The sequence below is a fragment of the Euphorbia lathyris genome, chromosome 10, assembly GCF_963576675.1.
Source record: "Euphorbia lathyris chromosome 10, ddEupLath1.1, whole genome shotgun sequence".
NCBI lineage: Eukaryota > Viridiplantae > Streptophyta > Magnoliopsida > Malpighiales > Euphorbiaceae > Euphorbia > Euphorbia lathyris.
The window spans coordinates 22,993,776-23,065,864 of NC_088919.1; positions in this window are offsets into that span (position 1 = coordinate 22,993,776).

Consider the following 72,089-nt stretch of genomic DNA (forward strand, 5'->3'; position numbering starts at 1 on the left):
AGGACCGGAGCTCGGAGATATGGAAGAGTCGCCACCCACGAATGGGAAAATGAACACCGATCCCTTGCGGGAGACCGGTGTGGGTTCGGGAAACTTAGGTACGAGCCGAGAAGGCTAGCTCCTTTCCGGAGAAAGGCTACTAGGCACCCCGACATCGCCCGGTTATGAACCACCGGCCTCCTACTCAGCATGTTAGGCGATAACGGACTAATCGTATACTTCTTTAAGTTTAAAATTCATTTGAAACCCTTTTCTTTCTCTTTTTGGAAACCATTTTGAGCATATGATATTGAAAAGCCACATCAGTAAAGAATCACCCCTTTATGTTTATACATACACAGAGAGGGGGAAGAAAGAAGTGATTTATTTACAACCGTATTTAAATGTTATGTTGTGTGTCTATTCTACATTAACTTATTTCCCCAAAACGATGTTTATTACATGGTTCGCACCTTAATCGCCGTTGGAACGATTTAGGTACGTTTTAAAACCCCGTTTGATGAAGCTTACCCGAGTCGCCGTTGGAACGACTCGAGTAATTGAAAACGTTAAAGTAAAAGCCTTTTAATAAGAAAACGTGGTTAAACATACAAGTCAATTTTATTTTGTACAAATTCATTAAGAAAGCGATTCAAAATCTCCATTATTAACAAAGAAAACGATTTTGATTACAATGTTCGCTTAATCCGTCGTTGGAACGGACTAAGGTTTTAAAACGTGGTGTTTAGAAAACGATTTGAAATATCAACCAAAATGACTCTATTTATCTACATTAGAGATTTAAGAAAGCTCATTAGCTTAAATAATTTAATTGAAAACTCTCTTTTTGTGACTTATTTTCCCCACTTATTTAATGGACTCTCTAACTATTATAATTACATCAATAAACACATTTAGGCCCAAAATTTAATTTTTCCAAGTGAAGCCCATTTGCAACATGGACTTATAGATGACCAAAAGAAATAAAGAAAATAATATAGATATATATTTACACATTTTAGCCCAAGAGACATAAAATAAGAGTAAAAGAAAATATATTATCTAATACATATATAAGAAAGAATAATGAAAATAATATATTTATACTTTAAACATAAGAAAATAGTGAATGAAATTCATAAATAGGAAAATAGCCTTTATCACTCAAAACAATTTTATTTAACAATAATTAAGATAACCCAAATATACCCCAAAACTATATATATATATACATAACTAATATAATCCTAATGTCAAAAAGACTATATGTTCATCCCCCAATATCTACTAATTATCTCCCAAAATGCCCAAGTAAATAACATTTAAAATATAATTTAATGTAATTTAAATGAATAATAATAAAAAGAAAGTAATATGTACATATACAAAAAATTAGAATAAAAAATGGAATACCAATCTCCTAAAATAATTATATACGTTGAAGTTTTAAAACAATTTGAAAAGAATATATTACATTATTATATATTTATATACTAAGGATTAAAAGTCTAAAAGTTAAGAAAAAGGGACCGAAATGGCATTTTTTACATTTTGGCAGATTTACCGACGGAAAATCCGTCGGTAAACAGCATTTAGTGACAGAATTGGCAAATTACAGCAGCACTCCAATATTTTCCAGATTTATTCAAAAGCTTTAAATTAAATCTAATTCAATCGTTTTGGACTTTCGAACTACCAAAGATGGATCATAGTCGAAAACGGAAGTTCCTAAAACGATGTTTTTATTTTAAAACGTTATTTGAAAACCTCTTTTAAATTAAAAACTTATAATTACAACATTTTCGATACCCGAACTACCTTTTTATCGGATCACGGTTCGTATTGGGATATCCAAAACGAGGTTTTTATTTTAAAACAAAACCCGAGTTTTATTTAACACGAAACGAAAATTAAATAAATACGTTAATTAAATAAAACGTGACCAAATAAATAAATAACTAAAGGAATAAAAACTATAGCATAAAAAAATAAATAGAAGGAGAGAATAAATTAAATAAAATAAAAAGTCTAGTCCTCGGATAATACCTTTGATTCGGTATCTGACAGTCGAAGCCGATTGATTCCACGAACCGCGAGCTCCCGATATTAATAAAAATTTAGTAAAAATTGAACTTAGGAAATTTGGAATTTTTGAGAAAAAAAAATATTTTTCTCAAAAAAAATCCACTCTCTCTCTCTAAAAATGTTTAGAGTGAGAAAGTTTTCCCCTGCCCAAAAAATCCTCCCCTTTCACCTTGGGATCCGTGCCCTTATATAGGGAAACGGATCCCGGAACAATGGGCGACGCCCAAAAAAAATTGGGCGTCGCCCATTGTGGTTGGGCGGCCGCCCAACCTAGTGTTGGGCGGCCGCCCAACAATGTTGGGCGATCGCCCAACGGCGTTGGGCGAGCGCCCAACGCGAGGTTGGGCGCCCGCGCCCAACCCTCGTCGGGCGTCCGCCCGACGCGTTGGGCGTTCGCCCGACGTGGTTGGGTGCCCGCCCGGCGACCCTCGGGGCGTGCCCCGCGCCATCGGACGCGTGCACTCCGTGGCCGCCGAGCGCGCGTTCCGCGCAGCTAGACGCTCGCACGTCGCGGCCGCCGAACGTGCGCCTCGCGCTGCCAGGCACGTGTGCTCAACGGCCCACGAGGGCACGCACCGCCAGCGGTCCCAGGCATTGCTCGGGCGTCGAGAGCGTGCCACTCGCGGTGCGTCCGACGGACGCCGCGCGCACGTCTCGAGCCGTCAAGCGGGCGTTCGACCATCGTCGTCCGCGTGCGGGATGCCGTTGTGTGCCCGCACCGTGCCGTTAATTTTCCTCAGCTTATTATTCTTTATATATTTTTCAAAACTTCCGGAATCAATCGCTTCGACCGTCTTGTTTTAGGTTTTTGTCACAGGTCCTCCGACTCGGTGTCTACAGTTGCCCCTACTTTTCTATTTTGACAGTGATGTGTGTGGTTCGAAAAAGTTTTTGCTAACGTAACACATGCAATGTAAAACATATAAAAGTAAAAGACACGTAACGAGTAGGAGGAAACATACCTGACCTTCGCGCTGCGCGCTCCGGCGTTGCTCTCTGACTGCATCAGACTCTGCTTCGGGCTGCACCCTAGTTCACGACCGCGGGGATAATGGCTAAATAGCTACCCTAGTTTATGACCGCGGGGATAATGGCTAAACAGCTACCCTATTTCAAGATTGCGGGGATGATGGCTAAATAGCTACCCTGATTTACGACTGCGGGGATAATGGCTAAATAGCTACCCCATTTTAAGATTGCGGGGATGATGGCTAAACAGCTACCCTGTTTTACGACTGCGGAGATGATGGCTAAACATCTACCCTGGTTTACGACTGCGGGGATAATGGCTAAACAGCTACCCCATTTCAAGATTGCGGGGATAATGGCTAAACAGCTACCCTATTTCAAGATTGCGGGGATAATGGCTAAACAGCTACCCTATTTCAAGATCGCGGGGATAATGGCTAAACAGCTACCCTATTTCAAGATCGTGGGGATAATGGCTAAATAGCTACCCCATTTTAAGATTGCGGGGATGATGGCTAAACAGCTACCCTGGTTTACGACTGCGGGGATGATGGCTAAACAGCTACCCTGGTTTACGACTGCAGGGATAATGGCTAAACAGCTACCCCATTTCAAGATTGCGGGGATAATGGCTAAACAGCTACCCTATTTCAAGATTGCGGGGACAATGGCTAAACGGCTACCCTATTTCAAGATCGCGGGGATAATGGCTAAACAGCTACCCTATTTCAAGATCGCGGGGATAATGGCTAAACAGCTACCCTATTTCAAGATCACGGGGATAATGGCTAAACAGCTACCCTGATTTACGACTGTGGTGAATATGGCTCAAAAGCAACTCCGGTCTGCGACCATGAGTCAGATGGCTCAAAAGCAACTCCGATCTGCGACCGTGAGTCAGATGGCTCAAAAGCAACTTCGGTCTGCGACCGTGAGTCAAATGGCTCAAAAGCAACTCCGATCTGCGATCGTGAGTCAAATGACTCAAAAGCAACTCCGGTCTGCGACCGTGAGTCAGATGGCTCAAAAGCAACTCCGGTCTGCGACCGTGAGTCAGATGGCTCAAAAGCAACTCCGGTCTGCGACCGTGAGTCAGATGGCTCAAAACCAACTTCGGTCTGCTACCGTGAGTCAGATGGCTCAAAAGCAACCCTGGTCCACGACCGCGGGTCAGATGGCTCAAAAGCAACCCTGGTCCACGACCGCAGGTAAAATGGCTCAAAAGCAACCCTGATCTCTAAATCGACCGCAGGCAAAATGGCTCAATAGCAACCCTGGTCTCTAAATCGACCGCAGGTAAAATGGCTCAATAGCAACCCTGGTCTCTAAATCGACCGCAGGCAAGATGGCTCAAAAGCAACCCTGGTCCACGACCGCGGGTAAAATGGCTCAAAAGCAACACTGGTCTCTAAATCGACCGCAGGCAAGATGGCTCAAAAGCAACCCTGGTCCACGACCGCGGGTAAAATGGCTCAAAAGCAACCCTGGTCTCTAAATCGACCGCAGGCGTGTAGTGATGCATATAGATGGGTGAATGTAGCCTAGTCTATGGATGCATGTAAACACCTATGTGTGTGTGTGCAGGTGACTGTGCGTGTGTTTGAATGTGCATAAGTGAGGCTTATGTGTTTTGCTTTATGCGGATGTATGGACATGTGTGTATGCAAACTATGTATGTGTGGATGAGATGGTCGAACGGATTCCCTTTTCATAGGCTGGAGGATTTCGGTAGCTTTAGATCGATAAATGATGCTTCGGGCCATCCCCAAGGTGTGCAAGGACGAGGGTGAGGATAAGTTTGAAACCAAGGGTTATAAGGATGGGAATTTGGTTTTGATGAGCTTGTGTCAAGGAAAGGTATGTGGCGATGCATAGAGATGGGTGGATGTAGCCTAATCTATGGATGCATGTAAACACTTATATGTGCGTATGCAGGTGACCGTGCGTGTGTTTGAATGTGCGCACGTGTGGCCTATGTGCTTTGCTTTATATGGGTGTATGGACATGTGGGAATGCAAACTATGTACATGTGGATGAGATACTCGGATGGATTCCCTTTTCATAGGCTTGGAGGATTTTCGTAGCTTCAGATCGAGAAATGATGGTTCGGGCCGTCCCCCAGGAGTGCGAGGGTGAGGGCGAGGTTAAGTTTGAAACCAAGGGTTGTAAGGATGAGGATTTGGTCTTGATGAGCTCGTGTCAAAGGGGCTCTCGCCTTTAACCAGAGTTTGACGTATTCATTTTCTCCCTAATTTTTGCCTGAGCTGCCCTTTTCGGGTTTTCAACTCAACGGTATCTCTCCGATATTCTCTATCTCTCCTTTTGCATGAACTGCCCCTAGGGGTTTTCAATTCATCTTTTTTATATCTCACTGATTTTCTCTACCTCTCCTTTTGCTTGGATCGCCTCTTTTGAGGTTTTCAATCCAACCTTTTTATTCAATTTTTCTTCTCCTTTTCTTTCTTTCTTGATTGTGAATGATACCGGATAGCACAGGGGGTTTATATCCACGGGCCATTTCTATGCTAATCATTTGATGATAAGTTCATGCCCGACGCCTTCGTTAATGGAGAAGCTTCCGGAGTGAGATGGACGTTGATTTGATTGTAGGGCCGTGCCCCCGATTAAAGTTACCGTCTTGGTGTAGGTTAGAAGTTGATGCGGGCGTATGCCCCTGCCAACTCGAGGTGAGATTTCGTGTGCGCCAAACTAGGGATACTGCCGTTGGGAGTAGCTATGGAGGAGAGACGCTTCGGTCGAAGTTTGACCCTTGAGAGGACCACATAGGAGCAGAGGAACCAGACTTCATGGAGCATGAGAGAGAGGAATAGTCTTTTTTTTTTTTAGTTTTTTTTTTTTATAGATTTTGGATCGGTTTATGGGTGTTGGGGTGATTTCAGTTGAGATGGGGTGCCTATTGATGCGGGTGTTTTTATGGCAAATGCAACCGTCTAGCTTAAGTAAAGCACTTGGCAAACATACATTGAGTTGATTACTACTCAGTTTATTAACCACTGTCACCGAAGTATGCCCTTTCGGGTTTTCACACTTCAGTTATTTTAACTCTCTCCTTCTATCCCCGGAATTTTCAAATAAGCGCCCCACGGGGTTTTCACTTATTGGGGTGTCCCTTATTGTTGCATAGGCCGTCCTTTGCGGATTTTCAACCTATCGGGATTTTCTTTCTTTTTTTTTTATTTTTATGAGAAGGATTCCTCGGTTCCCTCGAGATTGATTAAAGTTCTGAACTTTGTTGCCGCCTTCGGCTTCCCTTGACTATGCATTTGATCTTTCTTCGTTACAGTGAGCTTTTCTCGTACATTTGATTACACATTTGTTGGACAATGTCAACCGTTCTTGCCACCTTGACGCCTCTTGGCTGATCACGTCAGCTTTTGATTTATTTTCTTTTACTTCCGATTGACTTGACTTTGCCCCAGGGCCTTTTTAGCATCATTTTTTTCTTCTTCCTTTGTTTAACTTTGAGTCATCATAGGTCTAACCCTTTCGTTGATCCTGGAACAAAATACTTTATCGCTGATAGGTTAGTTGCCCCCGCCTCGTTCTAAATGGCGCACTCCTGTACTTGTGTCCCCCCTTGGGGGGAGAAATCTTTGTCGGCGCCTCAGTGTAAGTATGGCTCTGAGGGCTTGTTGCTTGCTCCATATTTTCTTTTCTTTTTCTCTCTTTTGGACTTTGTTGATTGTCGCTCAATCTTCTTCTTGGCAAAAGCCGGTGAGAACCCTTCGTTTTATGGATCTACGTCCGACTTATCATTGTAGAGTCAGGGAATCGCTTCTCATGATTTATTTTGCTTTTTTTTTATTCTCTTAATTTTCTCTCTTCAGTGGTTAAGTACTGAGCAATAAGTATATTCCAGAGCTTATGTCCGTGCCATGATAGAAGCGGGAATATCTCAATTAAGTGGATATCAAATGTAAGTACGTATGTTTAGGATAAACTTGCGGAAACGAAATTTCATTGAATTCAAAAGGAGGTTAATAACATCTTGTGGAATAGAAGATAAAATAAAAGACAAGGATAAAGACTACAAGTGCAATCCTCTCTCTCATACTACTTCAGGAAGCTTCAAGTTCTCCTGCTTCATAAACGTCCTCAATCTAGAGAACCTCTTCTTTCGTTTATCCTGATCCGTTGTAGACTTCGCCATTCAAGGAACAAGTCGAAGGCTTCATCCGCTGAGAAGGATCTGGGTCACTTATCTTCCCAGCTTCGATGAGATCTTGGATTTCATGCTTCAACTTCATGCAAGTGCTTGTTTCGTGACCATATTTCTGGTGGAAGTGGCAGTAGCCCCTGCGTTTGACTAATTCAGTGGTTGGACCTCCCGTGGCTGGTAGGGGATGAAGTATATCATGCATTTGTAGGCCCTTCAATACTTCTAATAAGGGTTGAGTGAAAGTGGAGAATTCCCTTCCCTCCCTTCTATACTGAGTGGGCGACGGAGGGCGAACAACCTTGGTAATCTCATGTCCCCGATGGCGTGGATCTGGTTGTGTTCGTGAAATATGGTGTGAGACTACCCTTGGTGGAGTGAATATTTATGGATTAACTTGTGACGCCAGCTGGAACATAGGTTTCTCCATAGCAGCTTTCGGGATCTCTGCAACCAGTGACTCGCTCAGGACCTCCCTGACCAACCTTTTCAGCTCTATCTTGAATTCATCTGAAGCAAGGATATCGGGAAGAACTCGCTCGATTTCTGCTCTGAGATTGAAATCTCCTATCATCTCTTGGGATTTTTCAACCCCCTCATGCTTAGTATTCTCCGGATCATTAAGAGCACGTTTGAACTCATCAGAAAAGATGTATTTGGCTAGAGCCCCTTGCACACGGCTCTCAAGATTATGGTTTGAATTGTTGGACTGGGCCATGAGTTGGGTTTCTAACAAGGAAAGAGAAAGGATCGATGAGTGGAGCTTTTCAGGCATTATGAATTTTGATGATGCAATGCACGTGCGATGCGAATGCTAAAGCTATCTACTTGTGCCTCCTATAGATGGATGTATGCATGATTCGTGGTCTGCGCTTTATTTCTCACAACATAAACACGACTTGACCGGAGCTAAACCCCTTTTTTTCTTTTTTCTTTTTTTTTTACCAGAGCCGTTGGCAGTACTTCCATCGTTTGTGCTAACTTACCTGTTTGGAAGAGCCGATGCTTGAAACCATTTCAATTGTTATACACACATTAGTACGAACCCTACAATTTTACCTTGCAATGCTTTACAAGATGTACGATGTTGAATGATGCTTGACATGACTGACACTTGTGAGATTGAGACGACCCTCATGATAAGTAAAATTCCCTAGGGCGCTAGGTAAATAAGAGTGTACCCCGATGATATCCGTGACGTGTAGATACATTGGAGGGGTAGCGACATGAGCGATAGGAATGACATACTTGGTACATTGATACGACTCACGATCTAAAAAGAACGACCTAAGCGATCATGCATGAGGTGTAGGTGAGGGATTGCCCTCCTTAGTAGTAATGACGTACTTCGAAGATACGCGGTGTTACATGGACTGATGTGACGCTCACGGTACATCCGAGACTCAAACAGACCGTGACGGAGACATGCGAGGCACTTGCCCATAGTTTACTTGGTATCGATACTGATAGCAGGGAACCGTCTTTCTGGGAAACACAAGTTTCCTGAAACAGGCCGACATAGAGGGTGTGTCCTAAACTAGAAGCAAGCGGGACGAGACCACCACATATGGGGTGTGGGTCAATAGTTAGATTAAACCCAAGACACGAATACGTAGACGTACCAACGAAACCTTGGCGTGTTATGCAGAAAATGGTAACACACGGGGTGTGCCTCAAACAGGTTAAGGCATAAGGAAGACACGAGTGACATACGTGATGTGCGCCAGTTTCCAGCTCGGAAAGCAACTATTACAATGATGGGTATCATTTGACGGGACAATGAACACGGAATACCTGATACTCGAGGTCCGAACAGGATGCATATGTCAACATACGAGGTATGTGCCAATTATTAACTCCTACGGTATGTCTTAGAGGTAGCCAAAAGGCATGATGGGAGTCACGTTTAATGTGCCCCCACGATTGACTCATACACAACTCACGAATGACATGATGGCTTGATTTCGGGATTTCGACCGTTGTGGGGGAAATCCGACATGCTAGGTACGAGACACGAATAGGGTACACATACGACACACGTGTTAACTGACCAACTTTGGGTATAGATGAAGCACAGAGATGACTCACGAGGTACCTTCTAACAACATTGGAAGTGTCAGCTAGACACGATACCGACACGCAGGGTGCGGTTCAATGATTAACTTAAGCTAGAGACCCCAAATACCTCGATGAATTTGCGGACATCGGTGCGTCTGGCAGAATGAGAAGTGTCCTAATCCGATCGAGGTACCAACGAGATGGAAACGACGACTTACCTGGTATGTGTCAATGGTCAATTTGTTTCATAGCGCAAACCCGACGACGATATGTTTTATGAGAATCCCTAAAGGTCTTACGTGGATATGTATGACGTATTTGGTCCATCATCGATATTTGAGATGCCAGCAACGCCACACCGGGTAGACTGGAACCTATTACTATGAACAATTTGAGGGGCAATGAAGGCGCAAACCAAGACTTTCGAGGCAAGTGCCAAATGTTGGACTTAGACGCGGTACGAACAATTCGATACTACCGATACGAGCAAGACCCAAATAGCGACACATAGGGCATATGTCTCAGACTCGTAAATAAGGCAATTCGGAGTTTGGGGCGTATGGACAATGGTAGCAACGATGTAGGGGGAGCGTGTCGAGGATTCGACAATATAAACAAACCACCGTTTGAGGCGTACTCAAGACATGAGTGACGACTTACGGGGCATACGTCGATAGTTTGACAAGAGCCTCATGACATGAACGACTCAGTGTGTCAAGGTGTAAGCGGGACGCTCGAGATGGGCCATAGGGGGTGTGCCTAATGGTATGACTTGGACTCGACGACCTGAATCACCCTATACAATAGGTATGTGTCAAAAGTTTGGCTCGAACTTGACGATACAAATGACTCGATATTGGAGATGTAAGCGAGACGCACGTGACGACATATATGAACTTGCCCCAGATTCGACTTGAACTCAATGACATGAATGACTCGACATTTGACCTGCGAACAGGACGTACCAAACCGCGTATGGGGGTGTGTGCCACAAGCTTAACCCTGACGGGATGGTATAAACGACTCAGCGTCAAAGGTCGGTCTAGAATTGGATAGCCTAATGACATATTCGTGGACTACAAATATTGCCGATGACAAGGCGATATGTGGGGCACATTTTGACAAGGCCCAACATGCGATCAAAGCGCAAGCGGTGACATACGGGATATGTACCGAAAGCTGATACGTGTTCGAAGCACTAGTGTCACACGTTTTGGAATACTGACGTGTTACGATATATGGTGACACACCTGTTACGTCTCATATTGATTTGGCTGTTTTGAAGATGTGACGGGGCGTCTCAAGAAGACTAAGGATGCGTGGGTTACCTTAGTACAATGACGTGTTGATATATAAGGTACGACTGAGAGTACCAATGGGGTGTGGTGATGACCTACTAGCCAAGCGGTTAGTACAATAACGCACAGATTCATTAGATGTGACGAGGCGACATATAAGGCGCCACTTAAAGCGCGAATGTGACGCCGCGACTTCGTGTGAAGCGTGCATCAGAGGGTCAATATGAACCTGGGGTCCGGATAGTGGGATGACGTAAATACGAGGGGACGCTATGACGACCCACATGCCGCACCTAAAGGTACAAATGGGAAGCATGGACAACACACCAGCCAAGGGTTCATTTCGAAGTTCAGGGTATTGCCCATAGTTCTGATCTTACAATCTTACAACTACGTAACTTTAGAGTATAGGTGCGCGGAGCGCCGACATACGTGGAATGTCTTAGCTTACGAAAGTCATGATGGAAACCTACGAGGTGAGGGGCATGGATAATACAACAACGTAATTTGGAATCACCCGGGCATTGTGTATAGCATGGCGACATCCATGGGTATGTCTTGAGATACGAAAGGGAGGTGATGACGACCCGTGAGATTATGGTTCTATTTGAGATCAATGCACCAGTCATAATCTTGAGATGTGTTGGCTAAGGCGTAGCGACATACACGGTATGTCTTGAGGCGTAAATAGGACGTGTATGAGACATGTGACGAATGGTTAATTCGAGTCTCGGGGGAACCGATGCCATGACAATGTTTTTTTTTTGAACTATCGATAAGTTGTCGGCGATGTGGCGACACACATAGTATATCTCGACTCGACGATGCGGAAAGTGAACGGAATCTGCCTCATGAGGTGACTGTTATGACAACGAGGTACGACCACCAAGCAGTTTGGTATTCCTAACCATGATAGAGGGAGGCGGAGTATGTCGCGACATATGGGATATGTCTCCGGATGACTTAAACGCGATGGCGAAGACGCATGTGACAGGTCACGATGCAGGCGGTACCCCCTAACGGTATGAATAGGACGATAAAGATATGTGCGACATATCCCACACAAAGTATAACTTGGTGAAGAAGTAGAGAACACATCAGGGTCTAAAGGTAGACCACTTGACGGGTATGTGAGATATGGTAAAGACGCACAAGATACATTGCGACATATGGGGTATGTCTTCTGTTAGGCACTTAGCAAGGCGAGAACTCAAATCGTGACTTACGGGGCATGGCTCTAGACTAGTGTACCCGATATGGAAGATGCTTATGCGACCTATCGCGATGTACGACCTTAACAATTCCTGGATGTACACAATGCGCGAGGGGCGCATCGAGTACACGTCATGACTAGTGTATAGTTGACGTGATGAGGACGCATGGGACGCATCACGATATGGAAGGCGGGACGAGGCAAGGACGTATGGGATACGTCGCAACCCAAATGGTATGCCTCTTGTCTAACGTATATAACATGGTGAAAAAGCATATGATACAGTATGATATATGGGGTATGAAGCTCATGCCCCTCGCTTGGCGTAAGGGACGAGGCGAAGATGTACATGATGCGTTATGACCCACATAGTACACCTTCTGACCGATGTGTAACGACATGGTAGAGACACAAGGAATGGGTCACCATATACGAGGCACAACAGGGAAAAGACATATGGGATACGTCACGACATAACAGGTACGCCTCTTGATCGGTGTCTGAATGATTAACGGAAGATGCATGGGGTGCGTTACGTCCTACGGGGTACGACCAAGTAAAGACGCAAGGAATACGTCACCACATGACCGGTGGGACTCCCGATGGGTGGACGCATGATGACACGACGCAGCAAGGACATAGGGGATACGTCACGAGAGAACAGTATGCCTCTGGACAGGGTAAGGACATATTGGAGATGCCACGACATACGGAGTATGCCAAAACTAAGGCGTAGGGGATACGCCATGACATAAGGGTTGTACCTTCTAACTAGTGCCTACGATACTGGAAAAACGTACGAGGTACGCTATCATACGCACGGTATGCTAAGGCGAAGACGCATAGGATACGTCACGATATAATGGACATGTCTCCTAGCTAGCATACAAACGACACGGTGAAGACGCACGAGACATGCCAATGATGAATAGAATGCGTCCCAACACATAGGCACGACCAGGCAAAGACGTATGGGATACGTCACGACATAACTGGTATGCCTCCTGAATGACACGCGACGCTGGGGTCGACTCTTTCTCACATTCCAAATAAACACGTCCTAAGTCTACGAAACCTAGAATGGTTGCACGCAATTTGGTTAGCATGCAACGCTCTATATGGTATGATTGCAATGATTCGTTAAGCATAGAACGCATTATAACTTAAATCTGACTCGACTGATGTACAACAAGATATAAATCTATACAAACAAACTAGTTAGCGAAGATCGTACATAATGCGTAAGTAGATCGCAATAAGAGAAAGAAAACGTTAGATAACAATCACAATCATCACATCATCTCTCTTCCATCCTTATTTCTCCACACACTCGTTGGTCCAAGTCTCTTTCCTAGGATTTTGGTATGGGCTCACACCTTGGTCCGGAGGGCGCGTGATGCCGTCGATTATTGCGGAAAAGTAAATCATCGATCAGACAATACAGTTCGTTTTGACGTACCAACGTTTAGTGACTAAGATATCGACCAAATGGATTGTCCTTTCGAATAACTCGTCTTTTGCTATTTTGCGAGATGCATTAGTTCGGGTTTTGACTCCCTTTGAGCGCATCTCGGATTTTAGACGTGGTACGAGTTATTCTTTCAGTTCAATCATTCGTTATTGACAATGACTCATTCCCTTTTATTCGCGTGGGTTCGTGTCTCGATTTTTGGATTACAATGGGATCTTTTGGATCTATCGAGAGACGCAACCACGTGTTTATTTAGTGATGATATCACTTTTGGATTTTAGTTTAGGGAACGGACTCATCGCGTAACGTGTTTGTTCTTAGCGTCAAGAATCCGTTTGCTCGTTTTGGCTACGTGAAAAGACATCGAGTCTTATTCGAGCATACGATAATCTTTCGGCTATTAACAAATCTTTATTTTTCCAATTTACGGGATATATTATCCTAGCGTGGTTATAGAAAATCAATGTTTCGTTGGATCGCATGCTTATTCGAAGTAGGGATATCACCGTTCTTTTTCATTTAGGCACGAGTTAAGCAAACGCGCATATCGGGCCATATTTCTTGTAGTTTTGGTAACAGTCGAAATGATCGAGTCATTAGTCAAACCCACAGTCTCGTCCATATGGCGCAATTATGCGGTTTGCATTAATTCGGCTTTGTGATTTTAAACGACGCATACACTCGTTCAAGGCACGTATCCAACGGAATTGGTTTATTTTCTTTAACTACTCGCGGGATTAACATATATCGTAGATTCAGAATGATTTTGGTCGTTTAGTTCATTTTTGTCTTTTTATTTTCTTAGTCACCTTTTGCGGAAACGTCCATTTCTCTTAAGACTGACACAAGGCATAACGTAAAAGCTCGTCTTTTATTCGGAAGGGACGGGCTACTTGTGCGAAACTTTTCACGTTACAACAAGGTCGTTCGAAACAGAAATGTTCTTCATTTTCGTTTCGTCATGATCTCGTTTTATCCTAACTTATTTAAAGAATGTGAATAACGGCTACCGTTAATATAGTCTTTTGTATCTAAATGTAACTATCCTTAACACCGAACCGATTCATACTAATACGTGCTTACGTCATAACGTATTTCCTGAACACGTGCCTTCGTCGGGACACCGAAAGGGACAAGGCGGGTCGCACATGTTCATTCATATGAGATGACTAAGTCGTCTTTAGTTCAAATCGTTTCGATGTTTTAGGGTAATTAGTATGTCGATTCATGAGTATATATTAACGCATCGTCTCATTTTCTTTACATAATTTAGGATTAGACACGTATCATGGCGGTTTGAAAACACGAACTGATTCATTTATCACATCAAAAATAGTAACGGGTAATCCTATGGAAACTTCTAAGGCTACTATATGCTGACACGGCTGACCGCGGGACCTCACAGGACCGCACAGATTCGCCCCTAACGAATGGATGGGGACCCTCTGGCGCCTTACTATAAGGGGGAACTTACGCTAGCCTCTTTCGAGCGACGAATGGACTCTCGCTAGAGGTTTCGTGGAAATTACCCAAAGGGTTTGCAATAATGCTCGTGAATGCATACGAAAAGAAGTAAAACGATCCGTCCCCGTTAAGGGCTTAGTGCATGCCTTCCGGAATCAAATTTCTCGCTTCCCCAGCAGAGTCGCCACTTGTTAGACGAGGTGCCGTGGCCTAATCTCCCGGGCGGACCGGGGGGTGGACAACCTCATGGCGACGTAAGCGGTGATTGGCGCCGAAAGCAACCAATCGCGGAATCAAGCTGCTCGGCAGGACCGGAGCTCGGAGATATGGAAGAGTCGCCACCCACGAATGGGAAAATGAACACCGATCCCTTGCGGGAGACCGGTGTGGGTTCGGGAAACTTAGGTACGAGCCGAGAAGGCTAGCTCCTTTCCGGAGAAAGGCTACTAGGCACCCCGACATCGCCCGGTTATGAACCACCGGCCTCCTACTCAGCATGTTAGGCGATAACGGACTAATCGTATACTTCTTTAAGTTTAAAATTCATTTGAAACCCTTTTCTTTCTCTTTTTGGAAACCATTTTGAGCATATGATATTGAAAAGCCACATCAGTAAAGAATCACCCATTTATGTTTATACATACACAGAGAGGGGGAAGAAAGAAGTGATTTATTTACAACCGTATTTAAATGTTATGTTGTGTGTCTATTCTACATTAACTTATTTCCCCAAAACGATGTTTATTACATGGTTTGCACCTTAATCGCCGTTGGAACGATTTAGGTACGTTTTAAAACCCCGTTTGATGAAGCTTACCCGAGTCGCCGTTGGAACGACTCGAGTAATTGAAAACGTTAAAGTAAAAGCCTTTTAATAAGAAAACGTGGTTAAACATACAAGTCAATTTTATTTTGTACAAATTCATTAAGAAAGCGATTCAAAATCTCCATTATTAACAAAGAAAACGATTTTGATTACAATGTTCGCTTAATCCGTCGTTGGAACGGACTAAGGTTTTAAAACGTGGTGTTTAGAAAACGATTTGAAATATCAACCAAAATGACTCTATTTATCTACATTAGAGATTTAAGAAAGCTCATTAGCTTAAATAATTTAATTGAAAACTCTCTTTTTGTGACTTATTTTCCCCACTTATTTAATGGACTCTCTAACTATTATAATTACATCAATAAACACATTTAGGCCCAAAATTTAATTTTTTCAAGTGAAGCCCATTTGAAACATGGACTTATAGATGACCAAAAGAAATAAAAAAATAATATAGATATATATTTACACATTTTAGCCCAAGAGACATAAAATAAGAGTAAAAGAAAATATATTATCTAATACATATATAAGAAAGAATAATGAAAATAATATATTTATACTTTAAACATAAGAAAATAGTGAATGAAATTCATAAATAGGAAAATAGCCTTTATCACTCAAAACAATTTTATTTAACAATAATTAAGATAACCCAAATATACCCCAAAACTATATATATATATATACATAACTAATATAATCCTAATGTCAAAAAGACTATATGTTCATCCCCCAATATCTACTAATTATCTCCCAAAATGCCCGAGTAAATAACATTTAAAATAGAATTTAATGTAATTTAAATGAATAATAATAAAAAGAAAGTAATATGTACATATACAAAAAAAATTAGAATAAAAAATGGAATACCAATCTCCTAAAATAATTATATATGTTGAAGTTTTAAAACAATTTGAAAAGAATATATTACATTATTATATATTTATATACTAAGGATTAAAAGTCTAAAAGTTAAGAAAAAGGGACCGAAATGGCATTTTTTACATTTTGGCAGATTTACCGACGGAAAATCCGTCGGTAAACAGCATTTAGTGACAGAATTGGCAAATTACAGCAGCACTCCAATATTTTCTAGATTTATTCAAAAGCTTTAAATTAAATCTAATTCAATCGTTTTGGACTTTCGAACTACCAAAGATGGATCATAGTCGAAAACGGAAGTTCCTAAAACGATGTTTTTATTTTAAAACGTTATTTGAAAACCTCTTTTAAATTAAAAACTTATAATTACAACATTTTCGATACCCGAACTACCTTTTTATCGGATCACGGTTCGTATTGGGATATCCAAAACGAGGTTTTTATTTTAAACAAAACTCGAGTTTTATTTAACACGAAACGAAAATTAAATAAATACGTTAATTAAATAAAACGTGACAAAATAAATAAATAACTAAAGGAATAAAAACTATAGCATAAAAAAATAAATAGAAGGAGAGAATAAATTAAATAAAATAAAGAGTCTAGTCCTCGGATAATACCTTTGATTCGGTATCTGACAGTCGAAGCCGATTGATTCCACGAACCGCGAGCTCCCGATATTAATAAAAATTTAGTAAAAATTGAACTTAGGAAATTTGGAATTTTTGAGAAAAAAAAATATTTTTCTCAAAAAAAATCCACTCTCTCTCTCTCTAAAAATGTTTAGAGTGAGAAAGTTTTTCCCTCCCCAAAAAATCCTCCTCTTTCACCTTGGGATCCGTGCCCTTATATAGGGAAACGGATCCCGGAAAAATGGGCGACGCCCAAAAAAAATTAGGCGTCGCCCATTGTGGTTGGGCGGCCAGAATAATGAAAATAATATATTTATACTTTAAACATAAGAAAATAGTGAATGAAATTCATAAATAGGAAAATAGCCTTTATCACTCAAAACAATTTTATTTAACAATAATTAAGATAACCCAAATATACCCCAAAACTATATATATATATATACATAACTAATATAATCCTAATGTCAAAAAGACTATATGTTCATCCCCCAATATCTACTAATTATCTCCCAAAATGCCCGAGTAAATAACATTTAAAATAGAATTTAATGTAATTTAAATGAATAATAATAAAAAGAAAGTAATATGTACATATACAAAAAAAATTAGAATAAAAAATGGAATACCAATCTCCTAAAATAATTATATATGTTGAAGTTTTAAAACAATTTGAAAAGAATATATTACATTATTATATATTTATATACTAAGGATTAAAAGTCTAAAAGTTAAGAAAAAGGGACCGAAATGGCATTTTTTACATTTTGGCAGATTTACCGACGGAAAATCCGTCGGTAAACAGCATTTAGTGACAGAATTGGCAAATTACAGCAGCACTCCAATATTTTCCAGATTTATTCAAAAGCTTTAAATTAAATCTAATTCAATCGTTTTGGACTTTCGAACTACCAAAGATGGATCATAGTCGAAAACGGAAGTTCGTAAAACGATGTTTTTATTTTAAAACGTTATTTGAAAACCTCTTTTAAATTAAAAACTTATAATTACAACATTTTCGATACCCGAACTACCTTTTTATCGGATCACGGTTCGTATTGGGATATCCAAAACGAGGTTTTTATTTTAAAACAAAACCCGAGTTTTATTTAACACGAAACGAAAATTAAATAAATACGTTAATTAAATAAAACGTGACAAAATAAATAAATAACTAAAGGAATAAAAACTATAGCATAAAAAAATAAATAGAAGGAGAGAATAAATTAAATAAAATAAAGAGTCTAGTCCTCGGATAATACCTTTGATTCGGTATCTGACAGTCGAAGCCGATTGATTCCACGAACCGCGAGCTCCCGATATTAATAAAAATTTAGTAAAAATTGAACTTAGGAAATTTGGAATTTTTGAGAAAAAAAAATATTTTTCTAAAAAAAAATCCACTCTCTCTCTCTAAAAATGTTTAGAGTGAGAAAGTTTTTCCCTCCCCAAAAAATCCTCCTCTTTCACCTTGGGATCCGTGCCCTTATATAGGGAAACGGATCCCGGAACAATGGGCGACGCCCAAAAAAAATTGGGCGTCGCCCATTGTGGTTGGGCGGCCAGAATAATGAAAATAATATATTTATACTTTAAACATAAGAAAATAGTGAATGAAATTCATAAATAGGAAAATAGCCTTTATCACTCAAAACAATTTTATTTAACAATAATTAAGATAACCCAAATATACCCCAAAACTATATATATATATATACATAACTAATATAATCCTAATGTCAAAAAGACTATATGTTCATCCCCCAATATCTACTAATTATCTCCCAAAATGCCCGAGTAAATAACATTTAAAATAGAATTTAATGTAATTTAAATGAATAATAATAAAAAGAAAGTAATATGTACATATACAAAAAAAATTAGAATAAAAAATGGAATACAAATCTCCTAAAATAATTATATATGTTGAAGTTTTAAAACAATTTGAAAAGAATATATTACATTATTATATATTTATATACTAAGGATTAAAAGTCTAAAAGTTAAGAAAAAGGGACCGAAATGGCATTTTTTACATTTTGGCAGATTTACCGACGGAAAATCCGTCGGTAAACAGCATTTAGTGACAGAATTGGCAAATTACAGCAGCACTCCAATATTTTCCAGATTTATTCAAAAGCTTTAAATTAAATCTAATTCAATCGTTTTGGACTTTCGAACTACCAAAGATGGATCATAGTCGAAAACGGAAGTTCGTAAAACGATGTTTTTATTTTAAAACGTTATTTGAAAACCTCTTTTAAATTAAAAACTTATAATTACAACATTTTCGATACCCGAACTACCTTTTTATCGGATCACGGTTCGTATTGGGATATCCAAAACGAGGTTTTTATTTTAAAACAAAACCCGAGTTTTATTTAACACGAAACGAAAATTAAATAAATACGTTAATTAAATAAAACGTGACAAAATAAATAAATAACTAAAGGAATAAAAACTATAGCATAAAAAAATAAATAGAAGGAGAGAATAAATTAAATAAAATAAAGAGTCTAGTCCTCGGATAATACCTTTGATTCGGTATCTGACAGTCGAAGCCGATTGATTCCACGAACCGCGAGCTCCCGATATTAATAAAAATTTAGTAAAAATTGAACTTAGGAAATTTGGAATTTTTGAGAAAAAAAAATATTTTTCTCAAAAAAAATCCACTCTCTCTCTCTAAAAATGTTTAGAGTGAGAAAGTTTTTCCCTCCCCAAAAAATCCTCCTCTTTCACCTTGGGATCCGTGCCCTTATATAGGGAAACGGATCCCGGAACAATGGGCGACGCCCAAAAAAAATTGGGCGTCGCCCATTGTGGTTGGGCGGCCAGAATAATGAAAATAATATATTTATACTTTAAACATAAGAAAATAGTGAATGAAATTCATAAATAGGAAAATAGCCTTTATCACTCAAAACAATTTTATTTAACAATAATTAAGATAACCCAAATATACCCCAAAACTATATATATATATATACATAACTAATATAATCCTAATGTCAAAAAGACTATATGTTCATCCCCCAATATCTACTAATTATCTCCCAAAATGCCCAAGTAAATAACATTTAAAATAGAATTTAATGTAATTTAAATGAATAATAATAAAAAGAAAGTAATATGTACATATACAAAAAAAAATTAGAATAAAAAATGGAATACCAATCTCCTAAAATAATTATATATGTTGAAGTTTTAAAACAATTTGAAAAGAATATATTACATTATTATATATTTATATACTAAGGATTAAAAGTCTAAAAGTTAAGAAAAAGGGACCGAAATGGCATTTTTTACATTTTGGCAGATTTACCGACGGAAAATCCGTCGGTAAACAGCATTTAGTGACAGAATTGGCAAATTACAGCAGCACTCCAATATTTTCCAGATTTATTCAAAAGCTTTAAATTAAATCTAATTCAATCGTTTTGGACTTTCGAACTACCAAAGATGGATCATAGTCGAAAACGGAAGTTCGTAAAACGATGTTTTTATTTTAAAACGTTATTTGAAAACCTCTTTTAAATTAAAAACTTATAATTACAACATTTTCGATACCCGAACTACCTTTTTATCGGATCACGGTTCGTATTGGGATATCCAAAACGTGGTTTTTATTTTAAAACAAAACCCGAGTTTTATTTAACACGAAACGAAAATTAAATAAATACGTTAATTAAATAAAACGTGACAAAATAAATAAATAACTAAAGGAATAAAAACTATAGCATAAAAAAATAAATAGAAGGAGAGAATAAATTAAATAAAATAAAGAGTCTAGTCCTCGGATAATACCTTTGATTCGGTATCTGACAGTCGAAGCCGATTGATTCCACGAACCGCGAGCTCCCGATATTAATAAAAATTTAGTAAAAATTGAACTTAGGAAATTTGGAATTTTTGAGAAAAAAAAATATTTTTCTCAAAAAAAATCCACTCTCTCTCTCTAAAAATGTTTAGAGTGAGAAAGTTTTTCCCTCCCCAAAAAATCCTCCTCTTTCACCTTGGGATCCGTGCCCTTATATAGGGAAACGGATCCCGGAACAATGGGCGACGCCCAAAAAAAATTGGGCGTCGCCCATTGTGGTTGGGCGGCCAGAATAATGAAAATAATATATTTATACTTTAAACATAAGAAAATAGTGAATGAAATTCATAAATAGGAAAATAGCCTTTATCACTCAAAACAATTTTATTTAACAATAATTAAGATAACCCAAATATACCCCAAAACTATATATATATATATACATAACTAATATAATCCTAATGTCAAAAAGACTATATGTTCATCCCCCAATATCTACTAATTATCTCCCAAAATGCCCAAGTAAATAACATTTAAAATAGAATTTAATGTAATTTAAATGAATAATAATAAAAAGAAAGTAATATGTACATATACAAAAAAAATTAGAATAAAAAATGGAATACCAATCTCCTAAAATAATTATATATGTTGAAGTTTTAAAACAATTTGAAAAGAATATATTACATTATTATATATTTATATACTAAGGATTAAAAGTCTAAAAGTTAAGAAAAAGGGACCGAAATGGCATTTTTTACATTTTGGCAGATTTACCGACGGAAAATCCGTCGGTAAACAGCATTTAGTGACAGAATTGGCAAATTACAGCAGCACTCCAATATTTTCTAGATTTATTCAAAAGCTTTAAATTAAATCTAATTCAATCGTTTTGGACTTTCGAACTACCAAAGATGGATCATAGTCGAAAACGAAAGTTCGTAAAACGATGTTTTTATTTTAAAACGTTATTTGAAAACCTCTTTTAAATTAAAAACTTATAATTACAACATTTTCGATACCCGAACTACCTTTTTATCGGATCACGGTTCGTATTGGGATATCCAAAACGAGGTTTTTATTTTAAAACAAAACCCGAGTTTTATTTAACACGAAACGAAAATTAAATAAATACGTTAATTAAATAAAACGTGACAAAATAAATAAATAACTAAAGGAATAAAAACTATAGCATAAAAAAATAAATAGAAGGAGAGAATAAATTAAATAAAATAAAGAGTCTAGTCCTCGGATAATACCTTTGATTCGGTATCTGACAGTCGAAGCCGATTGATTCCACGAACCGCGAGCTCCCGATATTAATAAAAATTTAGTAAAAATTGAACTTAGGAAATTTGGAATTTTTGAGAAAAAAAAATATTTTTCTCAAAAAAAATCCACTCTCTCTCTCTCTAAAAATGTTTAGAGTGAGAAAGTTTTTCCCTCCCCAAAAAATCCTCCTCTTTCACCTTGGGATCCGTGCCCTTATATAGGGAAACGGATCCCGGAAAAATGGGCGACGCCCAAAAAAAATTAGGCGTCGCCCATTGTGGTTGGGCGGCCAGAATAATGAAAATAATATATTTATACTTTAAACATAAGAAAATAGTGAATGAAATTCATAAATAGGAAAATAGCCTTTATCACTCAAAACAATTTTATTTAACAATAATTAAGATAACCCAAATATACCCCAAAACTATATATATATATATACATAACTAATATAATCCTAATGTCAAAAAGACTATATGTTCATCCCCCAATATCTACTAATTATCTCCCAAAATGCCCGAGTAAATAACATTTAAAATAGAATTTAATGTAATTTAAATGAATAATAATAAAAAGAAAGTAATATGTACATATACAAAAAAAATTAGAATAAAAAATGGAATACCAATCTCCTAAAATAATTATATATGTTGAAGTTTTAAAACAATTTGAAAAGAATATATTACATTATTATATATTTATATACTAAGGATTAAAAGTCTAAAAGTTAAGAAAAAGGGACCGAAATGGCATTTTTTACATTTTGGCAGATTTACCGACGGAAAATCCGTCGGTAAACAGCATTTAGTGACAGAATTGGCAAATTACAGCAGCACTCCAATATTTTCCAGATTTATTCAAAAGCTTTAAATTAAATCTAATTCAATCGTTTTGGACTTTCGAACTACCAAAGATGGATCATAGTCGAAAACGGAAGTTCGTAAAACGATGTTTTTATTTTAAAACGTTATTTGAAAACCTCTTTTAAATTAAAAACTTATAATTACAACATTTTCGATACCCGAACTACCTTTTTATCGGATCACGGTTCGTATTGGGATATCCAAAACGAGGTTTTTATTTTAAAACAAAACCCGAGTTTTATTTAACACGAAACGAAAATTAAATAAATACGTTAATTAAATAAAACGTGACAAAATAAATAAATAACTAAAGGAATAAAAACTATAGCATAAAAAAATAAATAGAAGGAGAGAATAAATTAAATAAAATAAAGAGTCTAGTCCTCGGATAATACCTTTGATTCGGTATCTGACAGTCGAAGCCGATTGATTCCACGAACCGCGAGCTCCCGATATTAATAAAAATTTAGTAAAAATTGAACTTAGGAAATTTGGAATTTTTGAGAAAAAAAAATATTTTTCTAAAAAAAAATCCACTCTCTCTCTCTAAAAATGTTTAGAGTGAGAAAGTTTTTCCCTCCCCAAAAAATCCTCCTCTTTCACCTTGGGATCCGTGCCCTTATATAGGGAAACGGATCCCGGAACAATGGGCGACGCCCAAAAAAAATTGGGCGTCGCCCATTGTGGTTGGGCGGCCAGAATAATGAAAATAATATATTTATACTTTAAACATAAGAAAATAGTGAATGAAATTCATAAATAGGAAAATAGCCTTTATCACTCAAAACAATTTTATTTAACAATAATTAAGATAACCCAAATATACCCCAAAACTATATATATATATATACATAACTAATATAATCCTAATGTCAAAAAGACTATATGTTCATCCCCCAATATCTACTAATTATCTCCCAAAATGCCCGAGTAAATAACATTTAAAATAGAATTTAATGTAATTTAAATGAATAATAATAAAAAGAAAGTAATATGTACATATACAAAAAAAATTAGAATAAAAAATGGAATACAAATCTCCTAAAATAATTATATATGTTGAAGTTTTAAAACAATTTGAAAAGAATATATTACATTATTATATATTTATATACTAAGGATTAAAAGTCTAAAAGTTAAGAAAAAGGGACCGAAATGGCATTTTTTACATTTTGGCAGATTTACCGACGGAAAATCCGTCGGTAAACAGCATTTAGTGACAGAATTGGCAAATTACAGCAGCACTCCAATATTTTCCAGATTTATTCAAAAGCTTTAAATTAAATCTAATTCAATCGTTTTGGACTTTCGAACTACCAAAGATGGATCATAGTCGAAAACGGAAGTTCGTAAAACGATGTTTTTATTTTAAAACGTTATTTGAAAACCTCTTTTAAATTAAAAACTTATAATTACAACATTTTCGATACCCGAACTACCTTTTTATCGGATCACGGTTCGTATTGGGATATCCAAAACGAGGTTTTTATTTTAAAACAAAACCCGAGTTTTATTTAACACGAAACGAAAATTAAATAAATACGTTAATTAAATAAAACGTGACAAAATAAATAAATAACTAAAGGAATAAAAACTATAGCATAAAAAAATAAATAGAAGGAGAGAATAAATTAAATAAAATAAAGAGTCTAGTCCTCGGATAATACCTTTGATTCGGTATCTGACAGTCGAAGCCGATTGATTCCACGAACCGCGAGCTCCCGATATTAATAAAAATTTAGTAAAAATTGAACTTAGGAAATTTGGAATTTTTGAGAAAAAAAAATATTTTTCTCAAAAAAAATCCACTCTCTCTCTCTAAAAATGTTTAGAGTGAGAAAGTTTTTCCCTCCCCAAAAAATCCTCCTCTTTCACCTTGGGATCCGTGCCCTTATATAGGGAAACGGATCCCGGAACAATGGGCGACGCCCAAAAAAAATTGGGCGTCGCCCATTGTGGTTGGGCGGCCAGAATAATGAAAATAATATATTTATACTTTAAACATAAGAAAATAGTGAATGAAATTCATAAATAGGAAAATAGCCTTTATCACTCAAAACAATTTTATTTAACAATAATTAAGATAACCCAAATATACCCCAAAACTATATATATATATATACATAACTAATATAATCCTAATGTCAAAAAGACTATATGTTCATCCCCCAATATCTACTAATTATCTCCCAAAATGCCCAAGTAAATAACATTTAAAATAGAATTTAATGTAATTTAAATGAATAATAATAAAAAGAAAGTAATATGTACATATACAAAAAAAAATTAGAATAAAAAATGGAATACCAATCTCCTAAAATAATTATATATGTTGAAGTTTTAAAACAATTTGAAAAGAATATATTACATTATTATATATTTATATACTAAGGATTAAAAGTCTAAAAGTTAAGAAAAAGGGACCGAAATGGCATTTTTTACATTTTGGCAGATTTACCGACGGAAAATCCGTCGGTAAACAGCATTTAGTGACAGAATTGGCAAATTACAGCAGCACTCCAATATTTTCCAGATTTATTCAAAAGCTTTAAATTAAATCTAATTCAATCGTTTTGGACTTTCGAACTACCAAAGATGGATCATAGTCGAAAACGGAAGTTCGTAAAACGATGTTTTTATTTTAAAACGTTATTTGAAAACCTCTTTTAAATTAAAAACTTATAATTACAACATTTTCGATACCCGAACTACCTTTTTATCGGATCACGGTTCGTATTGGGATATCCAAAACGTGGTTTTTATTTTAAAACAAAACCCGAGTTTTATTTAACACGAAACGAAAATTAAATAAATACGTTAATTAAATAAAACGTGACAAAATAAATAAATAACTAAAGGAATAAAAACTATAGCATAAAAAAATAAATAGAAGGAGAGAATAAATTAAATAAAATAAAGAGTCTAGTCCTCGGATAATACCTTTGATTCGGTATCTGACAGTCGAAGCCGATTGATTCCACGAACCGCGAGCTCCCGATATTAATAAAAATTTAGTAAAAATTGAACTTAGGAAATTTGGAATTTTTGAGAAAAAAAAATATTTTTCTCAAAAAAAATCCACTCTCTCTCTCTAAAAATGTTTAGAGTGAGAAAGTTTTTCCCTCCCCAAAAAATCCTCCTCTTTCACCTTGGGATCCGTGCCCTTATATAGGGAAACGGATCCCGGAACAATGGGCGACGCCCAAAAAAAATTGGGCGTCGCCCATTGTGGTTGGGCGGCCAGAATAATGAAAATAATATATTTATACTTTAAACATAAGAAAATAGTGAATGAAATTCATAAATAGGAAAATAGCCTTTATCACTCAAAACAATTTTATTTAACAATAATTAAGATAACCCAAATATACCCCAAAACTATATATATATATATACATAACTAATATAATCCTAATGTCAAAAAGACTATATGTTCATCCCCCAATATCTACTAATTATCTCCCAAAATGCCCAAGTAAATAACATTTAAAATAGAATTTAATGTAATTTAAATGAATAATAATAAAAAGAAAGTAATATGTACATATACAAAAAAAATTAGAATAAAAAATGGAATACCAATCTCCTAAAATAATTATATATGTTGAAGTTTTAAAACAATTTGAAAAGAATATATTACATTATTATATATTTATATACTAAGGATTAAAAGTCTAAAAGTTAAGAAAAAGGGACCGAAATGGCATTTTTTACATTTTGGCAGATTTACCGACGGAAAATCCGTCGGTAAACAGCATTTAGTGACAGAATTGGCAAATTACAGCAGCACTCCAATATTTTCTAGATTTATTCAAAAGCTTTAAATTAAATCTAATTCAATCGTTTTGGACTTTCGAACTACCAAAGATGGATCATAGTCGAAAACGAAAGTTCGTAAAACGATGTTTTTATTTTAAAACGTTATTTGAAAACCTCTTTTAAATTAAAAACTTATAATTACAACATTTTCGATACCCGAACTACCTTTTTATCGGATCACGGTTCGTATTGGGATATCCAAAACGAGGTTTTTATTTTAAAACAAAACCCGAGTTTTATTTAACACGAAACGAAAATTAAATAAATACGTTAATTAAATAAAACGTGACAAAATAAATAAATAACTAAAGGAATAAAAACTATAGCATAAAAAAATAAATAGAAGGAGAGAATAAATTAAATAAAATAAAGAGTCTAGTCCTCGGATAATACCTTTGATTCGGTATCTGACAGTCGAAGCCGATTGATTCCACGAACCGCGAGCTCCCGATATTAATAAAAATTTAGTAAAAATTGAACTTAGGAAATTTGGAATTTTTGAGAAAAAAAAATATTTTTCTCAAAAAAAATCCACTCTCTCTCTCTCTAAAAATGTTTAGAGTGAGAAAGTTTTTCCCTCCCCAAAAAATCCTCCTCTTTCACCTTGGGATCCGTGCCCTTATATAGGGAAACGGATCCCGGAAAAATGGGCGACGCCCAAAAAAAATTAGGCGTCGCCCATTGTGGTTGGGCGGCCAGAATAATGAAAATAATATATTTATACTTTAAACATAAGAAAATAGTGAATGAAATTCATAAATAGGAAAATAGCCTTTATCACTCAAAACAATTTTATTTAACAATAATTAAGATAACCCAAATATACCCCAAAACTATATATATATATATACATAACTAATATAATCCTAATGTCAAAAAGACTATATGTTCATCCCCCAATATCTACTAATTATCTCCCAAAATGCCCGAGTAAATAACATTTAAAATAGAATTTAATGTAATTTAAATGAATAATAATAAAAAGAAAGTAATATGTACATATACAAAAAAAATTAGAATAAAAAATGGAATACCAATCTCCTAAAATAATTATATATGTTGAAGTTTTAAAACAATTTGAAAAGAATATATTACATTATTATATATTTATATACTAAGGATTAAAAGTCTAAAAGTTAAGAAAAAGGGACCGAAATGGCATTTTTTACATTTTGGCAGATTTACCGACGGAAAATCCGTCGGTAAACAGCATTTAGTGACAGAATTGGCAAATTACAGCAGCACTCCAATATTTTCCAGATTTATTCAAAAGCTTTAAATTAAATCTAATTCAATCGTTTTGGACTTTCGAACTACCAAAGATGGATCATAGTCGAAAACGGAAGTTCGTAAAACGATGTTTTTATTTTAAAACGTTATTTGAAAACCTCTTTTAAATTAAAAACTTATAATTACAACATTTTCGATACCCGAACTACCTTTTTATCGGATCACGGTTCGTATTGGGATATCCAAAACGAGGTTTTTATTTTAAAACAAAACCCGAGTTTTATTTAACACGAAACGAAAATTAAATAAATACGTTAATTAAATAAAACGTGACAAAATAAATAAATAACTAAAGGAATAAAAACTATAGCATAAAAAAATAAATAGAAGGAGAGAATAAATTAAATAAAATAAAGAGTCTAGTCCTCGGATAATACCTTTGATTCGGTATCTGACAGTCGAAGCCGATTGATTCCACGAACCGCGAGCTCCCGATATTAATAAAAATTTAGTAAAAATTGAACTTAGGAAATTTGGAATTTTTGAGAAAAAAAAATATTTTTCTCAAAAAAAATCCACTCTCTCTCTCTAAAAATGTTTAGAGTGAGAAAGTTTTTCCCTCCCCAAAAAATCCTCCTCTTTCACCTTGGGATCCGTGCCCTTATATAGGGAAACGGATCCCGGAACAATGGGCGACGCCCAAAAAAAATTGGGCGTCGCCCATTGTGGTTGGGCGGCCAGAATAATGAAAATAATATATTTATACTTTAAACATAAGAAAATAGTGAATGAAATTCATAAATAGGAAAATAGCCTTTATCACTCAAAACAATTTTATTTAACAATAATTAAGATAACCCAAATATACCCCAAAACTATATATATATATATACATAACTAATATAATCCTAATGTCAAAAAGACTATATGTTCATCCCCCAATATCTACTAATTATCTCCCAAAATGCCCAAGTAAATAACATTTAAAATAGAATTTAATGTAATTTAAATGAATAATAATAAAAAGAAAGTAATATGTACATATACAAAAAAAATTAGAATAAAAAATGGAATACCAATCTCCTAAAATAATTATATATGTTGAAGTTTTAAAACAATTTGAAAAGAATATATTACATTATTATATATTTATATACTAAGGATTAAAAGTCTAAAAGTTAAGAAAAAGGGACCGAAATGGCATTTTTTACATTTTGGCAGATTTACCGACGGAAAATCCGTCGGTAAACAGCATTTAGTGACAGAATTGGCAAATTACAGCAGCACTCCAATATTTTCTAGATTTATTCAAAAGCTTTAAATTAAATCTAATTCAATCGTTTTGGACTTTCGAACTACCAAAGATGGATCATAGTCGAAAACGAAAGTTCGTAAAACGATGTTTTTATTTTAAAACGTTATTTGAAAACCTCTTTTAAATTAAAAACTTATAATTACAACATTTTCGATACCCGAACTACCTTTTTATCGGATCACGGTTCGTATTGGGATATCCAAAACGAGGTTTTTATTTTAAAACAAAACCCGAGTTTTATTTAACACGAAACGAAAATTAAATAAATACGTTAATTAAATAAAACGTGACAAAATAAATAAATAACTAAAGGAATAAAAACTATAGCATAAAAAAATAAATAGAAGGAGAGAATAAATTAAATAAAATAAAGAGTCTAGTCCTCGGATAATACCTTTGATTCGGTATCTGACAGTCGAAGCCGATTGATTCCACGAACCGCGAGCTCCCGATATTAATAAAAATTTAGTAAAAATTGAACTTAGGAAATTTGGAATTTTTGAGAAAAAAAAATATTTTTCTCAAAAAAAATCCACTCTCTCTCTCTCTAAAAATGTTTAGAGTGAGAAAGTTTTTCCCTCCCCAAAAAATCCTCCTCTTTCACCTTGGGATCCGTGCCCTTATATAGGGAAACGGATCCCGGAACAATGGGCGACGCCCAAAAAAAATTGGGCGTCGCCCATTGTGGTTGGGCGGCCAGAATAATGAAAATAATATATTTATACTTTAAACATAAGAAAATAGTGAATGAAATTCATAAATAGGAAAATAGCCTTTATCACTCAAAACAATTTTATTTAACAATAATTAAGATAACCCAAATATACCCCAAAACTATATATATATATATACATAACTAATATAATCCTAATGTCAAAAAGACTATATGTTCATCCCCCAATATCTACTAATTATCTCCCAAAATGCCCAAGTAAATAACATTTAAAATAGAATTTAATGTAATTTAAATGAATAATAATAAAAAGAAAGTAATATGTACATATACAAAAAAAAATTAGAATAAAAAATGGAATACCAATCTCCTAAAATAATTATATATGTTGAAGTTTTAAAACAATTTGAAAAGAATATATTACATTATTATATATTTATATACTAAGGATTAAAAGTCTAAAAGTTAAGAAAAAGGGACCGAAATGGCATTTTTTACATTTTGGCAGATTTACCGACGGAAAATCCGTCGGTAACAGCATTTAGTGACAGAATTGGCAAATTACAGCAGCACTCCAATATTTTCCAGATTTATTCAAAAGCTTTAAATTAAATCTAATTCAATCGTTTTGGACTTTCGAACTACCAAAGATGGATCATAGTCGAAAACGGAAGTTCGTAAAACGATGTTTTTATTTTAAAACGTTATTTGAAAACCTCTTTTAAATTAAAAACTTATAATTACAACATTTTCGATACCCGAACTACCTTTTTATCGGATCACGGTTCGTATTGGGATATCCAAAACGAGGTTTTTATTTTAAAACAAAACCCGAGTTTTATTTAACACGAAACGAAAATTAAATAAATACGTTAATTAAATAAAACGTGACAAAATAAATAAATAACTAAAGGAATAAGAACTATAGCATAAAAAATAAATAGAAGGAGAGAATAAATTAAATAAAATAAAGAGTCTAGTCCTCGGATAATACCTTTGATTCGGTATCTGACAGTCGAAGCCGATTGATTCCACGAACCGCGAGCTCCCGATATTAATAAAAATTTAGTAAAAATTGAACTTAGGAAATTTGGAATTTTTGAGAAAAAAAAATATTTTTCTCAAAAAAAATCCACTCTCTCTCTCTCTAAAAATGTTTAGAGTGAGAAAGTTTTTCCCTCCCCAAAAAATCCTCCTCTTTCACCTTGGGATCCGTGCCCTTATATAGGGAAACGGATCCCGGAACAATGGGCGACGCCCAAAAAAAATTGGGCGTCGCCCATTGTGGTTGGGCGGCCAGAATAATGAAAATAATATATTTATACTTTAAACATAAGAAAATAGTGAATGAAATTCATAAATAGGAAAATAGCCTTTATCACTCAAAACAATTTTATTTAACAATAATTAAGATAACCCAAATATACCCCAAAACTATATATATATATATACATAACTAATATAATCCTAATGTCAAAAAGACTATATGTTCATCCCCCAATATCTACTAATTATCTCCCAAAATGCCCAAGTAAATAACATTTAAAATAGAATTTAATGTAATTTAAATGAATAATAATAAAAAGAAAGTAATATGTACATATACAAAAAAAAATTAGAATAAAAAATGGAATACCAATCTCCTAAAATAATTATATATGTTGAAGTTTTAAAACAATTTGAAAAGAATATATTACATTATTATATATTTATATACTAAGGATTAAAAGTCTAAAAGTTAAGAAAAAGGGACCGAAATGGCATTTTTTACATTTTGGCAGATTTACCGACGGAAAATCCGTCGGTAACAGCATTTAGTGACAGAATTGGCAAATTACAGCAGCACTCCAATATTTTCCAGATTTATTCAAAAGCTTTAAATTAAATCTAATTCAATCGTTTTGGACTTTCGAACTACCAAAGATGGATCATAGTCGAAAACGGAAGTTCGTAAAACGATGTTTTTATTTTAAAACGTTATTTGAAAACCTCTTTTAAATTAAAAACTTATAATTACAACATTTTCGATACCCGAACTACCTTTTTATCGGATCACGGTTCGTATTGGGATATCCAAAACGAGGTTTTTATTTTAAAACAAAACCCGAGTTTTATTTAACACGAAACGAAAATTAAATAAATACGTTAATTAAATAAAACGTGACAAAATAAATAAATAACTAAAGGAATAAAAACTATAGCATAAAAAAATAAATAGAAGGAGAGAATAAATTAAATAAAATAAAGAGTCTAGTCCTCGGATAATACCTTTGATTCGGTATCTGACAGTCGAAGCCGATTGATTCCACGAACCGCGAGCTCCCGATATTAATAAAAATTTAGTAAAAATTGAACTTAGGAAATTTGGAATTTTTGAGAAAAAAAAATATTTTTCTCAAAAAAAATGCACTCTCTCTCTCTCTAAAAATGTTTAGAGTGAGAAAGTTTTTCCCTCCCCAAAAAATCCTCCTCTTTCACCTTGGGATCCGTGCCCTTATATAGGGAAACGGATCCCGGAACAATGGGCGACGCCCAAAAAAAATTGGGCGTCGCCCATTGTGGTTGGGCGGCCACAATAATGAAAATAATATATTTATACTTTAAACATAAGAAAATAGTGAATGAAATTCATAAATAGGAAAATAGCCTTTATCACTCAAAACAATTTTATTTAACAATAATTAAGATAACCCAAATATACCCCAAAACTATATATATATATATATACATAACTAATATAATCCTAATGTCAAAAAGACTATATGTTCATCCCCCAATATCTACTAATTATCTCCCAAAATGCCCAAGTAAATAACATTTAAAATAGAATTTAATGTAATTTAAATGAATAATAATAAAAAGAAAGTAATATGTACATATACAAAAAAAAATTAGAATAAAAAATGGAATACCAATCTCCTAAAATAATTATATATGTTGAAGTTTTAAAACAATTTGAAAAGAATATATTACATTATTATATATTTATATACTAAGGATTAAAAGTCTAAAAGTTAAGAAAAAGGGACCGAAATGGCATTTTTTACATTTTGGCAGATTTACCGACGGAAAATCCGTCGGTAACAGCATTTAGTGACAGAATTGGCAAATTACAGCAGCACTCCAATATTTTCCAGATTTATTCAAAAGCTTTAAATTAAATCTAATTCAATCGTTTTGGACTTTCGAACTACCAAAGATGGATCATAGTCGAAAACGGAAGTTCGTAAAACGATGTTTTTATTTTAAAACGTTATTTGAAAACCTCTTTTAAATTAAAAACTTATAATTACAACATTTTCGATACCCGAACTACCTTTTTATCGGATCACGGTTCGTATTGGGATATCCAAAACGAGGTTTTTATTTTAAAACAAAACCCGAGTTTTATTTAACACGAAACGAAAATTAAATAAATACGTTAATTAAATAAAACGTGACAAAATAAATAAATAACTAAAGGAATAAAAACTATAGCATAAAAAATAAATAGAAGGAGAGAATAAATTAAATAAAATAAAGAGTCTAGTCCTCGGATAATACCTTTGATTCGGTATCTGACAGTCGAAGCCGATTGATTCCACGAACCGCGAGCTCCCGATATTAATAAAAATTTAGTAAAAATTGAACTTAGGAAATTTGGAATTTTTGAGAAAAAAAAATATTTTTCTCAAAAAAAATGCACTCTCTCTCTCTCTAAAAATGTTTAGAGTGAGAAAGTTTTTCCCTCCCCAAAAAATCCTCCTCTTTCACCTTGGGAACTGTGCCCTTATATAGGGAAACGGATCCCGGAACAATGGGCGACGCCCAAAAAAAATTGGGCGTCGCCCATTGTGGTTGGGCGGCCACAATAATGAAAATAATATATTTATACTTTAAACATAAGAAAATAGTGAATGAAATTCATAAATAGGAAAATAGCCTTTATCACTCAAAACAATTTTATTTAACAATAATTAAGATAACCCAAATATACCCCAAAACTATATATATATATATATACATAACTAATATAATCCTAATGTCAAAAAGACTATATGTTCATCCCCCAATATCTACTAATTATCTCCCAAAATGCCCAAGTAAATAACATTTAAAATAGAATTTAATGTAATTTAAATGAATAATAATAAAAAGAAAGTAATATGTACATATACAAAAAAAAATTAGAATAAAAAATGGAATACCAATCTCCTAAAATAATTATATATGTTGAAGTTTTAAAACAATTTGAAAAGAATATATTACATTATTATATATTTATATACTAAGGATTAAAAGTCTAAAAGTTAAGAAAAAGGGACCGAAATGGCATTTTTTACATTTTGGCAGATTTACCGACGGAAAATCCGTCGGTAAACAGCATTTAGTGACAGAATTGGCAAATTACAGCAGCACTCCAATATTTTCCAGATTTATTCAAAAGCTTTAAATTAAATCTAATTCAATCGTTTTGGACTTTCGAACTACCAAAGATGGATCATAGTCGAAAACGGAAGTTCGTAAAACGATGTTTTTATTTTAAAACGTTATTTGAAAACCTCTTTTAAATTAAAAACTTATAATTACAACATTTTCGATACCCGAACTACCTTTTTATCGGATCACGGTTCGTATTGGGATATCCAAAACGAGGTTTTTATTTTAAAACAAAACCCGAGTTTTATTTAACACGAAACGAAAATTAAATAAATACGTTAATTAAATAAAACGTGACAAAATAAATAAATAACTAAAGGAATAAAAACTATAGCATAAAAAAATAAATAGAAGGAGAGAATAAATTAAATAAAATAAAGAGTCTAGTCCTCGGATAATACCTTTGATTCGGTATCTGACAGTCGAAGCCGATTGATTCCACGAACCGCGAGCTCCCGATATTAATAAAAATTTAGTAAAAATTGAACTTAGGAAATTTGGAATTTTTGAGAAAAAAAAATATTTTTCTCAAAAAAAATCCACTCTCTCTCTCTAAAAATGTTTAGAGTGAGAAAGTTTTTCCCTCCCCAAAAAATCCTCCTCTTTCACCTTGGGATCCGTGCCCTTATATAGGGAAACGGATCCCGGAACAATGGGCGACGCCCAAAAAAAATTGGGCGTCGCCCATTGTGGTTGGGCGGCCACAATAATGAAAATAATATATTTATACTTTAAACATAAGAAAATAGTGAATGAAATTCATAAATAGGAAAATAGCCTTTATCACTCAAAACAATTTTATTTAACAATAATTAAGATAACCCAAATATACCCCAAAACTATATATATATATATACATAACTAATATAATCCTAATGTCAAAAAGACTATATGTTCATCCCCCAATATCTACTAATTATCTCCCAAAATGCCCAAGTAAATAACATTTAAAATAGAATTTAATGTAATTTAAATGAATAATAATAAAAAGAAAGTAATATGTACATATACAAAAAAAATTAGAATAAAAAATGGAATACCAATCTCCTAAAATAATTATATATGTTGAAGTTTTAAAACAATTTGAAAAGAATATATTACATTATTATATATTTATATACTAAGGATTAAAAGTCTAAAAGTTAAGAAAAAGGGACCGAAATGGCATTTTTTACATTTTGGCAGATTTACCGACGGAAAATCCGTCGGTAAACAGCATTTAGTGACAGAATTGGCAAATTACAGCAGCACTCCAATATTTTCCAGATTTATTCAAAAGCTTTAAATTAAATCTAATTCAATCGTTTTGGACTTTCGAACTACCAAAGATGGATCATAGTCGAAAACGGAAGTTCGTAAAACGATGTTTTTATTTTAAAACGTTATTTGAAAACCTCTTTTAAATTAAAAACTTATAATTACAACATTTTCGATACCCGAACTACCTTTTTATCGGATCACGGTTCGTATTGGGATATCCAAAACGAGGTTTTTATTTTAAAACAAAACCCGAGTTTTATTTAACACGAAACGAAAATTAAATAAATACGTTAATTAAATAAAACGTGACAAAATAAATAAATAACTAAAGGAATAAAAACTATAGCATAAAAAAATAAATAGAAGGAGAGAATAAATTAAATAAAATAAAGAGTCTAGTCCTCGGATAATACCTTTGATTCGGTATCTGACAGTCGAAGCCGATTGATTCCACGAACCGCGAGCTCCCGATATTAATAAAAATTTAGTAAAAATTGAACTTAGGAAATTTGGAATTTTTGAGAAAAAAAAATATTTTTCTCAAAAAAAATCCACTCTCTCTCTCTAAAAATGTTTAGAGTGAGAAAGTTTTTCCCTCCCCAAAAAATCCTCCTCTTTCACCTTGGGATCCGTGCCCTTATATAGGGAAACGGATCCCGGAACAATGGGCGACGCCCAAAAAAAATTGGGCGTCGCCCATTGTGGTTGGGCGGCCACAATAATGAAAATAATATATTTATACTTTAAACATAAGAAAATAGTGAATGAAATTCATAAATAGGAAAATAGCCTTTATCACTCAAAACAATTTTATTTAACAATAATTAAGATAACCCAAATATATCCCAAAACTATATATATATATATATACATAACTAATATAATCCTAATGTCAAAAAGACTATATGTTCATCCCCCAATATCTACTAATTATCTCCCAAAATGCCCAAGTAAATAACATTTAAAATAGAATTTAATGTAATTTAAATGAATAATAATAAAAAGAAAGTAATATGTACATATACAAAAAAAAATTAGAATAAAAAATGGAATACCAATCTCCTAAAATAATTATATATGTTGAAGTTTTAAAACAATTTGAAAAGAATATATTACATTATTATATATTTATATACTAAGGATTAAAAGTCTAAAAGTTAAGAAAAAGGGACCGAAATGGCATTTTTTACATTTTGGCAGATTTACCGACGGAAAATCCGTCGGTAACAGCATTTAGTGACAGAATTGGCAAATTACAGCAGCACTCCAATATTTTCCAGATTTATTCAAAAGCTTTAAATTAAATCTAATTCAATCGTTTTGGACTTTCGAACTACCAAAGATGGATCATAGTCGAAAACGGAAGTTCGTAAAACGATGTTTTTATTTTAAAACGTTATTTGAAAACCTCTTTTAAATTAAAAACTTATAATTACAACATTTTCGATACCCGAACTACCTTTTTATCGGATCACGGTTCGTATTGGGATATCCAAAACGAGGTTTTTATTTTAAAACAAAACCCGAGTTTTATTTAACACGAAACGAAAATTAAATAAATACGTTAATTAAATAAAACGTGACAAAATAAATAAATAACTAAAGGAATAAAAACTATAGCATAAAAAATAAATAGAAGGAGAGAATAAATTAAATAAAATAAAGAGTCTAGTCCTCGGATAATACCTTTGATTCGGTATCTGACAGTCGAAGCCGATTGATTCCACGAACCGCGAGCTCCCGATATTAATAAAAATTTAGTAAAAATTGAACTTAGGAAATTTGGAATTTTTGAGAAAAAAAAATATTTTTCTCAAAAAAAATGCACTCTCTCTCTCTCTAAAAATGTTTAGAGTGAGAAAGTTTTTCCCTCCCCAAAAAATCCTCCTCTTTCACCTTGGGAACTGTGCCCTTATATAGGGAAACGGATCCCGGAACAATGGGCGACGCCCAAAAAAAATTGGGCGTCGCCCATTGTGGTTGGGCGGCCACAATAATGAAAATAATATATTTATACTTTAAACATAAGAAAATAGTGAATGAAATTCATAAATAGGAAAATAGCCTTTATCACTCAAAACAATTTTATTTAACAATAATTAAGATAACCCAAATATACCCCAAAACTATATATATATATATATACATAACTAATATAATCCTAATGTCAAAAAGACTATATGTTCATCCCCCAATATCTACTAATTATCTCCCAAAATGCCCAAGTAAATAACATTTAAAATAGAATTTAATGTAATTTAAATGAATAATAATAAAAAGAAAGTAATATGTACATATACAAAAAAAAATTAGAATAAAAAATGGAATACCAATCTCCTAAAATAATTATATATGTTGAAGTTTTAAAACAATTTGAAAAGAATATATTACATTATTATATATTTATATACTAAGGATTAAAAGTCTAAAAGTTAAGAAAAAGGGACCGAAATGGCATTTTTTACATTTTGGCAGATTTACCGACGGAAAATCCGTCGGTAAACAGCATTTAGTGACAGAATTGGCAAATTACAGCAGCACTCCAATATTTTCCAGATTTATTCAAAAGCTTTAAATTAAATCTAATTCAATCGTTTTGGACTTTCGAACTACCAAAGATGGATCATAGTCGAAAACGGAAGTTCGTAAAACGATGTTTTTATTTTAAAACGTTATTTGAAAACCTCTTTTAAATTAAAAACTTATAATTACAACATTTTCGATACCCGAACTACCTTTTTATCGGATCACGGTTCGTATTGGGATATCCAAAACGAGGTTTTTATTTTAAAACAAAACCCGAGTTTTATTTAACACGAAACGAAAATTAAATAAATACGTTAATTAAATAAAACGTGACAAAATAAATAAATAACTAAAGGAATAAAAACTATAGCATAAAAAAATAAATAGAAGGAGAGAATAAATTAAATAAAATAAAGAGTCTAGTCCTCGGATAATACCTTTGATTCGGTATCTGACAGTCGAAGCCGATTGATTCCACGAACCGCGAGCTCCCGATATTAATAAAAATTTAGTAAAAATTGAACTTAGGAAATTTGGAATTTTTGAGAAAAAAAAATATTTTTCTCAAAAAAAATCCACTCTCTCTCTCTAAAAATGTTTAGAGTGAGAAAGTTTTTCCCTCCCCAAAAAATCCTCCTCTTTCACCTTGGGATCCGTGCCCTTATATAGGGAAACGGATCCCGGAACAATGGGCGACGCCCAAAAAAAATTGGGCGTCGCCCATTGTGGTTGGGCGGCCACAATAATGAAAATAATATATTTATACTTTAAACATAAGAAAATAGTGAATGAAATTCATAAATAGGAAAATAGCCTTTATCACTCAAAACAATTTTATTTAACAATAATTAAGATAACCCAAATATACCCCAAAACTATATATATATATATACATAACTAATATAATCCTAATGTCAAAAAGACTATATGTTCATCCCCCAATATCTACTAATTATCTCCCAAAATGCCCAAGTAAATAACATTTAAAATAGAATTTAATGTAATTTAAATGAATAATAATAAAAAGAAAGTAATATGTACATATACAAAAAAAATTAGAATAAAAAATGGAATACCAATCTCCTAAAATAATTATATATGTTGAAGTTTTAAAACAATTTGAAAAGAATATATTACATTATTATATATTTATATACTAAGGATTAAAAGTCTAAAAGTTAAGAAAAAGGGACCGAAATGGCATTTTTTACATTTTGGCAGATTTACCGACGGAAAATCCGTCGGTAAACAGCATTTAGTGACAGAATTGGCAAATTACAGCAGCACTCCAATATTTTCCAGATTTATTCAAAAGCTTTAAATTAAATCTAATTCAATCGTTTTGGACTTTCGAACTACCAAAGATGGATCATAGTCGAAAACGGAAGTTCGTAAAACGATGTTTTTATTTTAAAACGTTATTTGAAAACCTCTTTTAAATTAAAAACTTATAATTACAACATTTTCGATACCCGAACTACCTTTTTATCGGATCACGGTTCGTATTGGGATATCCAAAACGAGGTTTTTATTTTAAAACAAAACCCGAGTTTTATTTAACACGAAACGAAAATTAAATAAATACGTTAATTAAATAAAACGTGACAAAATAAATAAATAACTAAAGGAATAAAAACTATAGCATAAAAAAATAAATAGAAGGAGAGAATAAATTAAATAAAATAAAGAGTCTAGTCCTCGGATAATACCTTTGATTCGGTATCTGACAGTCGAAGCCGATTGATTCCACGAACCGCGAGCTCCCGATATTAATAAAAATTTAGTAAAAATTGAACTTAGGAAATTTGGAATTTTTGAGAAAAAAAAATATTTTTCTCAAAAAAAATGCACTCTCTCTCTCTAAAAATGTTTAGAGTGAGAAAGTTTTTCCCTCCCCAAAAAATCCTCCTCTTTCACCTTGGGATCCGTGCCCTTATATAGGGAAACGGATCCCGGAACAATGGGCGACGCCCAAAAAAAATTGGGCGTCGCCCATTGTGGTTGGGCGGCCACAATAATGAAAATAATATATTTATACTTTAAACATAAGAAAATAGTGAATGAAATTCATAAATAGGAAAATAGCCTTTATCACTCAAAACAATTTTATTTAACAATAATTAAGATAACCCAAATATATCCCAAAACTATATATATATATATATACATAACTAATATAATCCTAATGTCAAAAAGACTATATGTTCATCCCCCAATATCTACTAATTATCTCCCAAAATGCCCAAGTAAATAACATTTAAAATAGAATTTAATGTAATTTAAATGAATAATAATAAAAAGAAAGTAATATGTACATATACAAAAAAAATTAGAATAAAAAATGGAATACCAATCTCCTAAAATAATTATATATGTTGAAGTTTTAAAACAATTTGAAAAGAATATATTACATTATTATATATTTATATACTAAGGATTAAAAGTCTAAAAGTTAAGAAAAAGGGACCGAAATGGCATTTTTTACATTTTGGCAGATTTACCGACGGAAAATCCGTCGGTAAACAGCATTTAGTGACAGAATTGGCAAATTACAGCAGCACTCCAATATTTTCCAGATTTATTCAAAAGCTTTAAATTAAATCTAATTCAATCGTTTTGGACTTTCGAACTACCAAAGATGGATCATAGTCGAAAACGGAAGTTCCTAAAACGATGTTTTTATTTTAAAACGTTATTTGAAAACCTCTTTTAAATTAAAAACTTATAATTACAACATTTTCGATACCCGAACTACCTTTTTATCGGATCACGGTTCGTATTGGGATATCCAAAACGAGGTTTTTATTTTAAAACAAAACCCGAGTTTTATTTAACACGAAACGAAAATTGAATAAATACGTTAATTAAATAAAACGTGACAAAATAAATAAATAACTAAAGGAATAAAAACTATAGCATAAAAAAAATAAATAGAAGGAGAGAATAAATTAAATAAAATAAAGAGTCTAGTCCTCGGATAATACCTTTGATTCGGTATCTGACAGTCGAAGCCGATTGATTCCACGAACCGCGAGCTCCCGATATTAATAAAAATTTAGTAAAAATTAAACTTAGGAAATTTGGAATTTTTGAGAAAAAAAAATATTTTTCTCAAAAAAAATCCACTCTCTCTCTCTCTAAAAATGTTTAGAGTGAGAAAGTTTTTCCCTCCCCAAAAAATCCTCCTCTTTCACCTTGGGATCCGTGCCCTTATATAGGGAAACGGATCCCGGAACAATGGGCGACGCCCAAAAAAAATTGGGCGTCGCCCATTGTGGTTGGGCGGCCAGAATAATGAAAATAATATATTTATACTTTAAACATAAGAAAATAGTGAATGAAATTCATAAATAGGAAAATAGCCTTTATCACTCAAAACAATTTTATTTAACAATAATTAAGATAACCCAAATATACCCCAAAACTATATATATATATATATACATAACTAATATAATCCTAATGTCAAAAAGACTATATGTTCATCCCCCAATATCTACTAATTATCTCCCAAAATGGCCAAGTAAATAACATTTAAAATAGAATTTAATGTAATTTAAATGAATAATAATAAAAAGAAAGTAATATGTACATATACAAAAAAAATTAGAATAAAAAATGGAATACCAATCTCCTAAAATAATTATATACGTTGAAGTTTTAAAACAATTTGAAAAGAATATATTACATTATTATATATTTATATACTAAGGATTAAAAGTCTAAAAGTTAAGAAAAAGGGACCGAAATGGCATTTTTTACATTTTGGCAGATTTACCGACGGAAAATCCGTCGGTAAACAGCATTTAGTGACAGAATTGGCAAATTACAGCAGCACTCCAATATTTTCCAGATTTATTCAAAAGCTTTAAATTAAATCTAATTCAATCGTTTTGGACTTTCGAACTACCAAAGATGGATCATAGTCGAAAACGGAAGTTCGTAAAACGATGTTTTTATTTTAAAACGTTATTTGAAAACCTCTTTTAAATTAAAAACTTATAATTACAACATTTTCGATACCCGAACTACCTTTTTATCGGATCACGGTTCGTATTGGGATATCCAAAACGAGGTTTTTATTTTAAAACAAAACCCGAGTTTTATTTAACACGAAATGAAAATTAAATAAATACGTTAATTAAATAAAACGTGACAAAATAAATAAATAACTAAAGGAATAAAAACTATAGCATAAAAAAATAAATAGAAGGAGAGAATAAATTAAATAAAATAAAGAGTCTAGTCCTCGGATAATACCTTTGATTCGGTATCTGACAGTCGAAGCCGATTGATTCCACGAACCGCGAGCTCCCGATATTAATAAAAATTTAGTAAAAATTGAACTTAGGAAATTTGGAATTTTTGAGAAAAAAAAATATTTTTCTCAAAAAAAATGCACTCTCTCTCTCTAAAAATGTTTAGAGTGAGAAAGTTTTTCCCTCCCCAAAAAATCCTCCTCTTTCACCTTGGGATCCGTGCCCTTATATAGGGAAACGGATCCCGGAACAATGGGCGACGCCCAAAAAAAATTGGGCGTCGCCCATTGTGGTTGGGCGGCCAGAATAATGAAAATAATATATTTATACTTTAAACATAAGAAAATAGTGAATGAAATTCATAAATAGGAAAATAGCCTTTATCACTCAAAACAATTTTATTTAACAATAATTAAGATAACCCAAATATACCCCAAAACTATATATATATATATATACATAACTAATATAATCCTAATGTCAAAAAGACTATATGTTCATCCCCCAATATCTACTAATTATCTCCCAAAATGCCCAAGTAAATAACATTTAAAATAGAATTTAATGTAATTTAAATGAATAATAATAAAAAGAAAGTAATATGTACATATACAAAAAAAATTAGAATAAAAAATGGAATACCAATCTCCTAAAATAATTATATATGTTGAAGTTTTAAAACAATTTGAAAAGAATATATTACATTATTATATATTTATATACTAAGGATTAAAAGTCTAAAAGTTAAGAAAAAGGGACCGAAATGGTATTTTTTACATTTTGGCAGATTTACCGACGGAAAATCCGTCGGTAAACAGCATTTAGTGACAGAATTGGCAAATTACAGCAGCACTCCAATATTTTCCAGATTTATTCAAAAGCTTTAAATTAAATCTAATTCAATCGTTTTGGACTTTCGAACTACCAAAGATGGATCATAGTCGAAAACGGAAGTTCCTAAAACGATGTTTTTATTTTAAAACGTTATTTGAAAACCTCTTTTAAATTAAAAACTTATAATTACAACATTTTCGATACCCGAACTACCTTTTTATCGGATCACGGTTCGTATTGGGATATCCAAAACGAGGTTTTTATTTTAAAACAAAACCCGAGTTTTATTTAACACGAAACGAAAATTAAATAAATACGTTAATTAAATAAAACGTGACAAAATAAATAAATAACTAAAGGAATAAAAACTATAGCATAAAAAAATAAATAGAAGGAGAGAATAAATTAAATAAAATAAAGAGTCTAGTCCTCGGATAATACCTTTGATTCGGTATCTGACAGTCGAAGCCGATTGATTCCACGAACCGCGAGCTCCCGATATTAATAAAAATTTAGTAAAAATTGAACTTAGGAAATTTGGAATTTTTGAGAAAAAAAAATATTTTTCTCAAAAAAAATGCACTCTCTCTCTCTCTAAAAATGTTTAGAGTGAGAAAGTTTTTCCCTCCCCAAAAAATCCTCCTCTTTCACCTTGGGATCCGTGCCCTTATATAGGGAAACGGATCCCGGAACAATGGGCGACGCCCAAAAAAAATTGGGCGTCGCCCATTGTGGTTGGGCGGCCAGAATAATGAAAATAATATATTTATACTTTAAACATAAGAAAATAGTGAATGAAATTCATAAATAGGAAAATAGCCTTTATCACTCAAAACAATTTTATTTAACAATAATTAAGATAACCCAAATATACCCCAAAACTATATATATATATATACATAACTAATATAATCCTAATGTCAAAAAGACTATATGTTCATCCCCCAATATCTACTAATTATCTCCCAAAATGCCCAAGTAAATAACATTTAAAATAGAATTTAATGTAATTTAAATGAATAATAATAAAAAGAAAGTAATATGTACATATACAAAAAAAATTAGAATAAAAAATGGAATACCAATCTCCTAAAATAATTATATATGTTGAAGTTTTAAAACAATTTGAAAAGAATATATTACATTATTATATATTTATATACTAAGGATTAAAAGTCTAAAAGTTAAGAAAAAGGGACCGAAATGGCATTTTTTACATTTTGGCAGATTTACCGACGGAAAATCCGTCGGTAAACAGCATTTAGTGACAGAATTGGCAAATTACAGCAGCACTCCAATATTTTCCAGATTTATTCAAAAGCTTTAAATTAAATCTAATTCAATCGTTTTGGACTTTCGAACTACCAAAGATGGATCATAGTCGAAAACGGAAGTTCCTAAAACGATGTTTTTATTTTAAAACGTTATTTGAAAACCTCTTTTAAATTAAAAACTTATAATTACAACATTTTCGATACCCGAACTACCTTTTTATCGGATCACGGTTCGTATTGGGATATCCAAAACGAGGTTTTTATTTTAAAACAAAACCCGAGTTTTATTTAACACGAAACGAAAATTAAATAAATACGTTAATTAAATAAAACGTGACAAAATAAATAAATAACTAAAGGAATAAAAACTATAGCATAAAAAAATAAATAGAAGGAGAGAATAAATTAAATAAAATAAAGAGTCTAGTCCTCGGATAATACCTTTGATTCGGTATCTGACAGTCGAAGCCGATTGATTCCACGAACCGCGAGCTCCCGATATTAATAAAAATTTAGTAAAAATTGAACTTAGGAAATTTGGAATTTTTGAGAAAAAAAAATATTTTTCTCAAAAAAAATGCACTCTCTCTCTCTCTAAAAATGTTTAGAGTGAGAAAGTTTTTCCCTCCCCAAAAAATCCTCCTCTTTCACCTTGGGATCCGTGCCCTTATATAGGGAAACGGATCCCGGAACAATGGGCGACGCCCAAAAAAAATTGGGCGTCGCCCATTGTGGTTGGGCGGCCAGAATAATGAAAAAAAAATAGTGAATGAAATTCATAAATAGGAAAATAGCCTTTATCACTCAAAACAATTTTATTTAACAATAATTAAGATAACCCAAATATACCCCAAAACTATATATATATATATATACATAACTAATATAATCCTAATGTCAAAAAGACTATATGTTCATCCCCCAATATCTACTAATTATCTCCCAAAATGCCGAAGTAAATAACATTTAAAATAGAATTTAATGTAATTTAAATGAATAATAATAAAAAGAAAGTAATATGTACATATACAAAAAAAATTAGAATAAAAAATGGAATACCAATCTCCTAAAATAATTATATATGTTGAAGTTTTAAAACAATTTGAAAAGAATATATTACATTATTATATATTTATATACTAAGGATTAAAAGTCTAAAAGTTAAGAAAAAGGGACCGAAATGGCATTTTTTACATTTTGGCAGATTTACCGACGGAAAATCCGTCGGTAAACAGCATTTAGTGACAGAATTGGCAAATTACAGCAGCACTCCAATATTTTCCAGATTTATTCAAAAGCTTTAAATTAAATCTAATTCAATCGTTTTGGACTTTCGAACTACCAAATATGGATCATAGTCGAAAACGGAAGTTCCTAAAACGATGTTTTTATTTTAAAACGTTATTTGAAAACCTCTTTTAAATTAAAAACTTATAATTACAACATTTTCGATACCCGAACTACCTTTTTATCGGATCACGGTTCGTATTGGGATATCCAAAACGAGGTTTTTATTTTAAAACAAAACCCGAGTTTTATTTAACACGAAACGAAAATTAAATAAATACGTTTTATTAACGTGACAAAATAAATAAATAACTAAAGGAATAAAAACTATAGCATAAAAAAATAAATAGAAGGAGAGAATAAATTAAATAAAATAAAGAGTCTAGTCCTCGGATAATACCTTTGATTCGGTATCTGACAGTCGAAGCCGATTGATTCCACGAACCGCGAGCTCCCGATATTAATAAAAATTTAGTAAAAATTGAACTTAGGAAATTTGGAATTTTTGAGAAAAAAAAATATTTTTCTCAAAAAAAATCCACTCTCTCTCTCTCTAAAAATGTTTAGAGTGAGAAAGTTTTTCCCTCCCCAAAAAATCCTCCTCTTTCACCTTGGGATCCGTGCCCTTATATAGGGAAACGGATCCCGGAACAATGGGCGACGCCCAAAAAAAATTGGGCGTCGCCCATTGTGGTTGGGCGGCCACAATAATGAAAATAATATATTTATACTTTAAACATAAGAAAATAGTGAATGAAATTCATAAATAGGAAAATAGCCTTTATCACTCAAAACAATTTTATTTAACAATAATTAAGATAACCCAAATATACCCCAAAACTATATATATATATATATACATAACTAATATAATCCTAATGTCAAAAAGACTATATGTTCATCCCCCAATATCTACTAATTATCTCCCAAAATGCCGAAGTAAATAACATTTAAAATAGAATTTAATGTAATTTAAATGAATAATAATAAAAAGAAAGTAATATGTACATATACAAAAAAAAATTAGAATAAAAAATGGAATACCAATCTCCTAAAATAATTATATATGTTGAAGTTTTAAAACAATTTGAAAAGAATATATTACATTATTATATATTTATATACTAAGGATTAAAAGTCTAAAAGTTAAGAAAAAGGGACCGAAATGGCATTTTTTACATTTTGGCAGATTTACCGACGGAAAATCCGTCGGTAAACAGCATTTAGTGACAGAATTGGCAAATTACAGCAGCACTCCAATATTTTCCAGATTTATTCAAAAGCTTTAAATTAAATCTAATTCAATCGTTTTGGACTTTCGAACTACCAAATATGGATCATAGTCGAAAACGGAAGTTCCTAAAACGATGTTTTTATTTTAAAACGTTATTTGAAAACCTCTTTTAAATTAAAAACTTATAATTACAACATTTTCGATACCCGAACTACCTTTTTATCGGATCACGGTTCGTATTGGGATATCCAAAACGAGGTTTTTATTTTAAAACAAAACCCGAGTTTTATTTAACACGAAACGAAAATTAAATAAATACGTTTTATTAACGTGACAAAATAAATAAATAACTAAAGGAATAAAAACTATAGCATAAAAAAATAAATAGAAGGAGAGAATAAATTAAATAAAATAAAGAGTCTAGTCCTCGGATAATACCTTTGATTCGGTATCTGACAGTCGAAGCCGATTGATTCCACGAACCGCGAGCTCCCGATATTAATAAAAATTTAGTAAAAATTAAACTTAGGAAATTTGGAATTTTTGAGAAAAAAAAATATTTTTCTCAAAAAAAATCCACTCTCTCTCTCTCTAAAAATGTTTAGAGTGAGAAAGTTTTTCCCTCCCCAAAAAATCCTCCTCTTTCACCTTGGGATCCGTGCCCTTATATAGGGAAACGGATCCCGGAACAATGGGCGACGCCCAAAAAAAATTGGGCGTCGCCCATTGTGGTTGGGCGGCCAGAATAATGAAAATAATATATTTATACTTTAAACATAAGAAAATAGTGAATGAAATTCATAAATAGGAAAATAGCCTTTATCACTCAAAACAATTTTATTTAACAATAATTAAGATAACCCAAATATACCCCAAAACTATATATATATATATATACATAACTAATATAATCCTAATGTCAAAAAGACTATATGTTCATCCCCCAATATCTACTAATTATCTCCCAAAATGCCGAAGTAAATAACATTTAAAATAGAATTTAATGTAATTTAAATGAATAATAATAAAAAGAAAGTAATATGTACATATACAAAAAAAATTAGAATAAAAAATGGAATACCAATCTCCTAAAATAATTATATATGTTGAAGTTTTAAAACAATTTGAAAAGAATATATTACATTATTATATATTTATATACTAAGGATTAAAAGTCTAAAAGTTAAGAAAAAGGGACCGAAATGGCATTTTTTACATTTTGGCAGATTTACCGACGGAAAATCCGTCGGTAAACAGCATTTAGTGACAGAATTGGCAAATTACAGCAGCACTCCAATATTTTTCAGATTTATTCAAAAGCTTTAAATTAAATCTAATTCAATCGTTTTGGACTTTCGAACTACCAAATATGGATCATAGTCGAAAACGGAAGTTCCTAAAACGATGTTTTTATTTTAAAACGTTATTTGAAAACCTCTTTTAAATTAAAAACTTATAATTACAACATTTTCGATACCCGAACTACCTTTTTATCGGATCACGGTTCGTATTGGGATATCCAAAACGAGGTTTTTATTTTAAAACAAAACCCGAGTTTTATTTAACACGAAACGAAAATTAAATAAATACGTTAATTAAATAAAACGTGACAAAATAAATAAATAACTAAAGGAATAAAAACTATAGCATAAAAAAATAAATAGAAGGAGAGAATAAATTAAATAAAATAAAGAGTCTAGTCCTCGGATAATACCTTTGATTCGGTATCTGACAGTCGAAGCCGATTGATTCCACGAACCGCGAGCTCCCGATATTAATAAAAATTTAGTAAAAATTGAACTTAGGAAATTTGGAATTTTTGAGAAAAAAAAATATTTTTCTCAAAAAAAATCCACTCTCTCTCTCTAAAAATGTTTAGAGTGAGAAAGTTTTTCCCTCCCCAAAAAATCCTCCTCTTTCACCTTGGGATCCGTGCCATTATATAGGGAAACGGATCCCGGAACAATGGGCGACGCCCAAAAAAAATTGGGCATCGCCCATTGTGGTTGGGCGGCCAGAATAATGAAAATAATATATTTATACTTTAAACATAAGAAAATAGTGAATGAAATTCATAAATAGGAAAATAGCCTTTATCACTCAAAACAATTTTATTTAACAATAATTAAGATAACCCAAATATACCCCAAAACTATATATATATATATATACATAACTAATATAATCCTAATGTCAAAAAGACTATATGTTCATCCCCCAATATCTACTAATTATCTCCCAAAATGCCCAAGTAAATAACATTTAAAATAAAATTTAATGTAATTTAAATGAATAATAATAAAAAGAAAGTAATATGTACATATACAAAAAAATTAGAATAAAAAATGGAATACCAATCTCCTAAAATAATTATATATGTTGAAGTTTTAAAACAATTTGAAAAGAATATATTACATTATTATATATTTATATACTAAGGATTAAAAGTCTAAAAGTTAAGAAAAAGGGACCGAAATGGCATTTTTTACATTTTGGCAGATTTACCGACGGAAAATCCGTCGGTAAACAGCATTTACTGACAGAATTGGCAAATTACAGCAGCACTCCAATATTTTCCAGATTTATTCAAAAGCTTTAAATTAAATCTAATTCAATCGTTTTGGACTTTCGAACTACCAAAGATGGATCATAGTCGAAAACGGAAGTTCCTAAAACGATGTTTTTATTTTAAAACGTTATTTGAAAACCTCTTTTAAATTAAAAACTTATAATTACAACATTTTCGATACCCGAACTACCTTTTTATCGGATCACGGTTCGTATTGGGATATCCAAAACGAGGTTTTTATTTTAAAACAAAACCCGAGTTTTATTTAACACGAAACGAAAATTAAATAAATACGTTAATTAAATAAAACGTGACAAAATAAATAAATAACTAAAGGAATAAAAACTATAGCATAAAAAAATAAATAGAAGGAGAGAATAAATTAAATAAAATAAAGAGTCTAGTCCTCGGATAATACCTTTGATTCGGTATCTGACAGTCGAAGCCGATTGATTCCACGAACCGCGAGCTCCCGATATTAATAAAAATTTAGTAAAAATTGAACTTAGGAAATTTAGAATTTTTGAGAAAAAAAATATTTTTCTCAAAAAAAATCCACTCTCTCTCTCTAAAAATGTTTAGAGTGAGAAAGTTTTTCCCTCCCCAAAAAATCCTCCTCTTTCACCTTGGGATCCGTGCCCTTATATAGGGAAACGGATCCCGGAACAATGGGCGACGCCCAAAAAAAATTGGGCTTCGCCCATTGTGGTTGGGCGGCCAGAATAATGAAAATAATATATTTATACTTTAAACATAAGAAAATAGTGAATGAAATTCATAAATAGGAAAATAGCCTTTATCACTCAAAACAATTTTATTTAACAATAATTAAGATAACCCAAATATACCCCAAAACTATATATATATACATAACTAATATAATCCTAATGTCAAAAAGACTATATGTTCATCCCCCAATATCTACTAATTATCTCCCAAAATGCCCAAGTAAATAACATTTAAAATAAAATTTAATGTAATTTAAATGAATAATAATAAAAAGAAAGTAATATGTACATATACAAAAAAAATTAGAATAAAAAATGGAATACCAATCTCCTAAAATAATTATATATGTTGAAGTTTTAAAACAATTTGAAAAGAATATATTACATTATTATATATTTATATACTAAGGATTAAAAGTCTAAAAGTTAAGAAAAAGGGACCGAAATGGCATTTTTTACATTTTGGCAGATTTACCGACGGAAAATCCGTCGGTAAACAGCATTTAGTGACAGAATTGGCAAATTACAGCAGCACTCCAATATTTTCCAGATTTATTCAAAAGCTTTAAATTAAATCTAATTCAATCGTTTTGGACTTTCGAACTACCAAATATGGATCATAGTCGAAAACGGAAGTTCCTAAAACGATGTTTTTATTTTAAAACGTTATTTGAAAACCTCTTTTAAATTAAAAACTTATAATTACAACATTTTCGATACCCGAACTACCTTTTTATCGGATCACGGTTCGTATTGGGATATCCAAAACGAGGTTTTTATTTTAAAACAAAACCCGAGTTTTATTTAACACGAAACGAAAATTAAATAAATACGTTTTATTAACGTGACAAAATAAATAAATAACTAAAGGAATAAAAACTATAGCATAAAAAAATAAATAGAAGGAGAGAATAAATTAAATAAAATAAAGAGTCTAGTCCTCGGATAATACCTTTGATTCGGTATCTGACAGTCGAAGCCGATTGATTCCACGAACCGCGAGCTCCCGATATTAATAAAAATTTAGTAAAAATTAAACTTAGGAAATTTGGAATTTTTGAGAAAAAAAAATATTTTTCTCAAAAAAAATCCACTCTCTCTCTCTCTAAAAATGTTTAGAGTGAGAAAGTTTTTCCCTCCCCAAAAAATCCTCCTCTTTCACCTTGGGATCCGTGCCCTTATATAGGGAAACGGATCCCGGAACAATGGGCGACGCCCAAAAAAAATTGGGCGTCGCCCATTGTGGTTGGGCGGCCAGAATAATGAAAATAATATATTTATACTTTAAACATAAGAAAATAGTGAATGAAATTCATAAATAGGAAAATAGCGTTTATCACTCAAAACAATTTTATTTAACAATAATTAAGATAACCCAAATATACCCCAAAACTATATATATATATATATACATAACTAATATAATCCTAATGTCAAAAAGACTATATGTTCATCCCCCAATATCTACTAATTATCTCCCAAAATGCCGAAGTAAATAACATTTAAAATAGAATTTAATGTAATTTAAATGAATAATAATAAAAAGAAAGTAATATGTACATATACAAAAAAAATTAGAATAAAAAATGGAATACCAATCTCCTAAAATAATTATATATGTTGAAGTTTTAAAACAATTTGAAAAGAATATATTACATTATTATATATTTATATACTAAGGATTAAAAGTCTAAAAGTTAAGAAAAAGGGACCGAAATGGCATTTTTTACATTTTGGCAGATTTACCGACGGAAAATCCGTCGGTAAACAGCATTTAGTGACAGAATTGGCAAATTACAGCAGCACTCCAATATTTTCCAGATTTATTCAAAAGCTTTAAATTAAATCTAATTCAATCGTTTTGGACTTTCGAACTACCAAAGATGGATCATAGTCGAAAACGGAAGTTCCTAAAACGATGTTTTTATTTTAAAACGTTATTTGAAAACCTCTTTTAAATTAAAAACTTATAATTACAACATTTTCGATACCCGAACTACCTTTTTATCGGATCACGGTTCGTATTGGGATATCCAAAACGAGGTTTTTATTTTAAAACAAAACCCGAGTTTTATTTAACACGAAACGAAAATTAAATAAATACGTTAATTAAATAAAACGTGACAAAATAAATAAATAACTAAAGGAATAAAAACTATAGCATAAAAAAATAAATAGAAGGAGAGAATAAATTAAATAAAATAAAGAGTCTAGTCCTCGGATAATACCTTTGATTCGGTATCTGACAGTCGAAGCCGATTGATTCCACGAACCGCGAGCTCCCGATATTAATAAAAATTTAGTAAAAATTGAACTTAGGAAATTTGGAATTTTTGAGAAAAAAAAATATTTTTCTCAAAAAAAATGCACTCTCTCTCTCTCTAAAAATGTTTAGAGTGAGAAAGTTTTTCCCTCCCCAAAAAATCCTCCTCTTTCACCTTGGGATCCGTGCCCTTATATAGGGAAACGGATCCCGGAACAATGGGCGACGCCCAAAAAAAATTGGGCGTCGCCCATTGTGGTTGGGCGGCCAGAATAATGAAAATAATATATTTATACTTTAAACATAAGAAAATAGTGAATGAAATTCATAAATAGGAAAATAGCCTTTATCACTCAAAATAATTTTATTTAACAATAATTAAGATAACCCAAATATACCCCAAAACTATATATATATATATATATATACATAACTAATATAATCCTAATGTCAAAAAGACTATATGTTCATCCCCCAATATCTACTAATTATCTCCCAAAATGCCCAAGTAAATAACATTTAAAATAGAATTTAATGTAATTTAAATGAATAATAATAAAAAGAAAGTAATATGTACATATACAAAAAAAATTAGAATAAAAAATGGAATACCAATCTCCTAAAATAATTATATATGTTGAAGTTTTAAAACAATTTGAAAAGAATATATTACATTATTATATATTTATATACTAAGGATTAAAAGTCTAAAAGTTAAGAAAAAGGGACCGAAATGGCATTTTTTACATTTTGGCAGATTTACCGACGGAAAATCCGTCGGTAAACAGCATTTAGTGACAGAATTGGCAAATTACAGCAGCACTCCAATATTTTCCAGATTTATTCAAAAGCTTTAAATTAAATCTAATTCAATCGTTTTGGAGTTTCGAACTACCAAAGATGGATCATAGTCGAAAACGGAAGTTCCTAAAACGATGTTTTTATTTTAAAACGTTATTTGAAAACCTCTTTTAAATTAAAAACTTATAATTACAACATTTTCGATACCCGAACTACCTTTTTATCGGATCACGGTTCGTATTGGGATATCCAAAACGAGGTTTTTATTTTAAAACAAAACCCGAGTTTTATTTAACACGAAACGAAAATTAAATAAATACGTTAATTAAATAAAACGTGACAAAATAAATAAATAACTAAAGGAATAAAAACTATAGCATAAAAAAATAAATAGAAGGAGAGAATAAATTAAATAAAATAAAGAGTCTAGTCCTCGGATAATACCTTTGATTCGGTATCTGACAGTCGAAGCCGATTGATTCCACGAACCGCGAGCTCCCGATATTAATAAAAATTTAGTAAAAATTGAACTTAGGAAATTTGGAATTTTTGAGAAAAAAAAATATTTTTCTCAAAAAAAATGCACTCTCTCTCTCTCTAAAAATGTTTAGAGTGAGAAAGTTTTTCCCTCTCCAAAAAATCCTCCTCTTTCACCTTGGGATCCGTGCCCTTATATAGGGAAACGGATCCCGGAACAATGGGCGACGCCCAAAAAAAATTGGGCGTCGCCCATTGTGGTTGGGCGGCCAGAATAATGAAAATAATATATTTATACTTTAAACATAAGAAAATAGTGAATGAAATTCATAAATAGGAAAATAGCCTTTATCACTCAAAACAATTTTATTTAACAATAATTAAGATAACCCAAATATACCCCAAAACTATATATATATACATAACTAATATAATCTTAATGTCAAAAAGACTATATGTTCATCCCCCAATATCTACTAATTATCTCCCAAAATGCCGAAGTAAATAACATTTAAAATAGAATTTAATGTAATTTAAATGAATAATAATAAAAAGAAAGTAATATGTACATATACAAAAAAAATTAGAATAAAAAATGGAATACCATTCTCCTAAAATAATTATATATGTTGAAGTTTTAAAACAATTTGAAAAGAATATATTACATTATTATATATTTATATACTAAGGATTAAAAGTCTAAAAGTTAAGAAAAAGGGACCGAAATGGCATTTTTTACATTTTGGCAGATTTACCGACGGAAAATCCGTCGGTAAACAGCATTTAGTGACAGAATTGGCAAATTACAGCAGCACTCCAATATTTTCCAGATTTATTCAAAAGCTTTAAATTAAATCTAATTCAATCGTTTTGGACTTTCGAACTACCAAAGATGGATCATAGTCGAAAACGGAAGTTCCTAAAACGATGTTTTTATTTTAAAACGTTATTTGAAAACCTCTTTTAAATTAAAAACTTATAATTACAACATTTTCGATACCCGAACTACCTTTTTATCGGATCACGGTTCGTATTGGGATATCCAAAACGAGGTTTTTATTTTAAAACAAAACCCGAGTTTTATTTAACACGAAACGAAAATTAAATAAATACGTTAATTAAATAAAACGTGACAAAATAAATAAATAACTAAAGGAATAAAAACTATAGCATAAAAAAATAAATAGAAGGAGAGAATAAATTAAATAAAATAAAGAGTCTAGTCCTCGGATAATACCTTTGATTCGGTATCTGACAGTCGAAGCCGATTGATTCCACGAACCGCGAGCTCCCGATATTAATAAAAATTTAGTAAAAATTGAACTTAGGAAATTTGGAATTTTTGAGAAAAAAAAATATTTTTCTCAAAAAAAATGCACTCTCTCTCTCTCTAAAAATGTTTAGAGTGAGAAAGTTTTTCCCTCTCCAAAAAATCCTCCTCTTTCACCTTGGGATCCGTGCCCTTATATAGGGAAACGGATCCCGGAACAATGGGCGACGCCCAAAAAAAATTGGGCGTCGCCCATTGTGGTTGGGCGGCCAGAATAATGAAAATAATATATTTATACTTTAAACATAAGAAAATAGTGAATGAAATTCATAAATAGGAAAATAGCCTTTATCACTCAAAACAATTTTATTTAACAATAATTAAGATAACCCAAATATACCCCAAAACTATATATATATACATAACTAATATAATCTTAATGTCAAAAAGACTATATGTTCATCCCCCAATATCTACTAATTATCTCCCAAAATGCCGAAGTAAATAACATTTAAAATAGAATTTAATGTAATTTAAATGAATAATAATAAAAAGAAAGTAATATGTACATATACAAAAAAAATTAGAATAAAAAATGGAATACCATTCTCCTAAAATAATTATATATGTTGAAGTTTTAAAACAATTTGAAAAGAATATATTACATTATTATATATTTATATACTAAGGATTAAAAGTCTAAAAGTTAAGAAAAAGGGACCGAAATGGCATTTTTTACATTTTGGCAGATTTACCGACGGAAAATCCGTCGGTAAACAGCATTTAGTGACAGAATTGGCAAATTACAGCAGCACTCCAATATTTTCCAGATTTATTCAAAAGCTTTAAATTAAATCTAATTCAATCGTTTTGGACTTTCGAACTACCAAAGATGGATCATAGTCGAAAACGGAAGTTCCTAAAACGATGTTTTTATTTTAAAACGTTATTTGAAAACCTCTTTTAAATTAAAAACTTATAATTACAACATTTTCGATACCCGAACTACCTTTTTATCGGATCACGGTTCGTATTGGGATATCCAAAACGAGGTTTTTATTTTAAAACAAAACCCGAGTTTTATTTAACACGAAACGAAAATTAAATAAATACGTTAATTAAATAAAACGTGACAAAATAAATAAATAACTAAAGGAATAAAAACTATAGCATAAAAAAATAAATAGAAGGAGAGAATAAATTAAATAAAATAAAGAGTCTAGTCCTCGGATAATACCTTTGATTCGGTATCTGACAGTCGAAGCCGATTGATTCCACGAACCGCGAGCTCCCGATATTAATAAAAATTTAGTAAAAATTGAACTTAGGAAATTTGGAATTTTTGAGAAAAAAAAATATTTTTCTCAAAAAAAATGCACTCTCTCTCTCTCTAAAAATGTTTAGAGTGAGAAAGTTTTTCCCTCTCCAAAAAATCCTCCTCTTTCACCTTGGGATCCGTGCCCTTATATAGGGAAACGGATCCCGGAACAATGGGCGACGCCCAAAAAAAATTGGGCGTCGCCCATTGTGGTTGGGCGGCCAGAATAATGAAAATAATATATTTATACTTTACACATAAGAAAATAGTGAATGAAATTCATAAATAGGAAAATAGCCTTTATCACTCAAAACAATTTTATTTAACAATAATTAAGATAACCCAAATATACCCCAAAACTATATATATATACATAACTAATATAATCTTAATGTCAAAAAGACTATATGTTCATCCCCCAATATCTACTAATTATCTCCCAAAATGCCGAAGTAAATAACATTTAAAATAGAATTTAATGTAATTTAAATGAATAATAATAAAAAGAAAGTAATATGTACATATACAAAAAAAATTAGAATAAAAAATGGAATACCATTCTCCTAAAATAATTATATATGTTGAAGTTTTAAAACAATTTGAAAAGAATATATTACATTATTATATATTTATATACTAAGGATTAAAAGTCTAAAAGTTAAGAAAAAGGGACCGAAATGGCATTTTTTACATTTTGGCAGATTTACCGACGGAAAATCCGTCGGTAAACAGCATTTAGTGACAGAATTGGCAAATTACAGCAGCACTCCAATATTTTCCAGATTTATTCAAAAGCTTTAAATTAAATCTAATTCAATCGTTTTGGACTTTCGAACTACCAAAGATGGATCATAGTCGAAAACGGAAGTTCCTAAAACGATGTTTTTATTTTAAAACGTTATTTGAAAACCTCTTTTAAATTAAAAACTTATAATTACAACATTTTCGATACCCGAACTACCTTTTTATCGGATCACGGTTCGTATTGGGATATCCAAAACGAGGTTTTTATTTTAAAACAAAACCCGAGTTTTATTTAACACGAAACGAAAATTAAATAAATACGTTAATTAAATAAAACGTGACAAAATAAATAAATAACTAAAGGAATAAAAACTATAGCATAAAAAAATAAATAGAAGGAGAGAATAAATTAAATAAAATAAAGAGTCTAGTCCTCGGATAATACCTTTGATTCGGTATCTGACAGTCGAAGCCGATTGATTCCACGAACCGCGAGCTCCCGATATTAATAAAAATTTAGTAAAAATTGAACTTAGGAAATTTGGAATTTTTGAGAAAAAAAAATATTTTTCTCAAAAAAAATGCACTCTCTCTCTCTCTAAAAATGTTTAGAGTGAGAAAGTTTTTCCCTCTCCAAAAAATCCTCCTCTTTCACCTTGGGATCCGTGCCCTTATATAGGGAAACGGATCCCGGAACAATGGGCGACGCCCAAAAAAAATTGGGCGTCGCCCATTGTGGTTGGGCGGCCAGAATAATGAAAATAATATATTTATACTTTACACATAAGAAAATAGTGAATGAAATTCATAAATAGGAAAATAGCCTTTATCACTCAAAACAATTTTATTTAACAATAATTAAGATAACCCAAATATACCCCAAAACTATATATATATACATAACTAATATAATCTTAATGTCAAAAAGACTATATGTTCATCCCCCAATATCTACTAATTATCTCCCAAAATGCCGAAGTAAATAACATTTAAAATAGAATTTAATGTAATTTAAATGAATAATAATAAAAAGAAAGTAATATGTACATATACAAAAAAAATTAGAATAAAAAATGGAATACCATTCTCCTAAAATAATTATATATGTTGAAGTTTTAAAACAATTTGAAAAGAATATATTACATTATTATATATTTATATACTAAGGATTAAAAGTCTAAAAGTTAAGAAAAAGGGACCGAAATGGCATTTTTTACATTTTGGCAGATTTACCGACGGAAAATCCGTCGGTAAACAGCATTTAGTGACAGAATTGGCAAATTACAGCAGCACTCCAATATTTTCCAGATTTATTCAAAAGCTTTAAATTAAATCTAATTCAATCGTTTTGGACTTTCGAACTACCAAAGATGGATCATAGTCGAAAACGGAAGTTCCTAAAACGATGTTTTTATTTTAAAACGTTATTTGAAAACCTCTTTTAAATTAAAAACTTATAATTACAACATTTTCGATACCCGAACTACCTTTTTATCGGATCACGGTTCGTATTGGGATATCCAAAACGAGGTTTTTATTTTAAAACAAAACCCGAGTTTTATTTAACACGAAACGAAAATTAAATAAATACGTTAATTAAATAAAACGTGACAAAATAAATAAATAACTAAAGGAATAAAAACTATAGCATAAAAAAATAAATAGAAGGAGAGAATAAATTAAATAAAATAAAGAGTCTAGTCCTCGGATAATACCTTTGATTCGGTATCTGACAGTCGAAGCCGATTGATTCCACGAACCGCGAGCTCCCGATATTAATAAAAATTTAGTAAAAATTGAACTTAGGAAATTTGGAATTTTTGAGAAAAAAAAATATTTTTCTCAAAAAAAATGCACTCTCTCTCTCTCTAAAAATGTTTAGAGTGAGAAAGTTTTTCCCTCTCCAAAAAATCCTCCTCTTTCACCTTGGGATCCGTGCCCTTATATAGGGAAACGGATCCCGGAACAATGGGCGACGCCCAAAAAAAATTGGGCGTCGCCCATTGTGGTTGGGCGGCCAGAATAATGAAAATAATATATTTATACTTTAAACATAAGAAAATAGTGAATGAAATTCATAAATAGGAAAATAGCCTTTATCACTCAAAACAATTTTATTTAACAATAATTAAGATAACCCAAATATACCCCAAAACTATATATATATACATAACTAATATAATCTTAATGTCAAAAAGACTATATGTTCATCCCCCAATATCTACTAATTATCTCCCAAAATGCCGAAGTAAATAACATTTAAAATAGAATTTAATGTAATTTAAATGAATAATAATAAAAAGAAAGTAATATGTACATATACAAAAAAAATTAGAATAAAAAATGGAATACCATTCTCCTAAAATAATTATATATGTTGAAGTTTTAAAACAATTTGAAAAGAATATATTACATTATTATATATTTATATACTAAGGATTAAAAGTCTAAAAGTTAAGAAAAAGGGACCGAAATGGCATTTTTTACATTTTGGCAGATTTACCGACGGAAAATCCGTCGGTAAACAGCATTTAGTGACAGAATTGGCAAATTACAGCAGCACTCCAATATTTTCCAGATTTATTCAAAAGCTTTAAATTAAATCTAATTCAATCGTTTTGGACTTTCGAACTACCAAAGATGGATCATAGTCGAAAACGGAAGTTCCTAAAACGATGTTTTTATTTTAAAACGTTATTTGAAAACCTCTTTTAAATTAAAAACTTATAATTACAACATTTTCGATACCCGAACTACCTTTTTATCGGATCACGGTTCGTATTGGGATATCCAAAACGAGGTTTTTATTTTAAAACAAAACCCGAGTTTTATTTAACACGAAACGAAAATTAAATAAATACGTTAATTAAATAAAACGTGACAAAATAAATAAATAACTAAAGGAATAAAAACTATAGCATAAAAAAATAAATAGAAGGAGAGAATAAATTAAATAAAATAAAGAGTCTAGTCCTCGGATAATACCTTTGATTCGGTATCTGACAGTCGAAGCCGATTGATTCCACGAACCGCGAGCTCCCGATATTAATAAAAATTTAGTAAAAATTGAACTTAGGAAATTTGGAATTTTTGAGAAAAAAAAATATTTTTCTCAAAAAAAATGCACTCTCTCTCTCTCTAAAAATGTTTAGAGTGAGAAAGTTTTTCCCTCTCCAAAAAATCCTCCTCTTTCACCTTGGGATCCGTGCCCTTATATAGGGAAACGGATCCCGGAACAATGGGCGACGCCCAAAAAAAATTGGGCGTCGCCCATTGTGGTTGGGCGGCCAGAATAATGAAAATAATATATTTATACTTTAAACATAAGAAAATAGTGAATGAAATTCATAAATAGGAAAATAGCCTTTATCACTCAAAACAATTTTATTTAACAATAATTAAGATAACCCAAATATACCCCAAAACTATATATATATACATAACTAATATAATCTTAATGTCAAAAAGACTATATGTTCATCCCCCAATATCTACTAATTATCTCCCAAAATGCCGAAGTAAATAACATTTAAAATAGAATTTAATGTAATTTAAATGAATAATAATAAAAAGAAAGTAATATGTACATATACAAAAAAAATTAGAATAAAAAATGGAATACCATTCTCCTAAAATAATTATATATGTTGAAGTTTTAAAACAATTTGAAAAGAATATATTACATTATTATATATTTATATACTAAGGATTAAAAGTCTAAAAGTTAAGAAAAAGGGACCGAAATGGCATTTTTTACATTTTGGCAGATTTACCGACGGAAAATCCGTCGGTAAACAGCATTTAGTGACAGAATTGGCAAATTACAGCAGCACTCCAATATTTTCCAGATTTATTCAAAAGCTTTAAATTAAATCTAATTCAATCGTTTTGGACTTTCGAACTACCAAAGATGGATCATAGTCGAAAACGGAAGTTCCTAAAACGATGTTTTTATTTTAAAACGTTATTTGAAAACCTCTTTTAAATTAAAAACTTATAATTACAACATTTTCGATACCCGAACTACCTTTTTATCGGATCACGGTTCGTATTGGGATATCCAAAACGAGGTTTTTATTTTAAAACAAAACCCGAGTTTTATTTAACACGAAACGAAAATTAAATAAATACGTTAATTAAATAAAACGTGACAAAATAAATAAATAACTAAAGGAATAAAAACTATAGCATAAAAAAATAAATAGAAGGAGAGAATAAATTAAATAAAATAAAGAGTCTAGTCCTCGGATAATACCTTTGATTCGGTATCTGACAGTCGAAGCCGATTGATTCCACGAACCGCGAGCTCCCGATATTAATAAAAATTTAGTAAAAATTGAACTTAGGAAATTTGGAATTTTTGAGAAAAAAAAATATTTTTCTCAAAAAAAATGCACTCTCTCTCTCTCTAAAAATGTTTAGAGTGAGAAAGTTTTTCCCTCTCCAAAAAATCCTCCTCTTTCACCTTGGGATCCGTGCCCTTATATAGGGAAACGGATCCCGGAACAATGGGCGACGCCCAAAAAAAATTGGGCGTCGCCCATTGTGGTTGGGCGGCCAGAATAATGAAAATAATATATTTATACTTTAAACATAAGAAAATAGTGAATGAAATTCATAAATAGGAAAATAGCCTTTATCACTCAAAACAATTTTATTTAACAATAATTAAGATAACCCAAATATACCCCAAAACTATATATATATACATAACTAATATAATCTTAATGTCAAAAAGACTATATGTTCATCCCCCAATATCTACTAATTATCTCCCAAAATGCCGAAGTAAATAACATTTAAAATAGAATTTAATGTAATTTAAATGAATAATAATAAAAAGAAAGTAATATGTACATATACAAAAAAAATTAGAATAAAAAATGGAATACCATTCTCCTAAAATAATTATATATGTTGAAGTTTTAAAACAATTTGAAAAGAATATATTACATTATTATATATTTATATACTAAGGATTAAAAGTCTAAAAGTTAAGAAAAAGGGACCGAAATGGCATTTTTTACATTTTGGCAGATTTACCGACGGAAAATCCGTCGGTAAACAGCATTTAGTGACAGAATTGGCAAATTACAGCAGCACTCCAATATTTTCCAGATTTATTCAAAAGCTTTAAATTAAATCTAATTCAATCGTTTTGGACTTTCGAACTACCAAAGATGGATCATAGTCGAAAACGGAAGTTCCTAAAACGATGTTTTTATTTTAAAACGTTATTTGAAAACCTCTTTTAAATTAAAAACTTATAATTACAACATTTTCGATACCCGAACTACCTTTTTATCGGATCACGGTTCGTATTGGGATATCCAAAACGAGGTTTTTATTTTAAAACAAAACCCGAGTTTTATTTAACACGAAACGAAAATTAAATAAATACGTTAATTAAATAAAACGTGACAAAATAAATAAATAACTAAAGGAATAAAAACTATAGCATAAAAAAATAAATAGAAGGAGAGAATAAATTAAATAAAATAAAGAGTCTAGTCCTCGGATAATACCTTTGATTCGGTATCTGACAGTCGAAGCCGATTGATTCCACGAACCGTGAGCTCCCGATATTAATAAAAATTTAGTAAAAATTGAACTTAGGAAATTTGGAATTTTTGAGAAAAAAAAATATTTTTCTCAAAAAAAATCCACTCTCTCTCTCTCTAAAAATGTTTAGAGTGAGAAAGTTTTTCCCTCCCCAAAAAATCCTCCTCTTTCACCTTGGGATCCGTGCCTTTATATAGGGAAACGGATCCCGGAACAATGGGCGACGCCCAAAAAAAATTGGGCGTCGCCCATTGTGGTTGGGCGGCCAGAATAATGAAAATAATATATTTATACTTTAAACATAAGAAAATAGTGAATGAAATTCATAAATAGGAAAATAGCCTTTATCACTCAAAACAATTTTATTTAACAATAATTAAGATAACCCAAATATACCCCAAAACTATATATATATATATATATACATAACTAATATAATCCTAATGTCAAAAAGACTATATGTTCATCCCCCAATATCTACTAATTATCTCCCAAAATGCCCAAGTAAATAACATTTAAAATAGAATTTAATGTAATTTAAATGAATAATAATAAAAAGAAAGTAATATGTACATATACAAAAAAAATTAGAATAAAAAATGGAATACCAATCTCCTAAAATAATTATATATGTTGAAGTTTTAAAACAATTTGAAAAGAATATATTACATTATTATATATTTATATACTAAGGATTAAAAGTCTAAAAGTTAAGAAAAAGGGACCGAAATGGCATTTTTTACATTTTGGCAGATTTACCGACGGAAAATCCGTCGGTAAACAGCATTTAGTGACAGAATTGGCAAATTACAGCAGCACTCCAATATTTTCCAGATTTATTCAAAAGCTTTAAATTAAATCTAATTCAATCGTTTTGGACTTTCGAACTACCAAAGATGGATCATAGTCGAAAACGGAAGTTCCTAAAACGATGTTTTTATTTTAAAACGTTATTTGAAAACCTCTTTTAAATTAAAAACTTATAATTACAACATTTTCGATACCCGAACTACCTTTTTATCGGATCACGGTTCGTATTGGGATATCCAAAACGAGGTTTTTATTTTAAAACAAAACCCGAGTTTTATTTAACACGAAACGAAAATTAAATAAATACGTTAATTAAATAAAACGTGACAAAATAAATAAATAACTAAAGGAATAAAAACTATAGCATAAAAAAATAAATAGAAGGAGAGAATAAATTAAATAAAATAAAGAGTCTAGTCCTCGGATAATACCTTTGATTCGGTATCTGACAGTCGAAGCCGATTGATTCCACGAACCGCGAGCTCCCGATATTAATAAAAATTTAGTAAAAATTAAACTTAGGAAATTTGGAATTTTTGAGAAAAAAAAATATTTTTCTCAAAAAAAATCCACTCTCTCTCTCTCTAAAAATGTTTAGAGTGAGAAAGTTTTTCCCTCCCCAAAAAATCCTCCTCTTTCACCTTGGGATCCGTGCCCTTATATAGGGAAACGGATCCCGGAACAATGGGCGACGCCCAAAAAAAATTGGGCGTCGCCCATTGTGGTTGGGCGGCCAGAATAATGAAAATAATATATTTATACTTTAAACATAAGAAAATAGTGAATGAAATTCATAAATAGGAAAATAGCGTTTATCACTCAAAACAATTTTATTTAACAATAATTAAGATAACCCAAATATACCCCAAAACTATATATATATATATATACATAACTAATATAATCCTAATGTCAAAAAGACTATATGTTCATCCCCCAATATCTACTAATTATCTCCCAAAATGCCGAAGTAAATAACATTTAAAATAGAATTTAATGTAATTTAAATGAATAATAATAAAAAGAAAGTAATATGTACATATACAAAAAAAATTAGAATAAAAAATGGAATACCAATCTCCTAAAATAATTATATATGTTGAAGTTTTAAAACAATTTGAAAAGAATATATTACATTATTATATATTTATATACTAAGGATTAAAAGTCTAAAAGTTAAGAAAAAGGGACCGAAATGGCATTTTTTACATTTTGGCAGATTTACCGACGGAAAATCCGTCGGTAAACAGCATTTAGTGACAGAATTGGCAAATTACAGCAGCACTCCAATATTTTCCAGATTTATTCAAAAGCTTTAAATTAAATCTAATTCAATCGTTTTGGACTTTCGAACTACCAAAGATGGATCATAGTCGAAAACGGAAGTTCCTAAAACGATGTTTTTATTTTAAAACGTTATTTGAAAACCTCTTTTAAATTAAAAACTTATAATTACAACATTTTCGATACCCGAACTACCTTTTTATCGGATCACGGTTCGTATTGGGATATCCAAAACGAGGTTTTTATTTTAAAACAAAACCCGAGTTTTATTTAACACGAAACGAAAATTAAATAAATACGTTAATTAAATAAAACGTGACAAAATAAATAAATAACTAAAGGAATAAAAACTATAGCATAAAAAAATAAATAGAAGGAGAGAATAAATTAAATAAAATAAAGAGTCTAGTCCTCGGATAATACCTTTGATTCGGTATCTGACAGTCGAAGCCGATTGATTCCACGAACCGCGAGCTCCCGATATTAATAAAAATTTAGTAAAAATTGAACTTAGGAAATTTGGAATTTTTGAGAAAAAAAAATATTTTTCTCAAAAAAAATCCACTCTCTCTCTCTCTAAAAATGTTTAGAGTGAGAAAGTTTTTCCCTCCCAAAGAATCCTCCTCTTTCACCTTGGGATCCGTGCCCTTATACAGGGAAACGGATCCCGGAACAATGGGCGACGCCCAAAAAAAATTGGGCGTCGCCCATTGTGGTTGGGCGGCCAGAATAATGAAAATAATATATTTATACTTTAAACATAAGAAAATAGTGAATGAAATTCATAAATAGGAAAATAGCCTTTATCACTCAAAACAATTTTATTTAACAATAATTAAGATAACCCAAATATAGCCCAAAACTATATATATATACATAACTAATATAATCCTAATGTCAAAAAGACTATATGTTCATCCCCCAATATCTACTAATTATCTCCCAAAATGCCCAAGTAAATAACATTTAAAATAGAATTTAATGTAATTTAAATGAATAATAATAAAAAGAAAGTAATATGTACATATACAAAAAAATTAGAATAAAAAATGGAATACCAATCTCCTAAAATAATTATATATGTTGAAGTTTTAAAACAATTTGAAAAGAATATATTACATTATTATATATTTATATACTAAGGATTAAAAGTCTAAAAGTTAAGAAAAAGGGACCGAAATGGCATTTTTTACATTTTGGCAGATTTACCGACGGAAAATCCGTCGGTAAACAGCATTTAGTGACAGAATTGGCAAATTACAGCAGCACTCCAATATTTTCCAGATTTATTCAAAAGCTTTAAATTAAATCTAATTCAATCGTTTTGGACTTTCGAACTACCAAAGATGGATCATAGTCGAAAACGGAAGTTCCTAAAACGATGTTTTTATTTTAAAACGTTATTTGAAAACCTCTTTTAAATTAAAAACTTATAATTACAACATTTTCGATACCCGAACTACCTTTTTATCGGATCACGGTTCGTATTGGGATATCCAAAACGAGGTTTTTATTTTAAAACAAAACCCGAGTTTTATTTAACACGAAACGAAAATTAAATAAATACGTTAATTAAATAAAACGTGACAAAATAAATAAATAACTAAAGGAATAAAAACTATAGCATAAAAAAATAAATAGAAGGAGAGAATAAATTAAATAAAATAAAGAGTCTAGTCCTCGGATAATACCTTTGATTCGGTATCTGACAGTCGAAGCCGATTGATTCCACGAACCGCGAGCTCCCGATATTAATAAAAATTTAGTAAAAATTGAACTTAGGAAATTTGGAATTTTTGAGAAAAAAAAATATTTTTCTCAAAAAAAATCCACTCTCTCTCTCTAAAAATGTTTAGAGTGAGAAAGTTTTTCCCTCCCCAAAAAATCCTCCTCTTTCACCTTGGGATCCGTGCCCTTATATAGGGAAACGGATCCCGGAACAATGGGCGACGCCCAAAAAAAATTGGGCGTCGCCCATTGTGGTTGGGCGGCCAGAATAATGAAAATAATATATTTATACTTTAAACATAAGAAAATAGTGAATGAAATTCATAAATAGGAAAATAGCCTTTATCACTCAAAACAATTTTATTTAATAATAATTAAGATAACCCAAATATACCCCAAAACTATATATATATATATACATAACTAATATAATCCTAATGTCAAAAAGACTATATGTTCATCCCCCAATATCTACTAATTATCTCCCAAAATGCCCAAGTAAATAACATTTAAAATAGAATTTAATATAATTTAAATGAATAATAATAAAAAGAAAGTAATATGTACATATACAAAAAAAATTAGAATAAAAAATGGAATACCAATCTCCTAAAATAATTATATATGTTGAAGTTTTAAAACAATTTGAAAAGAATATATTACATTATTATATATTTATATACTAAGGATTAAAAGTCTAAAAGTTAAGAAAAAGGGACCGAAATGACATTTTTTACATTTTGGCAGATTTACCGACGGAAAATCCGTCGGTAAACAGCATTTAGTGACAGAATTGGCAAATTACAGCAGCACTCCAATATTTTCCAGATTTATTCAAAAGCTTTAAATTAAATCTAATTCAATCGTTTTGGACTTTCGAACTACCAAAGATGGATCATAGTCGAAAACGGAAGTTCCTAAAACGATGTTTTTATTTTAAAACGTTATTTGAAAACCTCTTTTAAATTAAAAACTTATAATTACAACATTTTCGATACCCGAACTACCTTTTTATCGGATCACGGTTCGTATTGGGATATCCAAAACGAGGTTTTTATTTTAAAACAAAACCCGAGTTTTATTTAACACGAAACGAAAATTAAATAAATACGTTAATTAAATAAAACGTGACAAAATAAATAAATAACTAAAGGAATAAAAACTATAGCATAAAAAAATAAATAGAAGGAGAGAATAAATTAAATAAAATAAAGAGTCTAGTCCTCGGATAATACCTTTGATTCGGTATCTGACAGTCGAAGCCGATTGATTCCACGAACCGCGAGCTCCCGATATTAATAAAAATTTAGTAAAAATTAAACTTAGGAAATTTGGAATTTTTGAGAAAAAAAAATATTTTTCTCAAAAAAAATCCACTCTCTCTCTCTCTAAAAATGTTTAGAGTGAGAAAGTTTTTCCCTCCCCAAAAAATCCTCCTCTTTCACCTTGGGATCCGTGCCCTTATATAGGGAAACGGATCCCGGAACAATGGGCGACGCCCAAAAAAAATTGGGCGTCGCCCATTGTGGTTGGGCGGCCAGAATAATGAAAATAATATATTTATACTTTAAACATAAGAAAATAGTGAATGAAATTCATAAATAGGAAAATAGCGTTTATCACTCAAAACAATTTTATTTAACAATAATTAAGATAACCCAAATATACCCCAAAACTATATATATATATATATACATAACTAATATAATCCTAATGTCAAAAAGACTATATGTTCATCCCCCAATATCTACTAATTATCTCCCAAAATGCCGAAGTAAATAACATTTAAAATAGAATTTAATGTAATTTAAATGAATAATAATAAAAAGAAAGTAATATGTACATATACAAAAAAAATTAGAATAAAAAATGGAATACCAATCTCCTAAAATAATTATATATGTTGAAGTTTTAAAACAATTTGAAAAGAATATATTACATTATTATATATTTATATACTAAGGATTAAAAGTCTAAAAGTTAAGAAAAAGGGACCGAAATGGCATTTTTTACATTTTGGCAGATTTACCGACGGAAAATCCGTCGGTAAACAGCATTTAGTGACAGAATTGGCAAATTACAGCAGCACTCCAATATTTTCCAGATTTATTCAAAAGCTTTAAATTAAATCTAATTCAATCGTTTTGGACTTTCGAACTACCAAAGATGGATCATAGTCGAAAACGGAAGTTCCTAAAACGATGTTTTTATTTTAAAACGTTATTTGAAAACCTCTTTTAAATTAAAAACTTATAATTACAACATTTTCGATACCCGAACTACCTTTTTATCGGATCACGGTTCGTATTGGGATATCCAAAACGAGGTTTTTATTTTAAAACAAAACCCGAGTTTTATTTAACACGAAACGAAAATTAAATAAATACGTTAATTAAATAAAACGTGACAAAATAAATAAATAACTAAAGGAATAAAAACTATAGCATAAAAAAATAAATAGAAGGAGAGAATAAATTAAATAAAATAAAGAGTCTAGTCCTCGGATAATACCTTTGATTCGGTATCTGACAGTCGAAGCCGATTGATTCCACGAACCGCGAGCTCCCGATATTAATAAAAATTTAGTAAAAATTAAACTTAGGAAATTTGGAATTTTTGAGAAAAAAAAATATTTTTCTCAAAAAAAATCCACTCTCTCTCTCTCTAAAAATGTTTAGAGTGAGAAAGTTTTTCCCTCCCCAAAAAATCCTCCTCTTTCACCTTGGGATCCGTGCCCTTATATAGGGAAACGGATCCCGGAACAATGGGCGACGCCCAAAAAAAATTGGGCGTCGCCCATTGTGGTTGGGCGGCCAGAATAATGAAAATAATATATTTATACTTTAAACATAAGAAAATAGTGAATGAAATTCATAAATAGGAAAATAGCCTTTATCACTCAAAACAATTTTATTTAACAATAATTAAGATAACCCAAATATACCCCAAAACTATATATATATATATACATAACTAATATAATCCTAATGTCAAAAAGACTATATGTTCATCCCCCAATATCTACTAATTATCTCCCAAAATGCCCAAGTAAATAACATTTAAAATAGAATTTAATATAATTTAAATGAATAATAATAAAAAGAAAGTAATATGTACATATACAAAAAAAATTAGAATAAAAAATGGAATACCAATCTCCTAAAATAATTATATATGTTGAAGTTTTAAAACAATTTGAAAAGAATATATTACATTATTATATATTTATATACTAAGGATTAAAAGTCTAAAAGTTAAGAAAAAGGGACCGAAATGGCATTTTTTACATTTTGGCAGATTTACCGACGGAAAATCCGTCGGTAAACAGCATTTAGTGACAGAATTGGCAAATTACAGCAGCACTCCAATATTTTCCAGATTTATTCAAAAGCTTTAAATTAAATCTAATTCAATCGTTTTGGACTTTCGAACTACCAAAGATGGATCATAGTCGAAAACGGAAGTTCCTAAAACGATGTTTTTATTTTAAAACGTTATTTGAAAACCTCTTTTAAATTAAAAACTTATAATTACAACATTTTCGATACCCGAACTACCTTTTTATCGGATCACGGTTCGTATTGGGATATCCAAAACGAGGTTTTTATTTTAAAACAAAACCCGAGTTTTATTTAACACGAAACGAAAATTAAATAAATACGTTAATTAAATAAAACGTGACAAAATAAATAAATAACTAAAGGAATAAAAACTATAGCATAAAAAAATAAATAGAAGGAGAGAATAAATTAAATAAAATAAAGAGTCTAGTCCTCGGATAATACCTTTGATTCGGTATCTGACAGTCGAAGCCGATTGATTCCACGAACCGCGAGCTCCCGATATTAATAAAAATTTAGTAAAAATTAAACTTAGGAAATTTGGAATTTTTGAGAAAAAAAAATATTTTTCTCAAAAAAAATCCACTCTCTCTCTCTCTAAAAATGTTTAGAGTGAGAAAGTTTTTCCCTCCCCAAAAAATCCTCCTCTTTCACCTTGGGATCCGTGCCCTTATATAGGGAAACGGATCCCGGAACAATGGGCGACGCCCAAAAAAAATTGGGCGTCGCCCATTGTGGTTGGGCGGCCAGAATAATGAAAATAATATATTTATACTTTAAACATAAGAAAATAGTGAATGAAATTCATAAATAGGAAAATAGCGTTTATCACTCAAAACAATTTTATTTAACAATAATTAAGATAACCCAAATATACCCCAAAACTATATATATATATATATACATAACTAATATAATCCTAATGTCAAAAAGACTATATGTTCATCCCCCAATATCTACTAATTATCTCCCAAAATGCCCAAGTAAATAACATTTAAAATAGAATTTAATGTAATTTAAATGAATAATAATAAAAAGAAAGTAATATGTACATATACAAAAAAAATTAGAATAAAAAATGGAATACCAATCTCCTAAAATAATTATATATGTTGAAGTTTTAAAACAATTTGAAAAGAATATATTACATTATTATATATTTATATACTAAGGATTAAAAGTCTAAAAGTTAAGAAAAAGGGACCGAAATGGCATTTTTTACATTTTGGCAGATTTACCGACGGAAAATCCGTCGGTAAACAGCATTTAGTGACAGAATTGGCAAATTACAGCAGCACTCCAATATTTTCCAGATTTATTCAAAAGCTTTAAATTAAATCTAATTCAATCGTTTTGGACTTTCGAACTACCAAAGATGGATCATAGTCGAAAACGGAAGTTCCTAAAACGATGTTTTTATTTTAAAACGTTATTTGAAAACCTCTTTTAAATTAAAAACTTATAATTACAACATTTTCGATACCCGAACTACCTTTTTATCGGATCACGGTTCGTATTGGGATATCCAAAACGAGGTTTTTATTTTAAAACAAAACCCGAGTTTTATTTAACACGAAACGAAAATTAAATAAATACGTTAATTAAATAAAACGTGACAAAATAAATAAATAACTAAAGGAATAAAAACTATAGCATAAAAAAATAAATAGAAGGAGAGAATAAATTAAATAAAATAAAGAGTCTAGTCCTCGGATAATACCTTTGATTCGGTATCTGACAGTCGAAGCCGATTGATTCCACGAACCGCGAGCTCCCGATATTAATAAAAATTTAGTAAAAATTGAACTTAGGAAATTTAGAATTTTTGAGAAAAAAAAATATTTTTCTCAAAAAAAATCCACTCTCTCTCTCTAAAAATGTTTAGAGTGAGAAAGTTTTTCCCTCCCCAAAAAATCCTCCTCTTTCACCTTGGGATCCGTGCCCTTATATAGGGAAACGGATCCCGGAACAATGGGCGACGCCCAAAAAAAATTGGGCATCGCCCATTGTGGTTGGGCGGCCAGAATAATGAAAATAATATATTTA